General features: G+C 41.8%; 3 protein-coding genes across 3 annotated transcripts; 2 read left to right on the top strand and 1 right to left on the bottom strand.

Moving 5' to 3' along the window:
* Positions 1-1,751: 1,751 nt before the first annotated feature.
* Positions 1,752-16,892, bottom strand: cdk12 (cyclin dependent kinase 12). Its single transcript, XM_083931329.1, has 14 exons — positions 14,958-16,892; positions 12,866-13,630; positions 11,762-11,941; positions 11,534-11,673; positions 11,239-11,409; positions 9,708-9,897; positions 8,750-8,806; positions 7,802-7,903; positions 6,320-6,397; positions 6,106-6,222; positions 5,888-6,019; positions 5,456-5,679; positions 4,730-5,152; positions 1,752-3,263 (listed from the first exon to the last, which is right to left on the bottom strand). Exons 1-14 carry the CDS (start codon positions 16,142-16,144, stop codon positions 2,845-2,847), a joined length of 4,185 nt encoding a protein of 1,394 aa, XP_083787455.1. The 5' UTR covers positions 16,145-16,892; the 3' UTR covers positions 1,752-2,844.
* Positions 16,893-18,991: 2,099 nt separating this feature from the next.
* fbxl20 (F-box and leucine-rich repeat protein 20) lies at positions 18,992-32,355 on the top strand. Its single transcript, XM_083930992.1, has 15 exons — positions 18,992-19,229; positions 22,284-22,345; positions 23,182-23,236; positions 23,384-23,458; positions 23,591-23,685; positions 23,791-23,859; positions 23,938-24,033; positions 24,275-24,401; positions 25,280-25,354; positions 26,048-26,178; positions 27,111-27,171; positions 27,293-27,337; positions 27,431-27,487; positions 27,589-27,801; positions 29,098-32,355. The coding sequence occupies exons 1-15, from the start codon at positions 19,188-19,190 to the stop codon at positions 29,203-29,205; spliced, it is 1,311 nt and encodes a 436-aa protein (XP_083787118.1). The 5' UTR covers positions 18,992-19,187; the 3' UTR covers positions 29,206-32,355.
* Positions 32,356-36,163: 3,808 nt separating this feature from the next.
* LOC310959817 (SH3 and cysteine-rich domain-containing protein 2-like) lies at positions 36,164-61,438 on the top strand (the record flags this gene model as incomplete). Its single annotated transcript, XM_083931274.1, has 11 exons — positions 36,164-36,250; positions 46,903-47,251; positions 48,654-48,748; positions 50,880-50,964; positions 54,125-54,240; positions 55,859-55,928; positions 56,174-56,313; positions 56,425-56,513; positions 59,312-59,363; positions 60,388-60,525; positions 61,340-61,438. 11 exons carry the CDS (start codon positions 36,164-36,166, stop codon positions 61,436-61,438), a joined length of 1,320 nt encoding a protein of 439 aa, XP_083787400.1.
* Between the last annotated feature and the right edge of the window lie 10,651 nt (positions 61,439-72,089).

Genomic DNA, 72,089 nt, shown 5'->3' with positions numbered 1-72,089 from the left:
ATGGTGCAGTCTCGTGCACCTCCCTCTCTTCACTCCTCAGTCCTGATTTATTCGTCTAGTCTCTGTGACTTGGCACTGGCATTGCCCACTACTTCTCCTGTGGAAACTCCCTGCGGGCACATTCACTATTATTTGGTGTCCCGATGGGCAAAAGCATCAGACAGAAACATACACACACACACAGCACTGTCTCATCTCACTCACACTGGGCCTGTGCTAGAGGGCAGGTGAGCCTCCCACTGCCTCCACTCTGAAAGGATCTCTCACCCAGAGGGCTCAGCTGCTTGGTGGGCCAGAGGGGTAAGCGACTCTGTAAGCCTGCCAAGTGAGGAACTGGTCTGGGTATGCATGAGGCACACAAACACAGACACACGCACACACCTCCCTTTGCAAATGTGCAGTTTATGATCCTTGTCTGGCTGTCAGGATCTTCATAAAGAGATCAGCCCAAGTGGTAAAGGAATCAACACATAAATAAGATTGATGCATAGGGAGCACTTCACATCACTGTCTGACTGGGTCAATCGCATAAACTTCACATATTAGGCCGCACATAGGAAACAATCAATTATAAACTGTGTTTTATGGTGAAAATTAAACTACACTTCAGCTGTATCTAGTGTTTAAAACAAATTTTCAATGTGTTGCAAAGGCCAAACTTGATTTGTAACAATAGGGGTTACCTTGATAGCAGACAGATTATGTGTCTGTTAACAGAGAAATATTACATACAACAGATTAACATTTTATCATTGTTGGTAATATGCAGACACATTCATAACTCTAGCCTAAGATAATAAAAAAGCACTTTGGATGCTACAAAAGAATTAAACAACAGGCGTCTGTCTCACAAAGACGGGTCTTAGACCAGTCTTATAGTCATTTTCCTGCTTGATTAGTCATGACATGTTAAGACTATTTTAAACCTAAGAAGTTAGCCACCCTTTCCCCAGGCTAACATGATATTCAGGTGAATTTAGATGTCTAATTAAAGTCTAACAAGCTAGCAGTTCGCTCTAAGCCATAGTCAATCTCTGTGAAACCAGCCCCAGGGTTGAAAAACAACGAACAAACCAGCGTCTAACATAATTGTAGTTCTGCAAATTATTTTAGACATAATGTTATGCGTGCTTTTAATTCAGTTTGTCATTTTACTTGTGTTGCTTGTATGATCAATGATTTTCCTCGCACAATATATTTCTTGTCAAAGTAGCATGTAGAATGAAAATGAGCGGACATGAGTTTCCACATCATAAAAGTAATAACATCAGAAAAGGGGCACCCAGTAGCTCACCTGGTAGAGCAGGGGCCCCACATACAGAGGTCAATTCCTCTCTGCACTGTGGCCCTTTGCGGCATGTCACCCCCCTCTTTCTCTCTCAAGTCCTATGAACCTTCAGCTGTTCTTCAAAGAAAGGCATGAAAGCCAAAAAAAACAACAAAAAAAACTCAGAAAAACCTACAGTTAACTTTGATGAGGGTTCGCTGAGGGCCGACTGTGGGGACTTCCTGTAGTTTGAGCTGTAGCAGGAGTGAATGCCTACCATCTAGTGGCCACTTCAGAGAAACATTCAGTGACACCAGGAGAGACAATCCAACTGGTCGCATTACTTCCTTTAATAAACTGAACCAAGAAAACACATATTACAAAATATTTTTTTCTTTTTACAGACACAACAAACCATTTTCTCCTCCCTTTCCCTTTTCCAAAGCAAAAAAAAGAAAGTAGGAAACAGAAACATGGACCATCACTTTCTTTGTGTAGAAAAGAGCAAAAAGGCTTTTGTTGCAGAAGTTGGCAGGGAGGCAATGACATATTAGACGAGGCTTTCACAGCCTAACAGGAAAAGCCAGATAAGTTGGTTTCTGTGTGTGTGTATATATATATAGTTTCTAGCTTCATACTTCAACTAGCAGAATAGTGTGTATTACGGAGCAGTCCGTCACGATGTAGTGGTTTAATTCATATTTGAGACAGGAAAGTGAGTACTCCAGGCTTAGGCTTGTTAGGACACAGAGGTTTGCTGTTTGTTGTGAACAGAAAATCTTCATGTGGCCCAAGAACACGTGACATTTCAGTTGGGTTGATGACAGAGAATATAATGTGGAACAGCCTTTTGATACAAAAAATAAATAAAAATACAGTCCTGAAGATGTACACTGTTGTAGGTGCCATCCAAAGCAGAAACTTAACCCACATTTCCCCGCTAGGCAGAGATCATTCAGGGGTCGCTGGGATCACAAAGGAGGCACAATGCTGAAAACAGGGGAGCTAGCCAGCATGAAAGGTTCAACGGGAAACTCCAGTGTTCTTATCAGTGTCCTCACTTGTATCTTAAACTAATCTTCCGTCACACTGTCACAGACACCAGCCCTACACAGAGTGGAGGGCAGTGACTTCATCCTCCAAAACACTGATACTTTTGTTAGAAGCGGGCACTGCAGTGGACATGACAATCATTTGTTTTTCAGAAAAAAAGATCACAGCTGCTTTCAAAGTCGAGTGTCAGCTGCATGGCACTCAATTTGGAAGCTAAACTTCGTTCAAGCAAGGACCTTAAGTGGACGGGAAAGAGTAAGGGATTACAGGTGGTGGTCGACTACAGGTCCAAACACTCCCTCTAACAACACGGCAGCTGTTCAGAGGGGAGCGATGTTCATGACCTGAAAAGGCCCTTAATCTCTCTTTGACATTCACTTTCAAAAATCTTTGATTCAACTTTAGCTACCTGCACATGGTCCAGTGACTCATAATCTGTAGGTGTCCCTCTTCATTTCCTTTCAGGGCAGGAATGCTGGAGCCGTCCCAAGATGCCTAGGTCTGTCTCGCCGGGGGGATGAGGGTCAACGGGCAGCTCCATGGGAAAAGCGGAGGTCCTGGTCCTTGGGGAACTGTGCTGCAGTGGTAGGAGCAGCAGTCCCCAGTCCTGCTGGGGCCTCAGCTGCAGCTGAAGGTTTAGACGGGGAGTCTGCAACCCAGGGTGGAGGGGGCTGTCCCCGGGCCAGAGCATCCACAGCAGGAGACGGGTCCTTGCTGCGCTGAGGAGCCCCAGCTTCCGAGTCCTGCTGAGAGATGAGCTGGAGTAAGGCAGCTGCCACGGCAGGGCTGATGTCCTGGCTGCGTTGGGTTTCAGACCCCGCCTGCTGGGCATTTGCAGGGAGGAGAGCTGATGGAGGTGGCCCGGGTGGAGAAGGTGGACGCTGCTCACCAGATGGAGGCACCTGGTTGGCCCCAAGCTGTTTCCTTTTTGATGCTGCACCATCTGAAGGGGCCAAACAGGACAGAGGACAAAACGTTAGGTATCAAGACACATTTGGCATTTAACTGCAACATGGAATATATACACACTAACCCTTAACCTTATGCAATTGTGGGAAGTTAAAATGTATTTTTGGTCAAATGGGCCTGACATGAAGTTACACAATGGTGACATTCCTACCTTCACCACAAGAGGGAGAGCAGAACACTATAAGTGCATCTCCAAATATGATACTAAATAAAAAATACTCAGACCTATAACAAAGATATGTCAAGTCTATAGTAAATCTTAATGTTGAAAATGATTCATCACTGTTAAAGAATGTTTATTAAGCATTCAATTTATTTACTATATAGGTCCAAAAAAGCCTGCATCAATGTATGCAAAACAGATGCAGATGTATTTGTTTTGTTCTCCAAAGAACCACCTTAAACAAAAGGAAAAGGTGAGAATTAGGTGAGAAAACATTAGGAGGGGCATGTACAGTTGGATGAACAGAAAGGGTGACTTATGTAGGAGGTCAGGACAGGAATACTAAACCAGGTTAGTCCAATTTTGTTTGAACAGTGCAAGGCAAACTAAGACGGGTTTCAGAGGCCTTGACAGGAGAAATAACCAGAAAAAACAGGACTGTTACCATTCCAGTGTCAGCAGCATAGTAAATAGTTTTATTCAACTTGCTAATCACATCTTCTGAATTAATATCTGGGTCAGAGTGAGCAGTTTAAAACAAAAAAAAAGAAATGTGTGACAAAACAAAGTTGAAAGAAACACATGCAGGTGAGGTCTAAAGATTTCAAACATTTATTTTCACTTGATAATTTATTAGACTTTCTTCATAAAAAGGCTGACATTACAGACTGTTTAAAGCAACATCGCTTCCTGTGAAGAATCCGTGACACCTGCTTTATCATGAAAATGAAGTGAAAACACGTGTGGAGATGGGACAGATACAGAAACAAAGACTGAGAAAGAAACAAGGAAGTGGGAGAAACGTGAAAGGGAACAAATACAGTGTGAAACGTTTCTTTTTACTCATATGAATAACACTAAACTTCCTTCTGGTTTATTGAGTACACCAGTGAGAGATGTCCATGTGCACCAAACCTTTGCCTGGTTTCCAGGGTCACATGATGACGAACGCTCTACAGACATTTTGTGAGGTACTGCATTTTTTAATATGTCAGGTTGGAAAAGGGGAAAATGGTGAGCATGTGTTTAAGGAATGTGGGGGAAGAAAGGGGTGGGGGATGAATAAGTCGAATGGCCCAATTCATTTGGTTAATTGATCATTTTGTTGATTTCTTCAGGTAATCTAAAGTGTAATTAATTTGATAGAGTAAACAGGAACTGTGAAGCTTCTGTTTGTTCTCTGCCCTGCTCTCCTCATTCCTGCAGTCCCTAGCAATTTTCACCTGACTCTGGTTTCCCCCTTTTTTCCACCCTCTAAAGACTAAACCCGGACTTGCCCTTGCGATCAGTAGTTGAGGCGGAGGAACCGCGCATTAGTGCCTCCTCTGATTGGACGCCATTGCTCTCATCGCCTTGCTCCTCGGTTTGTGGCTTGATGATGTGGCCCAAAATGAGAGCCAGCAAGTTGGCCTGATCTTCCTGGCTAAGTGGTGGGTCTCCGGGTGTCGGCGAGAGTTCCTGGGGTTCAGGAGTTGGCTCTGGGGGCTGGGACCTGGCAGCAGGCTGGCCCTGGTCCTCTGAAGCCCCCTGGTGGTCAGAGGCCTCACTGAGGGCAGACAACGACTGGCTGAGAGTCTCTGCGTTGGAGAGGTTGAGGAGCTGGGCCACCTGGGGCAGGCTGAGGTCTGTCTGTCCCTGGAGGAGGTTCAGCAGCACTGCCAACTCTGTCTGGTTCAACTGCTCTGCAGCAACTCCCAGGCCTGAACACATTCACGCAACCAGAATTCAACTAAGAAAATGCAACACCATGCAATCAGAAAGCTTCGAACATTACTTCTAAATCATCCTAAACTACTTTTCACTTGCAGCAACAGTATTTCAGCATACTGTCAACATAAGTAACAGATAAGTACAGTAATACTAGGATAAACAGGAAACACAGCTAGGAAGGGGCATCCCAGTAGTTGTTCATGTTGTGTTGGGAATACTGAAACACTTAATTCAACATTTATCGTATGCCCATGTGTGTTTCTGTGAAAATTATTTTCAGAGGCAGCTGTTACCTGACAACTCCCTCTCTAAGTTGGCTGTGGAGGGTGGTTTTCCTGGTGGAGGCGGTGGGGCTCCAGCTGGGCTGCTTTGGGTCCGGCTGTTCTCGCCACTGGAGGTCACTGTCGTATCCTTACGGGGCACTTTGGGTACAGGCACATCCTCGGGCACCCCGCTCTGACGTGCACGTCGTCTTTTCTTACTCCACAGCTCATGGCAGTCCTGATGGTGAGGAAGACTGCAGACACAGCAGGTAGGTAAAATAATATTACAGCACAACCATTGATTCTGAATCTAAATTAAAACAAACAGAACTTAATACATGTTCCAAATGAGATATATAAGAAACAGAACGTATTCAGTGTGCATTTAAATATTTTTACACCATCTCTCAAAATCCAATATACGTCTGATACAACATAGATGAAAGCCATGGGGCTACTGACTCTGGCGGCGGCATCTTGCTGGGCTCAACGTTACTCAGAAAGTCACTGCTGAGTGCGTGCTCTGCTGTGCAGCGCCGTGCAGGGTCAAGGGTCAGCATTCGGTCCAGCAAGTCCAGGGCAGGAGTAGGTAAACTGGAGAAGGAGAGAGATTTTTCAACTGTAGAACAAACGCAGGGTTGATCACAGCTACTTCAGGGAAGCTCAGCACAGTAACGTACAAGGCAAACTCCTCTCTTAGTCGTCGTCTGTACTGTTTCTTGGGTTTCATGGTGTTGAAGAGGGGAAGTTTGATGACGTCAGGCCAGGCTGCTGGACAGGGGCTCCCACAAAGACGGCTGAGGGAAATGACAGAGAGAAATAGAGAAATTGGGGTTTGAACTTGGCAGAGGAAGTTATTACTTGAGGTGTTGTGTACAGGAAATGGCAGCCTACCTGATGAGCTCTAGCTGTAGAAGCTCCTGGTTAGCCTGGAAGATGGGCTTCTTGGTAAAGAGCTCTCCCAGAATACACCTGAGTCATGACAGAGAAAGGGTAGAGGTAGTAAGAAAATATACACTCACACTCACCAAGCTTGAAACACAGTGTCCCAGGTGTGAATGTCTGCCAGAACCAGTCACACAGGATGATAAATAATGCTATATTTTATTTAAGATACATTTCCAATATTACACATCCTATAAGAAAGGAATAAATAAAGAAGGCAAAGAAGTGCATATGAATAGAAAAGAGGATTGTAGAAGTTTTAGGAAATTTACAGCTAGTGCAAAGGTTCAGAAAAAAAAACTATCTGCACAAAGTAGTCTTCTGTTATAAAGTATAAAGGGAAAATTTGGCAGCACAGCACACAGGTAGTAAGAAAACCAAGCATGACTGAACTGCTTCAGGTTAAAAAAAACAGACTCAGTGTGCTGCAGTCATCAGTCTGCTCAGAATGGTAGGAAAAACATTTGCTTACAAGGCAGACAAAAATATATATTTCAATGCATGTCATGTTTTTGTGACATTTTATGGAATTAGAACAACTTAACTACGGTCTCTGAGTAGGTAGACAAGCACAATGGCAAAAAGCAATTTGTGACCTTTTTAAAAAAAAAAAAACAGACAATGCAGCTGTTATTTTTCTCATTTACTGTTGATGGATTTGTATAGGGATGAAAATGTCATATGTAATGCTTGGAATGGGATTAAAGCAACTAGACCCCTCCTGCAAAGCTCGCCTGAAATACAGCCAAAAGATGGCTGCACAATAAATATTTTTTTATCGTTTTATCAACTTGTGCAAGAAACACACCCAGATTTTTTTGAGTAAGCTGAAAGAGAGTTGTCCGTAGAAAACTGCCCTTTAAAAAAGGTAACTATCATTATTTTTGTAATGCTGCCTTCAGTGATCAATGTTCAATTTGTTCAGTAATAATAATTTACTTCCAGTTTTTTTCAACAGGTAATTTGTTGTATTTTAGAAAGTAATGAAAAGTAACTGAATGGCAGCATTGAGAACAATTTAATCTGTTTATTTATCACAAGTATTGTTATTGTAATACTAACCAACTTTATTGCATATTTTTTTCAGAATATGCAGCCATAATCCAAACCCAAACCGATTTCACTCTCTATTTTTGTCTCTCCCTCGCACTGTTCTCCTTTATTTTCATTTTTGTTTGTTTTTTACTCTTTTTTTTAAAGAACGTTTTATTTTCCAGGTGTCCCTGCTACTTATGCATCCTTTTATGCTTTGTTAATAACATCTTATTGTTATTTGTATTAATTATTATGTATATATTGTTTACGTGTATGTACAGAAAACTCAAAAAGGCAAGTCGACCCATTTTAATGAAAGATTGCTTGACCTAACAAAACATTAGTCCAGTTCATGAGTTCCAGAGTGATGTGTTGCAATGACAGTGTCATACTCACCCACAGCTCCATACATCAATGGCTGGAGAGTATCTCTCCTCTCCCAGCAGGAGTTCAGGGGGGCGGTACCATAGTGTGATTACTTTATTAGTGTACGGCCGACTGTTGGCAAGAAAAGAGAGGACAGTGAGACTCAGTACACATTCATACAGCATCTCTGCCCGTCCGAGTGCCCAAACATTTCAGCTTTCACTAACTAGAATCTCTCTCAAGGACAACGTGACACCGCCATCTAGTGAAGCAATGTGTTTACATGCAGTTTAAAAACCTGATTATATTTGGATTGAGGCAATACTCCGGTTTCTCAAACACCATGTAAATACCGTAAAATCAGGGTTTTCATACCCCGGTTTATAGACCTAGGTAACTCCTTTAGTAACCAGGGTATTCATGCATGTAAACAGTTTATCCGGAGTTATATCTGGTTTTGCACTGTGCGCGTGCTCCTTCCGTTGACTCCCCCTCCCCAGCAGTGGCTTTGGAGCCGGAAATAGAAAAAAAAACAGGAAGCAAAGGCGTCGAAAACAATGTGAAAAATACAACAACACAAGCTTTACCTTTAAACCGAGGGAGGACTTTGCTATGGAAAGTAACATCACTACTAAGAAGACCTGTTTCAGCCGTAATTCTGTCCAAAAGTCGTCTGCTTGTGATTTTGACAAAGGTGAACTGGGAAAAAAAGCTATATTCGGACCAGCTGTATGTTGGCGGAGCGCCACCTACTGTAGCGGAGGTCAAGTTTCTCCTGTCATTTTCCCATTCAACCCCGCTCATGTATATGTGGGGAACTTCAATAATCTGATTATTCCTTTAATAAGACCATTTTCGGGTTACTGCTGTGCATGTAAACGCACTGACTGGAAATGAAGAAGAAAATCCATGCACATGGTGAGGTTCCTATATTGCATACATTTATGAATGAAAATATGTAGATAACGTTTGTCTTACCTTTCCTCTGAACTGTAAAGCCGGGCTAAACCAAAGTCCGCCAGTTTGATCTGACCTCTGCACCAAGAAACAAAGAGCAAAAGTCCAAGATCAGAAGCAACACTACCAAGCATGAAAATACAACTCAACTCATCTGCCCAAGCCAGGGAGGTCAATTTGAATAATCAGTTTGCATTTAAACAAAACATTACGAATGCGAGATATCCAAATGATTAAACATTGACACAAGCCTTATTTCACCAACATTGTAACTAAATGTAATATGTGCGCTGCACTTTGAGAGGGTAAGAGCAAAATCAATAGCGTGATCAACAAATGTCCAAACTCCATGTGTATATTTAAGTACAGAGCAAAGTACAATGTGGCTCTAAATGCTCCATTCAACAGCAGACCCCACACTGCTACTTTTTAGTAGCATTCTTAGCTACTGCGGCTCGTTTAGCCTTCCCTTGTTTCCTGTAATGGTTGTAGATTGGATGTAAAATTGTACTGATCAAGCATTTGTGTTTCTCCTTCATTGCTGATATTCCAAGTGTCCAATTAGAGGCAAAGTAATTAGATCTGCTGCTGACACTTCGAAACACTTCAAATCTGATCATTAAAGTTAGCGTTCGACTGCTTTAGGTCTTGAGTTTGCAATATGAACAGACTGCAGCTGCATTAAAACCATCTGCATGAATGTTCCAAGTTGTTGATGTGGTTAATGCTGCATTTAGCCAATATTGTAGATGTTGGTTTGTGTAAGAGGATCAGAGGTACTAAAATAAATAAATACACAAATAAAAAGTAGATCAAACAACCTGTAGGCAAAACTGAAACATCACAATTCACCTGAAACAGCCATTACTGCTAAACAACTGATTCGGGTTCAGGCCGAGCTTCTACTGTAAGTAAACCACAGTTGTTGGTCGGGCTTTACAACAGTTCACTCCTGGTGTCCATGTCACCTGTTTCTTACCTGTTGTTGAGTAGTATGTTCGAGCATTTGATGTCTCTGTGCAGGAAGTTGTTCTTATGGCAGTAGTCCAGACCCTCCATCAGCTGGCGCATGAAGCTGCGGACGTGCTCATGGGAGAACTGGACCAGGCCCGACTCCAGCAGACCCATCAGGTCGTGGTCCATGTACTCAAACACTAGGTAAAACGCACCTAAAAAGGGGAGTAAATATGTATTCAGAAATCAGAACCATAGATACACACACATGAACTACAAGTCTGCAGGTTAGAGGATTGGGCCTGCGACGAGAGGGTTGCTTAAATGTGCTTTGACCAACATTGAAAATTGAATCTAGCTTTGCTTCTCCGTAGGTTGTTAGAATATTCTACAGTGTGTACTCTACTGAAACTGTAACTATAGTGCTTTGTCACTACACAGTGAACTATAGTACAATACCTTGTATGTTTCAGTATGAATCAGCACTGCTGTATGTGGGAAACTTGAATAAAGTGAATCATTGTGTCCACATGGATTTCATCTGCTGCCAAATAACCAAACCAACTGTAGTAATTATATTATTATTTTTGTGTTTTTTTTCTTGCTGTTTAGTTGAATAAGATTAAAACGTCCACATATTTCCTGATTTTCTTGGTTGAGAATGGTTTAACTTCTGCATTAAATCTGAGAAAATTAACCTTTTCTATTGGTGCCAAACATTAGCAATGTTTGTAAGAGTTGAAGTAAACCAATTATTTTCCATCTTAGTTATACTAAATATATCAACTACGGGTGTGTATTTAGTTGTGAACTATAAAATTAAAGGCCAACTATTTTTATTATAGATTAATTGGTTTGAGCCATATTTAAAAGGGAAAAAAGGTTTAAAATCCCCTGATTTCAGCTTCTTAAATGTGGACATTGTTCTGAATATTATTCTTTACTCCTCAATGCCATATTGAGCTTTGGGAAACCCTGATCAACCTTTTAATCGACAATAAAAAAGAATAATTAGTTGAAGGCCTCAAATTCACAATTCATTGAGCAATGATTTGAAACTTACAACTGTACATGAATTTTACATGTTGGCGTTTACTCAAAAAAGCAATATGTAAGAAGTGTAGAACAATTGTTTTAGACTTTTTGTCCGTCATTTTGGCGTATATGGTCGCAAGAATGATATCATAATCTAATATTATCCTTCACTTAAATCTCTCAATGATAATGTATTCAATTTTCAATAACTTTTTAAATAACCAAGATATACCAAGAGACACCGACTGCGCCAACAACACCATGACTTATTTTCTACAGTGACTTCGAGGACACTAAAAACCCTACAGCCAAATACTGTATGTAGTTGCAATTGATAGTTGCCAGTGTTCTGTCAAAATGACGGACAACCTTCAAATTTTGTCATTGACATAATTCTTTTAACAATGAAATATTCAGGTAATGCGACCACTGGCCTGATGGTTTCCGTCAGACAGCAGTCGAGCAACACTGTCATTTTTCCATTTTTCCCAGCCCTGGAAGATGATTTCTAAACCTCTTACCTTTGTCCTTTTTAAAGTCGAGCGCATCCTGCTTGTCAGTCACAATCTCCTTCATGTTGACAACACTGCGGTGTTTGAGCTGCCGCAGAATCTTGATCTCTCTAATGGCTGTTATGGGGAATCCTTCCTTTTCATTGTCCAAACGCACTTTCTTCAGAGCCACCAGTTCACCTGCCATGTTAAAAAAAAAGAATATTTTGAGTACCTGTCACAATGAGAATTCAATCTCTGCTAAAATAATAATAAAACACATGAGAGCACTTCAGAGACTAAAGTCCAGATAATATTCCCTTACCGGTGTCTTTGTCCTTGGCCTTGTACACTTGGCCGTAGGTGCCCTCCCCTATGATGCCAATTATATCGAATTTATCTACACAGCGTTTGCCCCAATCAGTCTGGGTATGTTTGCGCTCACCATACCGTGGGCAGCAAATCCTGTATACCATCAAAAAAAACATATTAAAATGAATGTGGGATTAAGAAAGGGAATATTGGAAGTTGGCAAGTAATAAAAGAAACTGACTTTGGTCTCTTCTTAAGGACTGCCGGCGGTAGTGGTGGGGCCTGGCGTATGGGGGACTGTGGGGGCGAGGAGTCACCTCCAGGCAGAGTCGGTGGTAAAGGAAGGTCGATGAGCGACGGCCGGCTTCGAATCTCCTTCTCCTTCCTAGATTGCCTCTGAGGAGGGGTGGACTTCTTTGGACTGATGGTGCAAAAAGGAGAGACAGAAGAGAAGCAGATATTAGTTATGTAGCTTACTTAATAGGTGCACTCCTCGATTCTGTACCTCAGATCACTGTTTGATGTAAAACAACTATGTAGGAAAAACCATGTAACTATGGGTGGGGAAGGTAAGAGTGTGTACATTTACGCCTGGTGTCCACACAACTTCGCCTTATAATCATGTGTAACTGTCACTAACGGTTCCACCTCGCTGTTGGTCCAAGCGTCACAAGATCTTATTTTTCGCCATTCACAATCCTCTGCCTTTTCACGTCGGCATGCGCACGCCCAGTGCACATGAAGGTCATGAGATATGCATTCTTAAGCGTGTTAACATGGAGCTAAAACACTTGCGTGGATGGGGATCATTTTTGTTTTGAAACGTAATTTTAAAATGTTATAAATATCAGGTGACTCGTTCTCTCCGTTTAATCATGTTGACCATGGGGCTGAACATACAGGAGTTGACATACAGTAAGCCCAAAGGAAAATGTGTGCAAATTTCAGAATAAAAATCAATTGACAGCTTTAACACTCATTTGTGAAAGTTTGCTATGCTTTTCATGCCGGTGTGCTAACTGATCCAAACAAGGCAGTTCAGAAGTGTGGCTACAAGATGGCGTAGTTGCAGTAAAGAAAACGTGACTTTGTGTACCGCGGTAATAAAGAGGCAGACGAAGTGCCCCCAACAAAAATCATCTGTTTTTTCCCACGCAGGTTTTAACCAGTGGGAGTGTCAATCCATTATGGGGTTTTTTTGTAGTATGATAGCTACCATAACTAAAGTGATATCTTGAAATTGAAGATGAACAGATAAGAAAAAAAGTGACGACTGGATGCATTGAGACTATTATCCAGTGTGAGATAATACTGTATGTCTTTATCCCTGTTAGGGAGTACTTACCTGTCCTGAGTGTTTCCCAGCAGTGCAGGTGGTAAAGGCAGGAGAGGCAGAGTCGACGTCTTGTGGAAGGGGATCTGGCGAGCAGGGCTGCGTGTAGGAACTGGAGCTGGCGATTTGGCCTGGGATGTGGTCGAGGGTGCAGGGGGCTGAATACTTGTTTCTGCCTGAGGAGGGGGTGGTGGAACTTGGGTAGGTGGACCAGGTGGCACAGGGGGAGAGGGCTGAGGAGGAGGGGCAGGTGCAGGAGAGGAGGTGGAAGAGGACGGTGGAGGTGCAGTAACCTGATCTTCACCACTAGGAGTATCCTGGGGTAATGGTGCAGGTGTTGTGGGCAGAGGTTCTGCTGCTGCCGAGTCTCTTTCTGGCTGTGTAGCAACCACTTTAGTAGACTGTAAGGAGGAGAAGCTTGTAGATTTACGTGCTGGTTGAAGAGGGGAAGCAGCCCCACCACTAGCACGAGCAGCTGCCTCAGAAGCACTAGCACGAGCCTCAGCACCACTTGCACGAGTAGCTGCCCCAGCAACACTAGCACGAGCAGCTGCCTCAGCAGCCTGCCGTTCCTTCTTCCTGCGGGTCAGCTCTGCTCCCAGGCTGGAGTTGAGTGGCAGCCGAGAGGTGGGAGGGGAGCGGCTAGCTGGCCGGCTGCTGTGGGAGCTAGTCCCAGCTGCAACAGAAGAAGTATGCCTCTTGCCACGGGAACGAGAGGAAGAGCGGCGAGAAGACGAGTAGTGCAGAGGGGACCGACTCCTAGAGCGACCAGAACGTCTAAATAAAAGAAAATCATTTTGAAAATGTCATAAACAATGCCATAGACATGTCATCTTCAAATGAATCTATCTGAAGTCTGAGAACATGATATAACATTGACACTTTCTAAATATCTTCATATCATCTTCTTCCATTACTTTAAAAAAAATGGCTGTTGATAGCATCAAAATAAAAACAAAACCATGTGGGCCTCTTGACATGGACTGTATAATAAGTTAAAATAAATATAAATAAATAAATAATCCATTAGTAAAACAGCTGTTGCTCCCAAAAACACAAAAGGACAGATTGTTTCTAAAACTTCTGATAAACTCTGAAGTGACACAGCTTGTTCCATGTCTAATTTCCTATTACACCTTTGCTTTGACTCCACTGCAGTCACAGATTATGACATTGTTTTACTCAAAATAAATACATGGCAAAATTTGAATAACCAGGCTAATTAACAGCAGTTATGATCTTTTGAAGACATTCCCAGACTTCTCAGTTCTATATTATTCTATTGGTAAAAATATAATCTGTCCACTGCACAATAACTTTGAGGTGCAGCTTATTTACTGTATTACTACTGTATGGCTAAATCTGGCACATTTACATGTGTTGCTCTTGATAATTAATGTGCGATGTCCCTTTAAAAAAATAAAAAAATGAATAAATATGATCTGGGGAAAATGGGAACATGGTACTACACCTGGAAATATAACTTTATTAAACTGTTAAAATGTTGAGTGTCCCCAGCAACAGGTGCCGGGTTTGTGCCTTTTATTTGCCTCTGAAAAGAAGTGGCTTACATCTACTGGATAACTCAAATGTACTCAATAGGTCGAAAAGTATCTGATGATTGCATGAAAGGCACAGAGCAGGGTTGCTTTACTCAAACCTCATGGAAGCCAAAGCTTTTGGGTTTACTGACATTTTACACTGCAAACTAAAATGGCTGAAGGCAACCCAAGCCGCCACCTGTCTGTACTGAAAGACCCCTTGTCTATAACATGCCTTATAGACCATATATAACAGCCATGGTAAATATTTTGACAGAAGGAGAAGGGCCCTGCATGTGCAACAGGTCTGCCTGACTTTAAACTTATATTGCCTGCTGCCAATGCTGGTTAATTCTAATAACACAAGTACCCTGGATCATAAAACATCGGGATGTGTGTCACTATGCAAACATACCACCACTATACAGCTGAAGATGGCTTGATGAGTAAATTGTTCTTCCATTAAAACACTCATCGTGGCCTCTGATATTCTACACATTCCCCCATCAACACGTGTGTCATATTCCCCAGGATTTTAAGGCTGCCCTGCAGCACAAACTCACCTTGACATGGGACTGGTGCTGGAGGACCTGCGGGTACCATATGGGCTGATGGAGCGTCTCCTTGAGTATGGGCTGCAGTCCCTCTCATAGCTGGAGGACCTGTGTCTGCTGCCATAAGGGCTGTCTGATCTCTGTCTGCTGCGGCGGGACATATCCCCGTACGGACTGGGGCTTTGCTGGGCCACCCTCCGCCTGGAGTAGCCGTCGTCACCCTGCTGTCCATACCCACTGCCCTGTGGACTCTCACTGCCAGCCCCTCTTCTGGGACTGGGCGAAAGAGCAGAGCTGGTGCCCTTCCTGCGGGGGCTACCCCTACTTGAAGACTTGCCCTTAGGGCTTGACTTGTGGCTCTTGGTGGACTTGCGATGGCTCTTTTCTGCTCGGTTTCTCTGGGAGGAGCTGCGGCTGCCCTCCCCTCGACCCTCTCTGCGCTGTTGCTTGTCTTTGCGAGTCTTTCCCGAGCGACTGCTCTCCTTGCTGCGAGATGAGGATGTGGAGGATGTAGTGCTACCTACACTGGCTGCAGGCTGTACCTGGGCGGAGAGCATCAGCTCCGCACGTTTAAAGTCGCCCTCCGACTGGACCTGGCGTTTGGATGAGAGGCCTGAGGAGGCAGCCTTCTCCTTGCTCTTTCCAGAAGTCCCCTTCTCGCGGTCCTTGCTGCTCTTTTTCTTGTATCCACGTTCCCCATTGCCAGAGTCCTTAACTTTATTGGGGTCCCTGGACTTTTTCCGGGGGTGTCTGTGCTCCTTGTTATCTCTACCGCTGGCTTCTCTATCGACATCGTCCCGATCGTAGTCCGGTGAGGGCTCCAGTCTGTCCCCGCCCCCCCTCTCTGAAGGCCTTGACGACGGCGGGTCTGAAAAAGTGTCCGAGTCGGAGCTAATATCATCGTACTCCACCAGAGGCTTCACCGCGTTGACACCAGGTGGCGCACTATAGCCGAGGGTAAAACCGTCGGGTCCCGGTGCCGCCGATAATTCCCGATTATGTTTGGTTGATTTATGCCGTTTGCGTTTCGAAGAGGAAGAGGACATCGAAGTTTTTAACTGCACTCTGCTGTCTTTGCTCGCCTTGTCTCCCGCAGCAGATGTATAAGTCGAGGCCTGGGTCTGGTGTGGCACACCACCACCGCTGATAGATTCCTGCTTCCTCTTGGTCCCATGGTGTCGGTCCGACCCAGGCATCCCTTCACGCCGGCGTCGGTACCTCTCCTACGACTGGGCCTCGGTAGTCCAAGCAATTCATTCACAGGAGAACAGTAGCTACTTCAAATGCCAAAAAAACGAAGTGTTACGAAGCAGAAACGGGTCGAGCAAATACACAAAATAAACACACCAGGCCGCTCACGTCCAGTCCTCTTCAACGCCGATTCATTCCTCTGAGCTCACCAAAGCAGAAAAAATACCACAGCGATTTTCCAGTGAAGTATGTACGTTGAATTAGTCAGTGAATGGAAAAGATCCCAACCAATCATCGGAGCATTTTGGTGTCGTCTCAGGCTCAATTTAGCTAGCACCGTTAGCTAATGCTCGGCGCTAGCTAGTGAGCCGACTTGTAAAAAAAAAAGAGGAAAAAAAGTCCCTTTGTGAAAGGTGTCCTTGTCCGGTGCCAAGTTTAAGTAAAGGTGCTTTTTATTCCACAGAATTACGGTCTTAGCATTCAGAAACAAGCCTTCATTTAAAAAGACGCTCGTTTCTCGGAACAAAATGAAAACTTGACCCGGTTGCTAACGTTCTGTTTACATGTTCCCTTTAATGTAAGTTTTATCCCCTATAGATTCAATGTTGATTAGAAATCATAGTATTTTCGTGTGCAGTAGATGTTCCAGTTTATTATCAATGGCTCTGGGAGTCAACCAGGCCTATATTTAGGGCGATGCTAGTGGATTTAATATCACCCACAGCCCTATCTGAAGGAGACTACAAACGCCATTGTGGCTCCTGTGACTAGCAACTTCTGCGCACAGCGGAATGAACCGGAAACCGGAATGCTGTCAATCTAGGGGCGTATCATAGCAACGACCTATCGCAACCCATAGCCCGCCTACTGTTGTCGTGGTAGTGCGCCAGCAACAGCAAACTGCTCAGAGATGAATCATTCTGCACAAGTAAAACCGGGTAAATTAAGTATTTTTCATTTTAAACAAAACAACTTTAATTATTGACCTCATAAATGGAAGTATCAGGATCATGGTTGGTTTCAAATTTTAAACACCACCAGGGTGGATTACCAACAGGCAAAATGAGCAGCTGCCCCAGGACCCTGAAAGCTCCAAGATTTCATTATACAGACTATGGTGTCAACTTTGTTCTGAAAACATGTTTGGGAATATGCACCACTACGGTAAACATATAGACTGGCATGATAAGGGCCTTTTATAGTAGTTCCTGCCTTATTATCTAATGTTTAGGCCTAGTCTTCACAAATTTAGTTGTATTACTTTCATCATCTTACTCACTGCATTCGTGAATGAATGTGTTCAATCAAATGACTTCAGAAAAGGGAATATTCTAGATTATTCACAAAAAATCAAAATAAAATAGGCCTATATATTGCACAGAGATAAGATAAAATAAGATGAGATTCAACTTTATTTATCTTGAGGGAAATTGTGCAGCAGGTGGATGGAAAAACAGAATAAAAGTGTAAAAACCAAATGTACATAATAAACAGATTAACAATAGTGCCATACATATAAACAGATGAACAGTAAGATGCAAATAAAAAGATAGAATTGTTGAGTTTGATAGAACAGGGTTGTATGGAAGCTGCTTTTTTATTTCAAACAAAGACTGTCTGATTTTTGCTTAAATTATCAAGTCACAAGTTAGGTCTACTAGGAAATCTGAATTTCCCTAAGATGAATAAATAAGGTATGCATTATTATTATTATTGTTTTTATTATTATTATTACTATTATGAAAACATTTAGAAGTCAGACTTAATGTGTATAACAATCACTGGGCTATTTAATTAAATAATAATATAATATAATATAATTAAATAGTGTAGGTTAAAAGTTAAGTTGTTTTTTCTTCAAGGAGAAAAAGTTATCATGCATTAAACATAAATTAGTCTTTACTAATACTTCATAAAGTGAGCCAAGTCATCTGGCATGGTAGCATAACCATTTACCTGCAGCAGCAATTGTACAATTACTAGGTGGTATTTTGATCAAAGAAGTCTGACTCAGATTTTTCGCGGTTGGGGAAAGAAACATGTGGAACATTAAAAAAGTCACATTTTATTGTGGCATTGAATTGTTGTCAAGCGTGTGCTCCCAGTTTGATGACGCAGAATGACGAGCAGCCGTCCTTGGATGCTGATTGGATCCGCTGCCTAACTGGGGCGTGGCTAACGATAAACGAGGAAGTGTCGTTTCCCACAGTCACAACACTGTATGTTTGAAAACAATAAATGCAAAAGAATGGAGTTAATAAGCATTTGGGTGGCTAATGTGTACAATGAGAACAAATCCTCCGCTTATAGTAGGCATACGTTACATGAATCTCACTGTAACACAAATAAACGCTTTGGCCCACACTTCAATGACAGGACTTAGGCCTCTTTGTCTTGGGTCGTGTCAAAATAACCCCCCTTTGCATCAAATTTGAAGAAAAAAAAAAATAATTTAACCATGAAACCTGTTGTCTCAGAGCAGGTATTCGTGCTACATGGGCTGTCAAAAGGTTGACACCCCATTTTGATATTTATCTACAGCTCCTGAGCTGGTACTGGGCCTGCTGCTGTGAGCTTTGGGTTTAAAGGACCAGCCAACAAGTGAGTTGTCGTTTTTTGGGTGTGAGAGTTTGGGGTAATACATACCTCAGCGCAATTTTCATTATTTTGATTGTATTTCTAAGTGATGTAGGCGTAGTACCAGCTCCATTTTTTAGTCTGCCAGGTCCTATTCCCGTCTGGCTATTGTGTGGATGGATAGAAAGCTGTAGCTATTATAGGGGGAGGGGGAGGAGGAGGAGGAGGTAAGAGGAGCAGATAAGAGACCTGCCTTATTGGTTGCACGGCTGCCTGTAGCTCATATTTTTTACCAGAAACAAGCCGTTTGTTTTATACAGGCCCGAAGAACAACGACATCGCACCCCTAAGGAGCTACTGAGAGGACGGTAGCATGATAGTCGTGGAGGGGACTCGGCAGGAAGAGGGCCCGTATCTGCATTTCACTTCGCCTGCACCGAATTCATTGAGTCGGTAACCAGCAGTCCCGACATGGGGAAGGAGGTAAATGGTGTTTCGCGGAGCCGGTTTGAGGTGAGTTATTATCTTGACAGTTACTGACACACACTCAGTGTAGCTGTTAAACACGTTAGGGTTAGGATATATGGGGCCTACACGGTGACTGTCGCTGTGTTTATTGTAAAAACTGCGCTCACGGTGAAGGCTGTTGATGCAGCTTCCGCAGTCAATGTTTGGGGATTAGGCTAGGTCTGTTGTTTTGTCTCCAACCACACATATAGCCTAGAAATGGCATGTTGTTTAGTTGAAGACACGCGTGGGAGTTTTCCATTAAGCCTAAAAACGAAAGTTTTTTTTAAAGGTCTAAAACGTTATCCTCGATTTCCCCCTGTGTGCCCGTCAAAACAAAGACACCGAGGCTACACAGAGCTACACCGAGCACCAGCACATTATCATGCTTATGCCAGGAACAATGAATGTGTCGACTTCACTTGTCTGCAAAGCTGTTTTATAATGGCTGATATCTGTCTGGTTGTGATTTTTTTATACCACTTTTGTCGGGTTGTTTTTGTGTATAATATCCATGGCCGCTGCGGTAGTGGGGGGCCTCTGGTTGTGACTGCTACACGCACAAAAACTATCAACAAACAGGCCCCAAGCTGACACAATTAAAACACCGTATAGCTTTATTGATAGCAGTAGGGTCACATGTACACACACCTAAGCTACGGTGTTGTTCTGTAGCGTTTACCAATGTGCAAACTTTGTGTCGCAGCCGCAACGTTAGCTGAATATGTTTGGTGGAAACTTGCACTCAAAACGCTCCATTGTATCCGGCCGGTGACATTGGGGCTGTGTAGCCGGAGAGAGCACTTGGGCGTTGTTTTAATCCCCCAGCTAGCGTGGGATTTGTGTGTGGTTTTATTTATTTTTAACGGTGCATCAGCTGACGGACTCAGAAGATTCAGGCCGTTACCTTCTGGCCCGACAGCTGCGGTGGAGCCATAGCTGTGTCAAGCTGAACGGAACTAGGCCAGGAGAAACCGGAAGTAGCGCTACATTGACTTCAAAATAATATGTGTTGCATTTTGGGACTGGGGCTCCTGTTGAGACAGCATAGCCTACCTGCTGTATAGCTTTTACTTTAAATTGGGCTCATTTCTAGTATTGTAAGTTGTTTAGAATAGGTTTTACATGGAATTTAGAGTTGGGACCCCCTATCACGTACTTTACCCTATGTTTTTACTGCATATATACTTTCTGTATCCATTTAGCCAGGAGTTTATTGGTTATCCTATACTGATTTTTTTTTTTTATACCTCCCTCGTGTTTTTGTAAGCTGCTGGAAATTGAATTTCCTTAAACCAATTCATGAGTTCTTGAAGTTGCATGTATTGTACTGATTTTGTCATTGTGGAGAATGAGATAAGATCACTTTTAAGTATGTTTGAAGTGCCATTTTCATTTCTTAGTTTATTTGTCAGGGACAATCTATCCACCATAAATAATATAGTTTAAAAACATTCTATTTTATTAACTAATTTCAATTGTTAGTACATCCATTAAATGGGGACTGTATGCCTTCAAAAACCTCAGTGGTCAAAGGTTCAAAGTTAAAACCCAATATCTACATCGTATGTAATTGAGAGTTTTATTTTGACAGGCATTTCCAGAAATGTCCTCTTGCGTTTTGTCTGACTTTACTGCTCTGCAGTCATCTGTTGTGTATCAGCCCTAAACAAAAGACTACAGCCCTCTGAAAACCAGACAGGCATGAACTAACCCCTAATTCTATTTACCAATTAAAAGTAATATGTAGATAACTATTGTGATTGAAATTACCACTTTATTGTGTATAATTGGGTGTATTGATGTAAGACTTGTTGAAGCAGTTAAAACAGTAGGTAATACAAATTGTTAATTACTGATGTTATCACTTTTTGTTTTGCTTTACTGCTTCTTTAGCTGGAGGATACATCTCACCCAGCTTTTTACCTCCTGCCAGTCCTGCCTCACTGGCTATAGCTGACCAGTGGAGAAAACATAATGCTCACATTCATGCAGCATCAGGTTCATTTTATGTTAGATTACAAAAGGGGACAGTGTTTGCCCGTTGACCATGTGCATCTGTTTCTTTGGAAATGGCCCTGGATTACTTGGCCAGAAGTGAGTGAGTGAGTGAGTAAGTGAGTGAGTGAGTGAGGGCAGCCCTGTCAATTCTTTTTTTCATGAGCAATAGTGTTTAAGTGTTTAAATCCCTCAAAATCTGAAGATATTTTAAATGTGGTTTGAAGTTAGACACATAAATATCACACCGTAAACTCTTTCTTTTGTTTAAAAACAAACATTTATTTTGGGATCATGGAAGCTTCATATTTGTGCAAATAAGGACAAAATTCCTTCTTAATCATGTCACAGATTATCATAATCTTGTAAGTAGCGCGTGCACTTCTTATTTACACACTAAAGCCCCCCACCCCTCTATTAACCTGTTCCTGGTTTAGATTGGATGAAAATGTGTTTTGCCAGATGTTGTTTCATTTGCTTTGTTATGAGTAAGTGGATGCACCCAAATGTCATCTTAACGTCTTATATTTTACAGTCTATCTTATGGGAACCCTGGAGTCCTCAATAAGTGTGCACCTAAATAAACGGGTCTTCATCAATGCTAATTTGTTGTCACTTCGTGTACTGAGGCTCTTTCTTTGGATTATAGGCTAATATTTGCACTTGCATAGCGTGCAGTTATTTGTGAGGAAACTCATTTGCTGTTTGCAGATGTGTTGTAACCAATTCCAGGGCAGGAAGTAAGGGGAGAAAGCATGCAGAAAAGATAACATGAAAGCAGACGCCATCACAAGTCTGAAGTAGACAGGGCAAAGTCCTCTCCTTGCACCTCTTTTGCTTAGAAGACACACATTCCAGACTCCTGTACTGCTTTATCTTCACCTCAATGTTTTTCAAGATTTGACATTGAATGCATCTCAGTTAATAAGATTATGATCACCTATCCTTGTTTATATGCTGGGGCTGTCCTTGGGTGTGGTTGAGTGGATGGAGGGGGGGCCCCCAGCTACAGTAAATTAAAACAGACTGACAGAACTAATATTATCCTCTGCATCCCTTCAGATGTTCACAAACAGCGATGAGGCGGTCATCAATAAGAAGCTGCCTAAGGAGCTGTTGCTACGGTGAGTGACATTTGAAAACACTTCAATCACAATCTGAAGGGATTTTTGCAAGCAAAAATGGCATGTCGCATACTCCACACCCAACTATCTGCCTTCGCTCCCAATCAGCACTTTCAATCATACACAAAGGCGCAATTGCTCTTGCACCACCTTCCTCCCTCTACAACACCCAAACACAAACGCACACGTTGTGTATCCCACAATCTGTACTGTATAATCCCTCTCCCTTTAGCAAATAGTTCAACTAAACTAAGCACCAGGATGCAAGTTTTTTCACCCCATCCTACTCCGCTCCCCCAATGCTAAAACTCTAATTAAAAACAGATGCTTGAGGCTATAAGGCATTCAAATCGAGATCAGGCAAAAAAACAAACTCAAGAGCCCCTGAGCAAACAGAAGATGAAGGCCATAACTCAATCCTCGGCCTTGCCAGCCAGGCTGCCTGTGCTGCGGCTGCTGACTCTGTGCTGCCTTGCCAGGTTCAGTGCCCTGATTTGTGAGGTTGGCAGGTTGTGCTGGGACTCACTGCATCCCTGCTTCAACTTTAATATACTTTTTGCTGCATTGAGGGATCTTTTATAGTAAGTTTCCAACTCTGTTCCGTAGACGCATATTAGCCCGTCGTCCTCGCCAGGACCCCACTTTGAGTAAACACATCTATCTTGCAAAGAGGGTAAACACATCTATCCTGCCTACAGTCAAAGACAATATTAGCTGATTTACTCACCCCCCCGTGCTGTGAGTGGAAGCTGGGTTGAGTCGGGCAGTTTAGTGTAAAGAGGAGGCTTCTGGCATCGGGGCTCAGGGTCTCTAAACCGTCCCTGTCTGTCTTCCAGAATCTTCTCCTTTCTGGATGTGGTGACACTCTGTCGCTGTGCCCAGGTCTCACGGGTGAGTCTGTGTTCACAAGGTGTGTGTACGCATGTGTGCGTGACTGTGCGTGTTTTGTCTGTGTGTTTTTAGTATGTGTGCGTTTATGTGGTATGTTTGAGAATAAACTTGACCCTAAACGTCTTGTTTCTCCCTCCGTGCTCTCAGTCCTGGAATGTTCTGGCCTTGGATGGCAGCAACTGGCAACGAATCGACCTTTTTGACTTTCAGAGGGACATTGAGGTGAGGAAATCTGATCTCCACTTACCTCTTACCTGTGACTACAGTCTTTGTTGGTCCATTCAAACTCATCATCTATCAGCACAGCAGTGTAGAAACAAACGCAGTAGGCTGAGTGGATTGTTTTTGTTGCAGGGCCGGGTGGTGGAGAACATCTCAAAGCGATGTGGGGGGTTCCTTAGGAAGCTGAGCCTGCGGGGTTGCCTGGGTGTGGGTGACAGCGCCCTGAGGTGAGTTTGTTGAAGACTTGGCCCAACAGATATTCTAGTTCTGCTTCAGACTCTGGGGAGAGCAAGACAGACAAGTTCTGGCTGACTTTATTTTTCTTTCTATAGGACTTTCTCGCAGAACTGTAGGAACATTGAGCTGCTTAGTTTAAATGGCTGCACCAAGATCACTGACAGGTATGTGCATTATTCTGGGATGTGTATCATAAAATGCCACTTCTCCTTCGAAACTCTCAATGTCTTTCTCTTCTGCAGCACGTGTAATAGCCTCAGTAAGTTCTGTCCAAAGCTGAAGCACCTGGACCTCTCCTCTTGTACCTCAATCACCAACCTGTCACTAAAAGCTCTCAGGTGTGTAGGGTCAACTTTGTGATGTACACTATTGCTGAATTTACAACATATTCTTGATCCTTATTCAAAATCATCAGATTCTGTTATGCCTCATTGATTAAAAATGAAATTTTGACAGTGCATGTGGATGGTACAAAGGGTACTTAAATATTGTCTACTTTCAGTGTCTCTCTCATCTAATATAGTTTTCTTGCTTTTTTTTCCACCTCTCACCTTTCCTTTTCTTATTTGCCCCTGTCAGTGAGGGTTGTCCCCTGCTGGAGCAGCTCAACATCTCCTGGTGTGATCAGGTCACCAAGGATGGCATCCAGGCCCTGGTGCGTTGCTGTCCTGGACTCAAAGGCCTTTTCCTCAAGGGATGCACACAGGTATGCTTATGGCTTCGTATGAGCTGAAGATACGAGATGGAAGTAGTGATGGGCAAAGCAGTTCTTTTCAGTGTACTCAATCAATTCATTAAAAAAGATCTGTTCACTGAATTGCTTAATGCTTGACCGGAGCTGCGACTGTGCATAGTTCCACTCACTGAATTGAACCATTGTTCACCTAAAGATTTGTTCTTTTGAATTGATCTTTCATGAATAACACAACACTGAGATGCAGGCCAGGGGTAGCAAATGATTTAATTCAGTATACAATTGAATTGGATAAATCTGAAAGCTATTTATTTTGTAGATCATTGGTGACTTCTTAGGTGCACTATTCTTGTTGCTGAACACTGCACTGGTGTGTGACACTATTGTTTATACATTTCATAATAGTAGCCATTACTTTTATTACCAAGTTCCTCTTATTCCAGTAGATCAGTTATTGCTACTGCAGACATAAAATGCTTCACTTCCTGTGCAACAGAGGATGTTTCTAAAGGAAAGGCATGCCAGATACTGTTTACAGCAAATGTGAACGCCCTCATATAACACCATCCTGTTCTATCAACAGTCGACACTACAGTGTGAAAATACAACCGCATATTTCTGTGATGATGTCACAGATCATTAATTTAAAGGACAAAAGAAATCACACCATTTACGTTCAGTTACCAGAAGTCTTCATTCACCTTAATGGTCATTTTAGAGGCTGTAGTTTGTGGTGCTGCTGAATTTTATTGTATTATATCTGATATATTGAGCAACAGTGAGAGTAGAGGGGTTTGGTGGGATAATCTTAGTATGCTTTATTATACATTTAATACATGTAGTGTGATCACAGATGACTGTTGTCTTCCCTCTATCGATCTCTTCCACAGCTAGAGGACGAGGCTCTGAAGCATATCGGGGCTCACTGTCCAGAGCTGGTCACACTCAACTTGCAGACATGCTCAGTAAGTACAGGAAGATGAATCCAATTATTTCATATTGTTTCAATGGTATGTCTCTCTGTAAACATTGTTATAAAACCCTGCATCTGGACCTTTGGTATAAAGTAAAAAGTACACAAAACACTGTTGGTTACTTTCCAGTATATCGGTTGATGTGCACCAATTACATCTAGTTCTACTCAACTCAAAGCTCATTGTAGACTTCAAGCCCATATAGCCTATAGTCTTTGAAGCCTGCTCACACAGTGGATATATTTTTCCTGTCCCAGTAATCCCCCTTTTATATCACCACCTGAATTCTCATCGCCTCCTCAGCTCACACCTCAGGAACTCATCATCTCACCTTGTGCCAGTTCCTTGCCTAGCTATATCTCACACCTTCCTCCTCTGCTTGATCTCCAGAGTTTTGTTGAGCAATTCTTAAAAGAGAAAATGCAGGAGCAAAGAAATCCCCTCATTAGCTGAGTGTTAAAGTATGTGACTATATGTTGTTAGACACTGATTTCTTATGATGCATAGTTACTGCTGATCAGTAGACCCCCCCCCCCCACACACACACACACACACACACACACACACACACACACACACACACACACACACACACACACACACACACACACACACACACACACACACACACACACACACACACACACACAAATAAACAAACTTACACTCTCTTTCTTTGAGCAGCAGATCACAGATGAGGGCCTCATCACAATTTGCCGGGGTTGTCACCGCCTGCAGTCTCTGTGCGTGTCAGGCTGTGCCAATATCACAGACGCCATCCTGCACGCCCTAGGACAGAACTGCCCTCGCCTCAGGTGACTTTACACACCTACACACATACACACACACACACCCCTACTGGTGCAAGTCTTATTTTTTCTGTTTAGTCTGATAATGAATCTTAAAGGGATAGCTCAGGATTTGAAGGGGGTTTGTATGAGATTATTTTCCATAGCTACAAAATGCACTGCTCTGGAGTTGGCCAGAAGCTAAACATATTTAAGCCACTTAAATAAGGCTCACCTAAAATTACATCACTACCAGTTCAAGTGAATGCTACATTTAAAACATTTTCACAGCTTGATCTTAGCGCAAGACAGCCCTGTGTACGTTTACGCCGCTGTAATTGAAGCCATTTTTTTTGCTCTCGTCAAAGCCACCAGATTTCGTAGAACACGGCACTGCCTCGGTTGGTTTGTTTGTTTGTTAGTCACACAATAACACAAGCTAATGAACCAATCAAGGCAGCAGAAGACCAGCATATCCTGTGTTCTGCAAAGTAAAGTTACTGTTTTTGTCAAACCAGTCTGGTGGCTTTGAAGAGAGCTTAGATAATGTCTTCAGTTCCCTGTTGGAAAGTGCTGTCTGACAGCAAGGTAAAGTGGTAAAAATATTCCAAATATAGTGTACACTTAAACTTATATTGTTTTTTAGTTGGCTAAAATAGCATTACATTTCTTACCTTTGGTAAAGTACCTCTTACAACCACACTTCAAAAGATCTGAACTATTCCTTTCATGGGTGGATATTTTATCTTATTGTAGAATAATGATCACAAAAATTTGATTTATTATTAAGTCAATCTTTACTGCAAGATCAAATAATAAGACTGTGAAGAGGAATAAATGAATGAATATATAAGTTGGCCTTTCTGCAGTAAAGGTATCTCAAGCCTTACTGTAGGTCCAGTTAAAGTCCGAAAGAGTGTCGACTGTATGTATAACTCTGATTCTCTTTCTCCTTTCAGAATATTAGAAGTGGCTCGCTGCTCTCAGCTTACAGATGTGGGCTTCACTACATTAGCAAGGGTGAGTGTGGCTTCTTTCTCTTGGTTGCATGCAAACAAAACATCTTAAAAACAAACTACAAACTATTTATTTCAGGATTTCACACACTATCTGTTTCTCTCGGTCTCTTTCTCTGCTGCAGAATTGTCATGAGCTTGAGAAGATGGATTTAGAAGAATGTGTGCAGGTAAATAAACAGCCCGAGCAACACGTATACTGTTTCGACTGTTGACGTGGCAACTGCAGGAGTGATATTTTTCTCTCTTTATTTTCGCATCAGATCACAGATGGCACACTCATCCAGCTGTCTATCCACTGCCCTCGTTTGCAAGTACTGGTGAGTGTATGGCTGCCACTCCTGTTGTATTTACATGCACCACATCAGTTTGTTCAAGTATACAATTGATTAATGGAGCTCCTGTGTTGGTTCTCCTGTAGAGTCTGTCTCACTGTGAGCTGATCACTGATGACGGCATTAGACACCTCGGCAGCGGCCCCTGCGCTCACGATCGTCTGGAGGTGATCGAGTTGGACAACTGCCCTCTGATCACAGACGCCTCGCTGGAGCACCTGAAGAACTGCCATAGTCTTGATCGCATTGAGCTCTATGACTGCCAGCAGATCACTCGTGCCGGCATCAAGAGACTAAGGGTGAGTTGTGTGCGCTAAGAACACTGAGTAAGCACTCGTTCATGTGGAGAATGTACTATAAACACACGTTTTGTGACCTTAACAGATGTCATTTTGGTGGCATTTGTGGATCAGCTCAATATATACATTTTACTTGCCTTAGTGATTGAAATGCTTTGGAACCCCAACATGTATATGCTCTCCATCCTGGCACAAGTCAACTCTTAACTTCATGAAATCACAAACACTATCCCTGATCAAGTCTGTCCCACTACATGTCACAGTCTTGAGGTGCTATCTAAACAAACCAACCCATTCCAGACATTGGATCCTTATTAAAGGTACCATGTGGAGTTTTTATTCGAGGATCCCTGTTTGGGTTTACATGTGCCTGTTTATAAGTTGACATGATATATAAGTCCCTGCCAATGGTTTCATATTATTCCACCGATCAACAGGTGAGAGTAACATGCCAAGAAACACAGTAATGAGGTCGTAAAGGTAGAGAAGAAGACGCCAAGCAAGTAAACATGGATATTAACATGGCATATTTGAAAATCGCCTTTCCAAATGTTTATTATGAAGTGTTATGAAGTGAACACAGAATGTAAATAAACAAAACTCCACAAGGCACCTTTAGTTTCTTTAATGAAAGTCTGTTGAAAATACAAACTTCTCCGTGACCTGTGAAGAGTATATGTAGGAGTCTGGGGGATTTCATTTGAGCCTAACATAAAATTCCAGATTGCACATCATTTCAGCAGCATGGCTCTCAGGGCTGCCACTAACGCTTAAATGTCATCTTACAATACTGATGTAGGGGCATTGAGCATAGCTGATGAGCAGCACTGCAATCTCAAAGTGAGGAAAAAGGAGTTTAAGATGAGCGTAGGTTTTACGAGTCAGACTGACATGGATCAGGGCTACACAGCCACATATTTTTGAGATGATTAGTTGCCCAGCTTGGAGTTAGCTAAACAAAAATGTATTTATTTTTTCAAAAGTATACTTCTCCTATCAACCTGATTAATGAAGCATACGATGAGAAGATTCAAGAGAGATGTCTTAGATTCAGACATTTGGTCCAAACTCTGTTGTTGGAGTCACCACTGTACCCACAAGAAGCGATGAATCAAAACTATGGTGTGAAATACAAACCGCAGTGAGGAATCACTCTGGTCTCATAATGCCTGAATTTAACTGTACTAAATAAATAAATTGCAGCCTGAATGGATTGGAGTTGTCCGTAACTTGATTTAAAGTATTTATATAATCCATTAACACATTTTCCTCTTTTTCCTTCTCTCCTCTCCACAGACCCATCTGCCTAACATCAAAGTGCATGCATACTTCGCCCCCGTCACTCCGCCCCCCTCCGTTGGGGGCAGCCGTCAGAGGTTTTGCCGCTGCTGTGTCCTGCTATGATGTAAAGACAACAACCCCCCCTCTCCCCCGTGTCCCTCGTACACGCTCCCCGCAGCCCGTCACTTGACCCCTGACCTGCTGTCCCCCTCCTGGCGCCCTGTCATAGAGTACGTGCTGGTGTGTCCCATCCTTTGGAGCTGTAAAGAGTGGGAGAGAGCCAAAATACGCTCCAAGGTCTTTGGTAACTTTCCCCTAAAACATTCCCGCCACGCCATCTCTCCACCACACACACACAGTACAGGCTTTCTGATATGCAGACACTTACACACACAGGTCAACTCTTAGAAGAATGTCACCACATTCCTGGTCTGTGTTCAGTGGATAAACCAGTATTACAAAGAGGGTTATGTAAAAAATCCAATGTGGTCATCACTGCTAAGGGATTGAACTCTTCATCACATGAAGTACAAAAGAATCAAAAACCATCAGTCCATATTTGAGAGGAGTTTCACTTATTTAGCACTTTGCGACAGATGACAGTTACAGCCTTTAAACAGAATATTGAAAAATCCCTCCTGCCTCCACGTTGAAGGTCACTTAATAGCTACCTCTAGACGGGAACTGGACTGAGTAAGAGCTGTGTAAGCTTTGTCCTGCAGGCTGTTTATTTCAAAAAGGGTCAGCCAGTAAACTGCAGACGCCTCCAACAAACATAGCAGAAAGCCTATTTTGTGATTTAAGAAAAGAAAAGCATACTTGCAGCTATTTGCACTTACAGTAAAGCAATGATGAGACACTTTACAAAAACGACCATCTCCGAATTTAAGTCTGGCATTTTACTAACACACACGAATCTTCACGCACACACTGAGCTTGCTACACTTGTACCCTCACCTCTCCGTGTCTCTGTTACAATCAGATGCTTCAATATACTGAAGAGGAAAAAAAGACAAAGTTTAATATTTTTCTAAAAATGGACACCAATTAAGACTCACAAGTGGAGACTTGAGAAGATGCCAAATGTTGCATGTAACACCTCTAGTTTTTTAAAATCTAAGTGTAAATATGGGAGGACCGCAGAGTCCCGAGAGTTGAAGCCAGCTAAACGACAGCTATGAGATGGGTTAGAGATACCCATCGATGGGTCTCTCTGAGGGGAACTACGGCGAAGCTCACACATGCTTGTTTAAGTGTGTTAGAATATGTGCTGGAGCTTTGGAGAGTCAAAAATGAGCCAGCAACTTAAAACTGAGTTTAACAGAAGAACTAACGCTGGCCTGTGAAAACTCAACAGAGTTATAAAGACGCTTGTTGGACAGAAGAAAAAAGAAGTCTGACATCACTACATGAATTCATGCTGTCAGACCAGAACAATGGAAAGAAAAAGCCAACTGAAAACAATCAAAAGTACGTATATTTTCAGTTAGTTTGATTTTTAGTTGCTCTTGTTTTTGCATCGGTGACGGTTCTGATTACGAGGAACTGGTGAACCACATGCAGCCGTGAGAGGACGTGCCCGCCGACTCCTCGACTCCTATGAGGCCTTGCAGGGGGACGGAGCGACAGCGGGTTGCACCCTGCCACCTGTGACCTCCGTCTGTCTGAGACCAGTGGCGCTGCAGGAGGTTTAGACCAGATCAGACCGGTGGAGTCACTGCAAGAGGAAGTCAACTGAATCTTGAGCGCACAATTCTGGCCTACTGACAGATAAGATGGAATGATTTTGTCACAATGGAGGGCTATAATGGACTTCGCCTCCCCCCACCCTATGAAGTATTGAAGCCTTTTCTTCTGGATTATCTTCTCCTGCACTTGCATCTGCTTTATTCTGTGTCTCTTTTTTTCTTCCCATTTCCTTTTTTTTTTTATGTATCTTTTACTGCTTTCCTTTCTGATCTTCCCTCTTCTCTCTTCTTTTTGCATTTCTGTTTTTGGTGTGGTTTGGATTGCGCCTGCTGTTCAGTGTCTCCAAGTTGAGTTTGAGCCCTCTTCCAGTCCTCAGTTTTGAATCTGCTGGTGTTTGTGTTTTTATTAAGAATTTATTGTTACTAAATGTCCCAGAGTGTAGCCTCTATCCAGGGGAAGAGTTGGCGCCAGTGCAATTGTAATAAATGTTCACATTTGAGTTGGATTTTTTTTAAATGCGAGTTGAGGAGGAGGAGTTGATGATGACTTGTATGTATGTACGATGTATGATGTAGCTTCTACTTATTGAATGTTTCCGTCAAGGAGAAGTCCTCGAGGTGGCTGTTCAGGCATTGTGTGCCACTTTAGCAGAATCAGATTTTTCTCCTATATGCGTGCTTTCCCCTCTTTCATTTTTATGCCTTGCTTTTCCCTCCCGCAATGCACTCTCCCCAAATACATGAAACAAGGCAGAAATTGGATAAACCCACTGTGGAATGTTGATCGCTCTCAAATGTTCCTGTTCTGGTTTAAGATGCACGCCGTCGGGCAAAACACTGATGATGATGATTCTATTCAGTTTGAGATTTGACAGCTATGGCAGGCAGGATAATGCAAACTGAGATGAATCCGGTGTAATCCAGTCTGATCTGTTTTGTTTGAATGGGGGTTTACGGGGGATTAGGAACAACTAAGAGTCAAAATGGCGGTGATATCTAATGTACTCTGTCGCTGTGCTCCGGGGTTAGGACGATTAACCTGTGGGGAAAAGGAAAAGTCGCAGGATTTAGACTATGAGCCTGGGTGCAACACCTGCTTTCTCTCGTCATGCCCTTTATGTGGCGCAGCCTGAGTCATCAGCGCTCTTAAGGCGAACACCCCTCCTGCTGGTTTTTATACGTAGACAAGAAACAACCTGTCATCAGTCTTTTCATGGTACAAAATACACTACAGGCTCTAGAAAGCAAAACACCAGACTTTATTCTTCCGCACAGTATCAAACACCTCTGTTTTGTTCTGTCAGAACCTGCCACCAGTTTACACAGAAGACGAGCTACCACGCTTTTTCTTGTCCCAAACACTGGAGTAAGGTTGAGGATTCAGACAGAGGGCAGGAGGTGAAACTACAGTATGTGTTCATCGTAGAGTGACACCTGAGAAACTTCAAACATTTTTGACAATGACTGTAGTTCATATAATTACTGTAAATCTTTTCCTTTTTGTTTCTTTCTTTTTTTTTCTTTTTTTTTTTACAATTAACCGATATAAATGAATATGTACGTATGAATAAATATATACCTATATTATTAAGACTTGTCTGGTTTTCTCTGCTGTTGAGCTTGTTCTTGTTTTATGGCTCATGGTTGTTTAGCATCATCAGAGCAGCAGATGGCAGCAGAGAGCCACATGTAATGATTCCTCCATCAGCTAGTGGCATGGTTTAGGATCTATCAGCTTTTCAATGAGGTGAATGATTTTTGCTTTAGTCAGAAGGAAAGTGGGGTAAACCAACAGTTCCCAGTTGGGAATATATAGTTTATTTTAAAGGAATTCATAAAAAGGAATTGTTCTTGTAGAAATTCTGGCAGTTTTTAAAGTGTTGTAATAGTCCGCCGTGTCTTTATTATGTGTTTGGGATTGTAACTATTCAGCCAAACACACTTTGCAATGTTTGTAAAAAATTCTAGGTGTTGAATTAGATGTTGTAGCCAGGGTAAAGTTTCCTTTGAGCACCTGGTTAAGTAAATCGCATCAAAACACACTGGACATGCTTTATGTTTTACAGTAAATCAGATGAAACTACATCTTGCAGGATTAGATCTGGCACAGGGTGAATAGATGATACATTTGTTTAAGTCTGTCCCATATGAACATTAAATCAGGTTTTGCTTCCTGTAATTATTCCCCCTTTCATACTAGTCATTAAAAGGTCTCTTGATATGCTTCCAATGTAACTGATGGGGGTAAATACTGTACATAGTCCTATTTCTGTGCAAAAACACTCCAAAGTTTATCTGAAGATAATGTGCATCTTCAGCAGTCTGAGTTAGACAAATCAAATAGATGTTGTTCAAAATGATATCTTATGAGTGAAAAATGCAGGGGAGTTTTGCACTAAAAATACTGCGACAGGCTTGAAAAATTGTGAACTTGAATTATTGGGGTGAATTATATTTTGCTCACAAGCACAGGTAGTGTGTCCCAGGTTTATACGTATTTTGGGTTTTTGCTAGAACCTGTTTTTCTCATACTGTATAATGTCCTGTAATCACCCTCTGTCTGAAGACTTTCTCAACTTTCGGGTTACCATCTGAGCCTTTAGAAATGAGCCGTCAGGACTTCTGTTTGGTTGGGATGTCACAGCTATATTATATATATCGGTAGAAAGTGCCACTACAGTTCCGTTACAGTTATTTCCCGGCTGCAGCGATGGTGCAGAGGCCGTTACTAGATGGTAACCCAAGACTTGTGAAATGGTTAAGGTAAGGCATTCTCTGAACCGTCATTGCAGCTCGAGGGATGGCTGTAGGGGCATTGTAGCAGCATGTTAAACCTATATAGGACAGTTGTGACATCACAACGGTACACAAGTCCTGATGGCTCATTTAAAGACACCGTTTTTGAATACAGGCTGTGTGCATTTCTCTGTGGAATGAGTGGGGAAAGGGAAGTTTGGGGTCCCCTGCTAAAACTGCTGCCCCCGCGACCCGACCCTGGATAAGCGGTTGAAGATGAGATGAGTGTTTTGATACTTTCACAGTATTTATATAACACCTCTATCTGCCTTATTAACTGGAATGGAAATCTCACATTTTTTTTTACAATAAGAGATTTTCAAAATGTGGCTGAGTGTGACATGTCAGACTTTTGGAGCTGAGGGGTCACTGCATGCAGATTCAAGTCTCTGTTTGACTGTGCTTACGTAGACATATCAGTATCAATTTATTTCAGTGGAAAGAGCAGTAGCTCTGGTGCTGTGACTTCACCATGACGACCGCTGTCACGACTGGGATCTGTCTTCCGCCGCATGGGACTCATTTTGTTGCTCTCATCCTCCCTATTATTTCCCCTGCCTCTAAATGACTGAGAGATCAATCTGTTTCCAATCCTGTTTTAATGTTCATTTTTAGCAGCCGTGTTCCGGCACCTGGGGCATCACATGGCGGATGAAAGGTGGGTGGCTCAGAGGGAGACATTTGAATGTATGTGTGTGTGTGTGTGTGTTATCTCCTTCAGCTATCTCTCTTCTGTTTCCTGCGTTTGAACACAGACGGATCAGATCGCAGCTCTCTGCACACCGCCCCACCAAGACATTGTGTTTCGGTTTATTTTTGACAGCAAAGCCACAGCTACACACTAGAAAACTTTTGACTTGGTTTTTGTTTTGTTTGTTTTTTTGTTCCTTTCATCAGTCACTAGCTGCTGTGCCCTGGCTCTCAGTAAAGCAATAATTAATGTGATAAGAGGTTCTCTCCCTCTGTCTTTATTCTGTCTCTTTCCTCCAACACAACCCACGCACAAGGACTTTCTGACAGCTTAGAGCAAACTTTGATGTCAGGCTTAGTTGAAATAATGCACTACAGATAAAAGAGAAATAATTTAATCACATTTAGAAGTCTTTCCTCCCTGTCTCACACTGACTGTACACACTGCACAGAAGCCTATATAAATGCCACTTATTACCTTTACTCCCCATGTCCTTTATCTTCATCAGTTAATGCAAAAATCAGTAGCTGTGACCACAGCCTTATTGCTTCATTCTCTTTCATCTGGTGTGCTGCAAAGGGGGCAATCAGTGGAAACGCACCCCGGGAGGTGGGTAAAACCAGGTAGGAAATGAGATTGCATTTGAAATCAGACTGGGTACCAATCCTCTGGCCTGATTTTAACATCTTTAAATAAATCTTGCAAAATCCTGAGCTCAGCAGGGCAGCACCTATGGCAGCTGCAGCTTCTTCGGTGCTTCAGAGGGGATTTGGGAAATGACAATGAATTTATGAGAACAGGGAAACAGTGTGGCTAAAACCTGTTTTCCCCAAATAAACTGGAAAGGCTGCTCATCCCATATGAGGCATGCTCTGCTAGGAGATGGCCGCTTCATTAAATAGGTTGCAGAAAGTTCTTGTGTCACTACTTTAGCATTCGTCTGACATTGATTTATAACAATGGCATACTTCATGCTGTTTTATATGGTTTCACTAGTATTGCATGTGGCGTCACAGCGACCTGAAACCCCTTTAGCCAAACAGATCCAAAAATCCAGATGGTGTCATTAAGTGACCTGTTGGAACTAGTTGCAATTATGTAACAGTTCCTTTTCACAAGTATTTGTGACACAAAGTAGAATTAAGCAGATGCACTTTGCAGATTTAGCTTAAAACTAAAAGATGCGGGGATCAGGCGATACAATTGGACAACATCCTGTTCCAACCCCAAACATTCATCCTCAAAGACAAAATCAGCTCTCAGTTTGCGAATTAGGATGCAGTCTATATTTGGATTTAAATAAGCCCCCGCCCACGACTGTGAATGTTAATAGTCTAAATGAATCCTGGCAGAGTTGTAAAAATTGACCCAATCATGCGCCTCAGACGCACAGGAAGGCGTGCCTCAGATTGCGCTTAAATTTAAGTCTGTGCAGCGGTGAAAGGCACAGTTCGCTTTGGATTTACACCTCACCAGCGCCTGCCTTCCACGGCACAAGCTTCATTTGGATCTAAAGATAACATTTCCACGTCGATGCTTTGCTGGTTTTAATCTTTTTTTTTTAACTGTGGGACGGAATTGTGCCACATAGGAGTTTTCAGATGCACTTAAATGGTCGATACAATCTCCCACACACGAGCCTCAATCCCGAATGAAATCTCCTTGCATGGCATGAGCGAAATATAAACAGCTGGTGTGTGTATGTTTAGAAACAGTTTAATCAACCTGCAGTTCGTGTAGAGAGCACTAAGGCAGCGCGCACACATTCCTGTGTGATGTGGATCTGTCACACTTTGCCAAGCTTTGTATGGCTGGAGCCTGAGATTTCCTGCCGACTGGACACAGTTTGAGGAGTTAAGAGTGTTTTTTTTTTAATTGTTTGTGTCTTAAACAACTCTTTGCATCAATGATGACTGAGAACAATGAGATGGAGAGCGACTCTCAGCTCCAGCGCTGTCCAAGCACCATGTCCATCCAACCGGTGTCATCCAAGGCAAGTACCCAGTTTTGAGCCTTGTTCCGTAAACTAAGTACTCATTTAATGTCCTTCAGGTCACACTCTAACCTCTGAAACGCTAAGACATAAGCTATTGAACTTTGCAGAGCAGCCTCCTCCGCACACTTTGGCTGAATACGAATCTTGATTATTTTATTGTGGGTTTTTTTTACCTGTGATTTTCCTCCTCCTTGTTATTCCGCCGCTTCATGTAATATTGAAGTCGTCACAATTTGAGTTGTATTCATCAGGACTGCGTCACTAGCTGTAACCTCACACGTCATGTGTGATGTCACTGTCTGTCCCGTTCTCTCTCCCTCTCCAAATTCACTTCCTGCGCACACACACACACACACACACACACAAAGTAGATTTATGCGCATGTGCATTTTAATATATAGTACAATGTGTAAAATAATTGTTACAATTAATTTCATTTTGGATTTATTTTTCTCTATTTGCTTTTTGGTGAAAATGACTGAAAGTAATATCTTCCTCTATATTCCCCACGTTGCTGCACTCAAATTTTGTCCAATTTTCTATGTTGCAAGAAAGTTTATATTGCAATAGGGATAAATGGCCACATTTATATAAACGTGTACATGCCTGTATTTTACACCTAATATACAGGACTAGATTCATTTTACCGTATAGTGTGAGCCTGTGTGAACCTCAAGTGTCCTTACAAAGTGTCCTTATGATTCCATTCAATTTGTTGACTGGACTGTATAAACAAAGATTTCAAGGACTGGCCTCCAACTGCAGTAGCTGTGAAAGCTTTCTCAATGCATGTTTGTTAGTGGAAGGCTTTCAGGACACTTGATTCATTAGGCCCAAATACTTGATACAACTCTCCCCTTAGCCGAGCCTTCGTCTCCACCTCATGCCTCCTCTCGCCGCCCACGCACAAAGTGACACTCGGATGCTTTACCTAAATATTTGATGTCCTCTGTGAGAAGCACAAAAGTCGGCCGTGTGGTGCTCTAGCTCTCTCCACTTTGGTCTACTCCAGTTTCTCGATCCTTAACAGCAGCTACGGAAGAAAATGAGGCCATATTCTGTGCCAAGCATGACTGATTAATATTCACATCATTCAATGGGAAGCTTCACCACATCACAACCATTTACACCACAAACTAATCAGGCCAGCCATTCAAAAATAACATAATGCACACCTGTCCATTTTCAGAGGATTTTTTGTTTACACTAACCCGTGGATATACCGTCAAGAGCATGCCAGACCTGTAGGTGGCAGTGTATAGAGCAAACGTTAGCCAATGATCCATGATCACCACAGCCAAATAAAAATGTAAACATAGGTCTCACCTATGACACAGGTACAAGTTCCGGCGCATACTTTGACGTCGGCTGCAGAAAACTCATTTTTCTCTGTTTGCATGCAACGTGAGTTTTTCAAAATCTCCACTCTGGCCAAAGTTTTTAGAAAGAATCATTTTCAGAAGTGAATTCTTCGTTGGCGCGTCACAAAGGGCACAAACGCAGGGAAATGTCTCTGTTTTTAAAAATAACTGCGCATGTGTAAGCGGGGCCTAAAATATCTGTAGCTGCTGCCCCTGTGCACAGCTGAACGATTCTTAGCTTCCGCGTGGAGCTTTTCCAAACTGGGGGCAGATAGGTAATACATATTTATATAGATTAGTTCCTCATTCAGCCCCCACTTCAAAATATCTGAATTTTCCCTTTAACCTTCAGCTCTAATGCTCCTGGCATTGCTCATAAATGTTTGATGTTCAGAAGAAAGGTTAATATCTTTTGAACTTCCTTTAAATGCTCAGGCGGATTCAATAGTGCCCTGCCATTGGAAGGTCAATGAGTATTTGCAACTACATAGGAGTCTATTAAGGAATCTTGTTGGAGAATATTAAAGTTAATCTCAGCTCTGATATCCACAGGAGTGCTCCCAGGAGACTGAAAATCCTTCACATCAATATTCCACCCATATCTATTTTAAACACTTAATCAAGACCATTCCTAAAGTGAAAAAAAAAACACAGCCACAGGGTTTAATTTTTGAAGGAATCTAATCAGACACATAGCCATGTGTCCATGATGTTTTTAATTAGATGAGGATGCCGGGGAGCTTGCTCTGATAACAGATGCTCCCTGAAATCCATCAACAGCATTTCCCATAAAGATGGATATCAGAAAGCAGGAACAGAGGAAAACTGTGCCAGAGGATTAAGAGGACAGGAAGCATGGACTTTCTCTCTGGCTCCCTACAATGTGTTGTGTATTGCCAAGGCTGGCAGAAATGTGATTGGTGGAGCAGATGAGATGCCCGAGCAGCAATCAGCAGCCATAGTGTAACACTTGTTGAGAGCTGTTTGAAGTCTTTTCTGTGCTGGAGGTACACAAGTGAACCCCCCTTTTTAAAGATGAGTGCACAGGATTATCTCTTAGCACAAATATAAAGACCTAAAATAATACTCTTCACCATGTTTTAGGGACATTGGTCCATTTGTCAGCTTGCCCATGGTGTGACTGTCTCCCTTTGGATTCTTCAACCAATCTTCTGTACCCAACGTGAGCACTTAAACACTCACACAGCTGGGAGAGTGAAAATAGGTGACAGGGATTGCCTACAGCTTGAAAATGAAAACTTGTCAGTGCTCCAAAGCTAAATGACAAGTGCTCTTAAAACACGCAGATTGGGGCCAATATTAGTGTTTTTTGTGAAGGAGATATCTGACTCTAGTGCTTCATGCTAACACTTGAACGCATATGTTGAGTGATGGCAGCTTAATCCAAAGTAAATCAGCTTTAGCTTATGTATTAAAATATCCAAGAGTAGATAGTAAGCAGACATGAGCAAGATAAAGAAGGGTCCCCAAATGAACCAAAGAAGTGGCAATTATATGCTATTATAGCCGGGCAATAATTCAATATCATCCTTTATTGTCTTTCGGTGAATCATCTTTAGATGACATGATTGTTTTGTATTATAGTTTTACAATATTCTGCTGTGTGTTTAACCTGCCTGTTGCGTTCAGGGGCTTGGAGTTGAGACAATGACAGGACCGTAGGCTCTTCCGTCTGTAGATTTCGCGTTCAGTTGGTCCATTTGTAGGGAAGCAGAGTCGACTTGATGAAGTGTGCGGGGCTTCTTTCTGAAAAAAAATAAATGGCAGGGACCAGAAATTCCTGCAAAATGTCATGGTAATCTAATACCATAATCGGTCTGGTCTGACCATAGACTGTAGGCCCTATATAAGAGATGGTCATAGGTACCGTAACATCACCCATTGGTTTTGGAATAAGCCAGGAGATTGGCATTTTGGCCGTTGACATCCTTGTTTGTTGAAACCGGACATGACCATATTTGGACATGTCCGGGGCGGAGCTGGGGAGGAGCACTAGGCAGCTTCAAGCTTCTTTCTGCTGTCATTTCAATGGTGATTCACTTAACTAAATGCTAAAGAGGGAAACTGACGATTTTTCCACCAGCTGATAGTCATCCGGTGGACTATTGCCAGTGGGTGAGCAAAGAGCTCCAGTTGCTGGCACCGTTGTGACACAGAGCCAGTTGAAAATCAGCAGTGGTAGCTAGCTGACACTATTTCTATTAGCAAGGAGCAACCTAATGCTGATCAAGACATTTTAAAGTGACCGCAGTGTTACAATTACATTTGATGAAAAAACACTCTGAAAGGGTCCTTCGAAGTTAACACTGAAAAACAAGTTCATGGCTATTTTAATGTAGTTTGTGCCATGGATTTATAAGCTTTTATCCTGTCGCTAGCACAGCAACCTGTCAATCAAAAGGTGGCCACACCCCAAAGCATACCCTGCTTTTGTCTTTTGACTTAACAAATGTGGTGATGGGACAGCTGTCAGCACTTTGGTAAAGGAGGTGGTTTAGGAAGGTTCACCATGTATTTTAAAAGTGGTATGGTTTTATCATGCACAGCTGTTTACAAAGGACAATGTTAATTGTAGTCATCTACAATCAATTAGCATAGTGAATGCTGAAGTGTTGTTAATGATTCTACAATCTACACATGGGTGATTTCTATTGTCACCACTGTCACTTCACAAATTAATTCCCCTACATCTCTTTCAAAACACAACCATTTTTAAATTCACTTCACATTTCATTAACTATCACTTCACTGTTCCTTCAGGTGAAGGGGGATGACACTGATCTTGAGTGATGCCAAGTCGCAAAGGGAGGCTGAAGTGGGCCAAAGTCTTCATTGATTAATGTAACACCTCCACTGCTGTGATGCTTATTGATGTGACACTACAGGGAAATGTGTGAGCTGTTGAAATCCTGGACACTAGAAGGACGCAAGCTACTAAAATAGCTGGCTGCATATCTATTTGTGTGACGCTGACGAGAAGAAGAAAAGTATCAGTCGGGAGATGTATTTCCTTGCCACCGATGCTCACTCCGAAGTAACATCCTCCTCCCCACGTCAGACACTGACAGCCATTGTGCTTGGGGTGTTGTGTGTGTGTGTGTATGTGTGTATGTGTGCATGTGTGTGTGTGTGTGTGTGTGTGTGTTTGTGTGAACAGTGATTGGGTGAGTGAAAATGGGTGGATGATGAGTTGCCAGGGCAAAGTGGGGGCGAGGAATTGCACTGCAGTGAGGGGAAGTGGTTAAAATCCACGTTATTATTTCACGCACAGTTTCTCCTACATTAAACAATCATAGAGAGAAATCTGTGTGCATGAGCGAGGGCATGATTGGCTGTCTGTGCTTGTGTGTGTGTCTGCATGTGTGTGTCTGCAGGTGTGTGTGTACAGAACGGTGGAAGCAGCCTGTGATTATGCATCTCTTATCTCTCATTCAAAGCGGGAATCTGCCAGGCTGCCGTGCATAATGACAAACTTCTGCCATGACACACATACTCTCCTTATAATGATAAAAATTAAAGCTATTTGCCTTCTGGGCTCAAAGATTTCAAGATATTTGTAATCTTTTGGTCCCTCCCTGTGATTTTTGATATTGTTAGAAATCCTTCAGGTTTTCCTTTTACCTTCTCTTCAATCAATCATTTCCAATCTTCTTATTAAGTTTTACATTACCTGCCCAAAACAAATGAATCCACATGGTGAGGGTGTAAATAATTCTATACCTGGATACATCACATAACCATTACCTGAGGGTGATAATTTCCTTTGACACCACCTTGTGCTGAAGGCTTAGAACTTGGACTGAGCTGGGAAACTGTGTCCTTCACAGCACGGTTATCCTTCTTGAGACTGAAATATCCTTGCTGAGAACAAGGTCGGGCATGCTGTGACGTCCATTGTGGAAAGAAATACTAATTGTGCATGTTGTTTTGTGTGTAACTAGTCTCCAAGGTGGGCACGAAGCCAGAGGAGAATGGTGAAGTGGAAATAACTTCACACAAGTGGAAGTGGAAATAACTTCACAAGCTACAGAAAGTAAACATACTGCATTAACATCATGCATTTTATTGAATTCTAAGTATGATACTGTGATTTAAAACCCAGGTTCCTACGCAGTATGGGAAAGTATGGATTTTATTTTATTTTTTTATTATAAGCATCTAACAATTGGTATTCAGATGTTTAATATTGAGTGAAAAATCCTGAGAAGGTTGGAAAAGTATTGAATTTTGAAATGGAAAATGTGTAGGAACCCTGTAAAACGGTGGAGGTGTACAGTGATGTGAAAAAATATGTGCACCCTGTCACTTTTTCCAAACCTTTTCGTATTATAGACTCAACTTAAAATAGATAAAAGTCCATCTTATTCATCATAATTCTACACACAATGCATCATTATGACAAAGCAAAACCAGATTTTTTGCAAATCACAATAGATACTGAAACCTCTGCAATTGAATGGATCTCTGAGAATTGAGCGCGGGAGTAGATTCAGATTTAAATAACACTGGTACAGCATGGAGCAGTAAATAAACAGCAGTAAGTCATCAAGGGTTGGATGGATCAAGTAAGCCTCAGAACATGACTCTGCTGCCAGATGTGCAGCAGAGGTGGATGGATCCCTTGACAGGTTTCTTCCCCTGACTAATTATTACATCAAGAGGAACATCAGTCCAGAGATTCAGCCCTTAAAGGGACCCATCCACATCTGCTCATCTGTCAGCAGGGAGATGTGTGCCAAGTATGTGTGTGTAGACATACAAAGGATTTGACTCGAGTGTTTACATTGCTCCCAATGAACTTAAACAGAAATACACATGCAGCTAACATGGAGGAGGGGTTGGCCTTCAGGGCTTAAGGCTAGCTTCTTCTAATGCACAAAGGTATGGGAACAAGACAAGGTTGAAACCTAGAGTGTGGCTGGAGCCTTTACTGTATGGTGAATGTACTTAATTGTGGTGGAATTGTCACAGTGGAGGTGTCTATAATGCGAATTCATGGATATCAAATGTTCATTTGTAGTAATATTTGCTGAGAAATTGTATGAGGAATGCTTTCATTTAATTATGCAACAACTTATTAATGTTAAACAGTTGAGAGCGAGATTGCACCCGGTGCCAAGTATGAATAGTGCCTGTAGCTTGCTAGAAACATTAGATTTAAGCATGCTACAGGATTATTTCAGCCCTTTATGTCTACCAGATAGGAAAAAATAATAAATAAAAATAATAGATTCTGAAAACTCTGTGCTAACACTTACGTGGAAATTAGCATCCCAATGCGGAATCATCCCAATAAACGATCCGTTTATCCGTATACTTATAAAACGACATGTGATATATGCTTACTCAAAATGCTTTGGCTCAACTTTGGAAATATAGTTCAGATCAACTGACTGTGCCCACCAATTTTGAAACAGCAACGGCCAATGGGAAACTCCAGCTCATCTGACTTCATGACTCACTCCGACCAATGGTGTTACTCTTTCACTCTATATATGAATATTATATCAATATATTAAAAAAAACAATGGCCAACAGTAAGATTAAAATGTGTCAAGTGTTCTGTAAGTTTAAAAAATAGTGCATGTATACAGTACATATAGGATTTATATTGACATTTACTGTCACTGCTGCCCTTCTTCTTCCTCTCTTCTGCTGCTGACTACACAAAAGGGATTGCCACGGTTCAGGAGTAAACGCATATTTACACCAAATTACAGACTGGGAGAGTATATTTTGACCTTTTAAAACCTATAAAAGAAAGACAGCTGGAATTACTGGATAACACCCACTTGAAATGTTCTCTCCTTGGTAAATCATTCGAAACACTCAGCCACAGGCTGTATTTATGGTCACATTCCCAGTGGGAATAAGCCTTTGTTGCTCCATCTTGACCTCTGGACAGGCTGGTGCATCCCATATATATCTCAGCCTGGGCCCATTAAATTCAGATGGAGGGACAAAGAGCCATATTTTCGAACGAAATAAAAGCTTCATCATTGAATTATGTCTGCTCAAAACCCTCCCTTTCCTCTGTGGAGCATTGATTTTTGACATTTATTTCAGCTACATGTGAGGACAACTGGGGTTATTCATCAGACGTGAGAATTATGAGCTTTTACAGCGGAGAGAGCTTGTCAAAATCGAGTTTGCAGCAATGAGATTGTTGTTGCTTGAAGAATATTGACTGTGCAGGTGCATGTAAGTATGGGAAACCTTATGCATTTTGCGAATGAAACATCAGCAAGTTGGACGAAATCTGAATGTTTCTTTTGGGGGAGGCACTTCATTTTCTGCAGATGAAAGGCTTCACTTAGCAGAGAAATGAAAGAAGCTTGAGGGAATTCTCTCTTCACTTGGCAGGCATCGTCATGAAATTGCAGGGGATCAATAACACATATGGGACTAGATCATACATCACAACCAGGGCATCGTTTGTGGCGAAGTTCGGCTCACTGACTGAGACTTCATTGACTTCGCACCTGTCACAGAAATGAATATGACCCACAGTAAACACGGTACCATACTGGCTTTAACTCAGAACAATGATGCTGTCACCTAATGTTCAAACGGAGATTACGGCGATGCTTTTTAGGCTCACACACTGACAGATGATTAGATTAGCTGTAAATGAGCCGTGCTCTAGCCGGAGCTGTTATGCCAGCACTCATCAAGACTGTGATGCTGCACAGGAAACGTGGAGATGTGTGTGTAAAAGCATTGAGCTTTTAGCAAGCAAAATGTGTACAACCTTCTCATAAGACAGTCTTCATAAAGGTGTTATAGGTTGTTATGATTTATAGATTGTTTGTGAATGTCGGTAATAAGAACATTTGTGGAGAAATCCTTTTGGTTGGTGTGTAACCTCCTCCAGCCCAACTTGCTCTTTAATTCATCTTGATTATTTACGAGAGTCTTGAAGAGTCATCAGATCATTAGGGGGTTATTAGCACTCTTTAAAAAATAAATGATGTCAATTTGTAGATTTCTGGAGCATTTGACAAACTTGATCAGCATGCATGAAGTTTGCCCAGCTGGCATAAAATAGTACATGACCAAATTTCCATTTTTCTGAACACAAAGCGCTATGATTTTACTCATGAAAGTCTGTTTACAGGATGTGAAAAATAGTTATAAAAGCATTTTGTTTCTCAAGGTGGAGCTTTATGAATTCTGATCAAGGGATATCACTTGTATATGTTTTTATAGATTTATGTGTCTTTCTGTGTGTCTTTATAATTGGACTCGACTCTCTGAACAACCGCACAAGAGTTTCTATGTGCGCAAGCACCAATGGTAAATAAAGTTCTTGAACTTGAATCAGTGTCAGTAGGATTTTATTAGGATCCCAATTAGCTGATGCAGAACATAAGCTACTCTTCCTGGGGTCCCCATAAAACATGACAATAGATAAAACATGTACAGACGAAACAACCAAATGACATTAAATTCAGAAGAGTAAAGCTAACAATTTTCCTTGTAGACATACTGTATCAGTAGGATCAAGCAGGCTTTTTATGTTGACTATAAAGCTTTAAATGATTGCTGGTGAGGGTTTTATAGATTACACCAAAACATTATGAATTGTCTACAGAGGTTAAACACTGGAAATCAAATCTATAGCCATTTTCTCATATGAACTCACAGAAGTTAACACATGGGTAGCACACAACAGGTGACTGTTCTCACTTAGTGGAAAATATTCGGTTTGGTCATCAACAACCAGGTAGACATTTTCATTGACCCTTTGTGTAAATGACCCTTCTTCTTCACCCTTGGTTGTTTGTTTTATTCCATGTTTGAAACATCGAAATGCCCATTGGCTATCTGATCTCGCTATGCCACATGAGCTCAATCAACATTACACAGACCGATCCAACTGGACATTTACGTCCTCACAAAAAACTCCTCTGGATAGAGTCTCGATAGTTTCAGGTTTTCAGTGCATGTGTGAAATGGCCTAAGGACGTGAGACAGACTTACTGTTTGTATAAAGTTAATTACAACTTAAAACCCCTCCATAAAGTACAATATACAGACAATAATACAATTCTGTGCACTCACAGCTAAAATAGCAATATAATATTAGTTCTTCATCTTCATCAGTGTAATCTGATGATGGGAAATTTTCTAATAGAGATTTACAGGAAGCAGGCACTCAGTTAGACTTAGCTTCTCTTGCTCTACCTCACAAACACACACAAACTCAAATAGACAAACTGTTTCCATATCTTATTCCCAGACGCGCAGAGCTGTAAACAGCATGTCCTTGTAAAGTGATTATGTTTGGCGTTGAGCAGAGAGAGAGAGAGAGTGAGCGCAGACAGACAGTGCGTGTGCACACAGAGAGTCTGTGGCCTACTGATTATCTGTCTGCTTGTCTGTGTGTGTTGATCCATTCTTCCCCTGCGACATGACCACGCCCTCACACTGCTCTCCTGCTGCCGCTGCATGTCAGGGTAACAAATCGCTCCCTATCCCTCGGGGAAACTGGCATCATCATCTGTGCAAAGAGCTGGAGGGAAACATCAGGAAACATGCATTTATCGAGCCAATCAATGCTAGATGGCTGCAGAGAGCAGCGTTTACACACTCTGTCGCTGATTTGACATTTTGTCGTGCGCTTGTCCTGCTTTAAAAATGCAGCAAACATCAATTTTTGAAGACTTGTTTGGTAAGACGGTGGCGAATACATGAGGGAAGGTACATGCAACTTTCTATCCTTGGCTGTTGCAGGCATGTGGCACGATCAATAGGTCCAATGAGCAGACGACATCAGATTAGGAGCCCAGGAGATAGGCTGTTGATAGATGATAGAGCTGTGTAAACTGTCTTGTTTCATTTCATCACAATAGCCCCCCTGCCACCACTACCAAGAAAATGCCATTTACACACAGCAGTCCTCGATGTATGGCCTGGCCGTGGGTGTTCTCGAAGAGAATAGGCTTATCTTGTTTAACCAGGGCCCAAATTCACAAGCTTCCCTGTTAAATGTGACTGTGGGAAGGCTATCCTTGGTCTCACTGAAGGGAAAGTACAGGTTTCTTATCTATTAATGTGATGTTTCCATATGAGGTGATATTGCATTTCATGAGAAACCCTCATGATGCAGATTAGAAAAGAGTCTTGTGTTTGTGGGATATTGCCTGTACTGCCCTGCAGGCATATTGGACATTTGTTATTGCTCCCAAATGTGCCCATGCAGTCTTGCTTATCTTGTGTTTATCTTAGTGTACCCTCTTTTTCTCTGTCTCTGTCAATGTGCAGCTCCAGAGACTAAAGCGCTCTCTGTCCTTCAAGACCATGATGCGCAGCAAAAGCGTGGAGAACTTCTTCCAGAGATCCTACAGCGACGCTCGCCTGCCCCCAGATTTCATCACTGACCCGCCACCTCCTTCTCCTCCGCTGCTGCCCTGCTCTCCTCTCGTCGGTGACCGCTCACCATCCATTTCACCATCTCTGAGCCCCAACCCCTCCATCTGCTCCCACTCCCCCTCTCTAAGCCTTTCCCCATCACTGCCCATAAAGCCTCCCCGACCTCAGATTACCCACTGCTTCCAGGACCATGTTTTTCGCAAGCCCACCAACTGCCAGCACTGCAAGCACATGATAGTGGGTAAGGTCCTCGATCTTCTCCCTGGACTCTTTTTTTTGTTGTTGTTGTTGTTGTTGTTGCTTTTTTCAAGCCAACGCCACAGTTTTCACAGTATTTTCTGACTTCTCTGTCTTTGTTTATGTGGCATCTCAACGTGTGAACACTGTAGAACACTTTATTGGGCTAAAGACATTTAACATTGTTACATAGAGACAATGATCAGTGTTGTATCACCACAGTGGGATTGTACAACTCATTTAAAGCAAAAGTTCAACCTTTTAGGAAATACACTTAATGGCTCTCTGTGCAGGACTTAGATGAGAAGATTGTTTCATTTAAGTCTCCACCAGGAAATGAATATAATATATGTATTTCCCAAAATGTCAAACTATTCCTTCAGGTATGGTAGCATGAACATAATAGGGTCACTTGTATCAAAGCAGTATCCTCTCAAACAGCACCTCACTGGCTGATTTTTTTTTTCTACTCCATTTAAGGAAAATTAGGACTGCATGTCTTCAATGCAGCTCTCAGTGTTCATATGTCCAAAGAAACCTTAAGATTACAACAGGGATGGCTGTGGTGGAGATGCTCTCAACCCTAATTCGCTGCTGCTAGTTTTCTGCCATGTCTGCTTCTTGTCGCTATGATTGACTACAGACTATTCCTCTGCTTTTGTGCCTGTGGTGTCTTGTTTTTTTTTTCATGCATGCATTGTGAGCTTATTTATGCAATGTATCACCTCGCTCTCGCTGCACTCTTCTGCAGCCCCCAAATACAGTCCAGCCCTCTGCTCCTTGTTAGGCTGATTAAGTAGAATCAATTTCTCCCCTTCAAAGTAAAAGCAGTGTTTTTATCGAGCCATCCGATTTGTTTGATTGTTGTCTCTTCTCCGCAATGGACCTGTCGATGTCACCCCCGTCTACAACGAATCCAGAAATCTATTTATCTTTCGTTTGAAGGATAAAAAGTGACTCAACCCCTTAATCGTTAAAAACATTCAACAATCAACGGAGGATTTCTCATTGCCTAACATATGTCAGGGAAACATTTCAAAACACAGAGGCTTTTGTCACTGAGAAAAAAAAGATGAAAAGATGAGATGACTCCATGCCAAATCGATTATGAGTGAAATATCTCCAGCTGGTTTCCAATCTCTCCAGGTTGTTTTGGAAGAAGAGCTGTTGATTATGAAGCTGTTAGTGTCAGTGCCAGCTTGATATTACTGGGACAGCTTTTGATTACACTGTTTACCTGAGCAGACGAAAAGCTGCTTGTGTGATCTTTAGGCCACTCTGCTTAGTTAGCACTTTCTGTTGCAGATCTGCAGCCTGCTGTGTATTTTCTTATTTGTCTCGGGACTTAACAGCCTCCATGTCCGTGTCCTCTGCTCTCATTCTCTCATCTCTGTCCCTCTCTGCAGGAAACTCCAAACAGGCTCTGCGGTGTAAAACATGTAAGATGGCCGCTCACCTGTGGTGCACATCAGAACTATCGCAGCAGCCGTGTCATGGGAAGGTGCGCATACACTCACAGAACTTGAATGATTGGATTTGATGCCCTTGTGATTGCTTAGCCCATTGATGCAACATTAAGCTATCAATCACTACTGTGTTGTTTTTGTACTTAAAATCAGACAGTGTGGGTGATAACATGATGTTCTTTTTTCTTCAGTTTCCTGTTAGTGAAGTTTGTGTATGTGATGATGTGTTATTTTCAAGCAATTTGAAGCCAAAAAAGAAAAAAGAAAACGTTACTTTTAGTTTCTGATGAAGAATTTCTGATAGCAGTGTCCAGCGGCTTAAGGTATCTCAGGAAAATATTCAAAACTGGCATCAAAGAACTAGCGGCAGTGAAGTCCAACTCTTGAACATACCGCAAAGATCACCGGCCAACTAGCACGTAGCCTATGTTCTGTGCCTATCTGCCTGAGGGGAAATTAAACTCCATATCAGCAGATGGCAGTAGTCTGTATTTGTCATTCAAAAAGGGAAACCACAAGACCCACATGATGGATTCAAGACGCTAGTTAGCCAGTAGCATAACACTGTGCACTAGCGAACAATAACACAAACTATTACAAACCGTTTCTGAAAGAGTTGAATGGCTAAATAGAAAATCTTGCCTAGTATAAGAAGTTTGTTTTCAATCTCACGCCCTCTTGACTTTAGTTGTCAGCAGCGGTTAGCTTAGTTTAGCACAAAGAAATGGGGGAAACAACTAGCCTGGCTCTGACCAAAGGTACCAAAATGAGCACCTCTAAAGCTCACTAATTACCATGTTAGTTCTTGTTTATTTTAACCCTACAAAAAACAAAGTAGAAATAACAAAATTACCATTTTATGGGGATAATGGACTTTCTTCAGAGCGGTAGGCTACTTTCTGGAGTTTTCACGGTTGCCTGATAACTCCTTCTGTCCAACCCCTGTAAAACTCAGAATTTAAGGATTAAACAAACAAGGTATGCTGTGATCTTTAGAGTTGCTGGTATGCAGATTTTGTTACCTTTAGACAGAAAGTGTGCAGGCTAGCTAGTTCCCCCTGTTACCAATGAACTCAAAACAGAGTTCATTTAAACTGGACGGAAACAGAATAAAACTCACCAAACATGTCAGAGTTATTCTCTCTACTGATCCAGCAATCATCAACTGTAGCTTGGTTGAAATGAACCTTAATTCACCGAGTTGGATATAAAAATAAACCTCAAAGCCACCAGACCAATTTCTCTGATTTCCCTCAGACATTTTTAACAGCCAGCAACAATAACAGTTTTGATTACAATCATTATTTGAATAACCTGAGCAGGAACGCTGTTCCTGTGGTAACTTGACAGGCTTGAGAAGCCTACAGTGTTAAAATAAAAATAAAAGAATAAAAATATATATATTTTGAGAAGAAGAACTCCCAGACACAAATACTGGAAGACTCTTGACCTGAGGAGAGTTTGCTGCACTCTGCAGCAAATTGGGAATATTTCAGACTGAGCTTTTGTGTTTATCCTCTAGTGCAGGGCAGATGACATTAGCATGCAGCAAGAGGCAAGAGCCACTTCGAGGAACATTTTTAAGAGCACTATGTTCAAAAGGGCTCAGTGCAGTTTGATGGAAGAGCACAAATACAGTGAGAGTCAGAGCTAGGGGGGAATGATGGGGGCAACAAAAGGTAAAATATCATCAACCCAGAACCCGGGTTTCTTGACAGGAACAAAGGTGCCACAGTGTTTCTCTTGTCAACATAATATGACAAAATGAGTGGCTCATTTGCAAGTCAATGCGAAGACAAACTGATGTCTCACATGAAACAATCACTATGCTCAATTCAGTGTGAAATTGGACAGACGCGAGCAGAATCGCATGTCCGTGCCTGTGTGTAAGCACGTGAATACTATTAAATGGCTTTAGTGGATTCGTGTTCATAATTAGCTGCAAAGAAAGCTACACGCTTCTTCAGTTTGTGACACAAGGGCAGAAATTAGGTCTTTTCCTGCAGCATGTGCACCACTCAGTGTGTCTTGGTGTGTTTCGGATTCATTAATTTTCAAATGGTTCTATTAAAGTCCCAGTGTCTCTACATGGAGCCAGTTTCCCCATCAGCTCAAATTATAAACAACAACAACAAAAAAATGATTCTTTCTGTTCTACTCCGTTAGTCTGGGGCGTTCAAGAGAAACTTCAGCTCGCCGATGCTCGTCAACGACCAATTATCTGTCGTCAAGGAAGTTCAGCCAAGCCAAGGTGAGCGCACATGAGTGTCTGTGTGGGAGTGTGTGTGTGTGTGTGTGAGGTGTGTTTTATGAGTGCACATGTGCATTGTCATGTATGCGTCCCATGTACTTTTGCTTTGTGATGTTGCTTTTGTCTAGCCTTTTGGTTCATTTGTAGATTTTCGTGTGCTTGTGCATGCACTGTAATAAAACCCGAACTGTCTCCATCTCACCTGACAACCGAGGAGCATGAAGTGGGAAAATATAAAGAGGAAGAACAAATTCAGCTTCTCTTGGAGGCTGACGGACGGTCTGCACCCTGAAAGTATGTGAATAAATATTTATAACTTCTAATGTTTATGCTTTTATGTTTTTGTTTATTCTTTGTATTGTATATCCTTGGGCAGATGGCGGATGATACATTATGGTCTGACATGCATGTTTAAATCTTCATCAGCATTGAAGCTCTGCCTATTTACTGATTGGTCTTACTACAAACTAGCTCTCTACATCATAGCATTCACCTCACTTTGAATACGAATCACATTTTCACTAAGTAATATGCAATTATGGAAGCAAACCATTTCCTTGTTGTCTCTTTGTCACGTAAACCTGCTAAAGGTTTAAACACAGTGGTAGAAGCACAGACTGTTGAGTCCTAAAAGTGCCTGAATTTGTTCTTCCTTTCATCATCATCAACGAACGAGAGCTTGTTTTTCTTTGTCATTACCTTTTGGATGAACATCTGTGTAGGTGAAACAGTCCTTTGTCTAACATACCATATGCCTTGCTGAATCAGGATTAGCGCCTTGTGTTGTCACTTCCTTGCGCTCTCCATGAATCAGGGTATAATAAACCTACAGCTCTGTCATCACGCCGAGCTGAGCGCCATGACGCCTGGGACTCTGCCAGGGGCAGCTGAGGCTGCAAACTGCCAAACTCACAATCACACACTTCAAAGTGTCCCCATAATTATAATAACTAAAGCCTTAGTAAAAACACTGTTTACACACATTAATATTAGATGGTTTGTTTCACCAGTTTATGACTTTATAACGCCATTAAATGTCCGTAATCAGGGGTTATCAGCCTCATAGATACGAGTAAGATGGTGCCTGCTACACCCGCCACTAGGTCCGTCCATCTATTCACATGATTACAGTCAGTGTTAGGACCACGTGACATCCCTTTTTGGTCTTTTAATACTTCTTACCATCATATTGGGTTGTCATACAGCACTGTGGATGAGCAGTTTAGAGTGACGCTGATCCAGCTTATTAATTTCCCTTAACTTCCTTTTGGTGAAGCTGTTTATTGTGTCATATTAAACCTTATTTATAAGGGTGAGAGTCTAATCGCTGCAGGAGTGAAGCACTTAACAGTTAATGCTCTAGGTTGCAATCCTTCAATGCCAATTAAAATCTGAGATGTATGCAAGGATTTGTTTCTCTATTAAGATACATGCTTTACATGCTTTAATGTGGAACAAAAAACATTATTTTTCTCATACTGTCTGTCTGAATATACCTGTGTTCACCCTCTGACTGAAACGCTCCGTTTTAGCACCGGTTTCTTTAAGACCCCCTCCTGTAAAAGCCCAGTTGGTTCTAGTTGGTCAGTGTTTCAGGGTCTTACATATTTGTGCTCTCTGCATCTCTGCACCATCATCGCAGCCATGGATGGACTGTAGCGGCTCTTACTACCTTTATAAAGTATAGTTGCATTTGTATAGCATCTCTTCCTGCTTGATAATAATAAAAAAAGACATGGACATCTCACATTTTACAATATTTGAGACGAATAGATGATATTTTAAGATCATAGAAGGCTTTGATTCAGACAGAAGTATTAGTTTAGGAAAGAAGACCCCGTCCGAATAATGTTGGGGCTAAAATATAAGTCACTGGTGAAACTGTGGTCCTTATCGAATGTTTGAGCTTATAGTTCGTGATAGTAAAGTGAAGAGCCTATAAGGTTCATAAAGGCACATATGAAAACCGATATGAAGCCATATTATAAATAGAATTCTCCTGTTTGCACTAAAAAGAAAAGCTGAAGGTCGGAGACTTGAATTATTTATATGGAGGAGTCGGAGGGTCTGAGCATGAATTTCTACTGTTTACTCTCTTCTCCTTTTTAATTAATTACTCTTTTCAGAAATGCCTTCTTGCTGCAATCGTTTTAAAGCACTTATGAGTTTTAACACCTACGCCGGTCAAACTAAAGGCACTCTTGCTGCAGAATTTCTGTCTGCATTTCTGTTTAATTTATAACCTATCTGACGAATGCATGGAGGCACTGACTTCAGTATGAGACTGCAAATCATTACGACTTGATCCTGCATACACACACACACAGACACACACAAACACACACACACACACACACACACACACACACACACACACATACACACACACAAACAGCGCTTCTGGCCCTGCAGAAACAAAAGCTTTCTGCCCTCCATTCGACTGATTTTGAGCTGGATGGAAAAAGGAGCAGTAAATTTAATTTCTTACTTCAGAAATACTCTGATAGCACCAAGCACTGCCATCTACATGAAACGTAGCAATGGAAGGTCTCTAAAGATTTCCATATTTTAAATTCCATCTCGTATTCCCTTTCTACTCAGTTAGCAGCTCCATATGTATGCGATTACAGCTATTAACACTATAAGACACATCTCCTGCCAATTAGTAAATGTATAAATAAATCAGAGCGTGTAGAATTATTGGAATGTCTTAATGTCTCTTTAACTTTTGGCTGCGGTCCTCTGTCAGATCTAAAGTGGGTCATTTCTGTCCAGAACCGACAGCAGTTATATTTAGACCCTCTGGTTCCTCCAGATTGGCACAATAATAATGATGTACAATGTAATATATGTAGTTCTGTATGGAAGTGTGTCTTTTTGTGATTTCAATTTTTTTTTACAATTGTGTGTGTGTGTGTGTGTGTGTGTGTGTGTGTGTGTGTGTGTGTGTGTGTGTGTGTGTGTGTGTGTGTGTGTGTGTGTGTGTGTGTGTGTGTGTGTGTGTGTGTGTGTGTGTGTGTGTGTGTGTGTGTGTGTGTGTGTGTGTGTGTGTGTGTGTGTGTGTGTGTGTGTGTGTGTGTGTGTGTGTGTGTGTGTGTGTGTGTGTGTGTGTGTGTGTGTGTGTGTGTGTGTGTGTGTGTGTGTGTGTGTGTGGTTTCAGAGGCTATGCGGATGCGTGTTGACCCTGTTTATGCGGCCTTGCGTTACGGGACGTCCTTGGCGCAGATGAGCCGCTCCAGTTTTGGCAGTTTGTCAGAATCACCAACACGCAGCCTGGTATGACTTCATCGCCCTGTGGTTGGGGTAGAGGACAGTTGGACGAGTGTGATTAAGACATAAGGTTTTTACGACATTGGCCCATTGGTGAGCTCACTGGTGAAGCATTGACTTCTGCAGGGATGACGTGTTTTTGTAGACTTGGATGTCGCCCTGGTTCCCTCAACAACAAGCCAATGGGACTGTTGTCCAGTGGGTTTTGGGTTATTGCAGAAAATAAGCTCTGTGGCAAGCAAAGAGTTTATGATCTTCTTGAAAACCACTTTTTTGGATTTTTTTTTAAGCGTAAAAGGCGTTGGGCTATTAAATGAACTTGAACAGTCAGACTAGGTCAGGGGTAGGCAATTCCGGTCCTGGAGGGCCACTGTCCTGCATGTTTTAGGTTTCTCTCTGCTCCAACACACCTGATTCTAATGAGTTGCTCGTTATCAAGCAGCTGATGCTTGTCACAGTTTGATTATTGTTAGACTCAGGTGTGTTAGGGTAGGGAGAAACCTAAAGCATGCAGGACAGTGGCTCTCCAGGACCGGAATTGCCCAAATGGACTAGAGTGTCACCACCACTATAGCTTTCAACTGATTTTGTATGTTTAGCATGATGGCATATTCACTATAGTCTCATTTAGCCCCTTGATAGCAACCTACTTATTCTAGACATGTGCAAGCTTCAAAATTGAAATTCAAAATGTATGTTGTAGAACAAACCGTGGTTGTGTAAGCCTGTTAACCACAGACCTTATTTCAGGCATCTAAATAGGAACCCATTAAAAAACCCCAGTGACTTTGAGAAGAGGGAACTAATTTACAGGTTGAAGGACTCATTCCTGCTCTATAGAGACCAAAGATACACTCCGTAGTTGATACTTCTGCCATAATTGGCTGGATGATATTAAAGGTTACCAAGGATTGATTAAGAGATATTTTCACATCCTGGTGGAAAATTAGATGAAAAGATTGATACCACGAGTGATAAGAGAGCAAATGAGTTATGGTGATTCCCAAAATGTATAAAAAAAAGGATTCCTCTCTTTTGAGGTCATGTTATGTTACTTACTGTGAATCCAACTTTGTGCATGATGTGTTATAATTGATCACCAGGGAATAAAGAGCATATTGGATGACACTGGGTACTGTGTTCTTAAAGATGTAGTTGAACCAGTGTGCAGACCCCCCCCCCCAAAAAAAAAAAACCCAAAACGTGTTTCACACATGACTGAACAGTTTATAGTATGTCATGTATGCTGCCCTACAAAGCCAAAGTGCAGTAACTATGAAATAATTTAAGCAAAAAAGAGGTTTAAAGTTTGTTTACCGTCGCAACAAATGGCACATTGATGATGGATTTTGGTTTACTAGTTTGCCATTGAATCATTTTTATCCAAATCATTCCTAACCTCTATACTTTCAGGCGTAAAATAGGCCAAACATCATGTTATTAGGGATTTGGTAGTTACTGCACTGAGGCTTTGTAATGCAGTACACAGATCCTGAGAAGTTCTGATATATGCAGTGTGAATTCTGAATAATTCAGGGCGAGAAAAGTGATACTCCCACTATCAAATGCATCCTCTTTGACATCCCGGTGCTAACTTTTGACTCTTTCCTCTCCTCTTGATAAGGGGGAGGGAGGTGAAGAGATGCAGCAGAGACAATGCAGCATGGAGGAAGAGATAACTCAGGAGACGGGGGGTAAACACTGCTGTGTGTCTGTGTCTCCATGTATGTGGATAGGCATATGTGCTCTATGTCCATGCCTATGTGTGCCCCCATGCATATGTTGTTTTTACCTGTGCATGTCTGTACGTCTGTGTGTGTGTGTGTGTGTGTGAGAGATTTACTGTGACCGGTTGTGGAAAATTAAATGCCTGATTGCATATGTGTGGGTGAGAGTACGTGCCTGGCACCTTTCTAAGAACATTTCTTGCCACCCTCAGACACCCCTGTCCCCAACATTGAAATCGAGGAGGAAGATGAAAGCTGCAGCCAAGCTCAGACTCCTGCCGAAGATCCGACTCCAGCAGAAGATCAGACTCTTGCAGAAGCTCAGACTCCTGCAGAGGAGAGCAGTGGGATGGTACCGCTCTGTTTCATCCCCCTGTGCAGACAGTTACTCCTTGTAGTTTTCCTCCTCAAGCGTGTATTTGTGTCTCACTACCCCCCCGTCCCTTTGTCTCCCTGTGTTCAGGTGCCCAAGCGCATTGAAGTTCACTCCATCCACACCTACGTAGCGCTCTACAAGTTTCTGCCTCAGGAACAGAATGACCTGGAACTTCAGTGAGTAAAAGCTAAATAGACTGCCTATCCCAAGCATTTTAATGTGTGCACGTGCAGGAGTGCTTGTGTCGTATTGTGTTTTTTATGTGTGTGCAAGTTAATTTGCTTTGTCTGTGTTTTTGCCCGGGCTGTCGTTCCTGCAGGACAAATATGTCCCTACCATCTGCAGAGGACATTGCCGGGGCACCCGAAAGGACGACTAATTATATACTCCAAGCCCATCACTGTCCCTTTACAGAGCTGGCGACTGAGCTCTCCCCTCTGCTCCCAGCAGGAGAGAGGATAAAGACACTGAACAACTGAGAGATGAAAGGGCAGACAGACATAAGGGGAGATGGCATAGAGCTCAAGATTATCATAGGCAGGCAGAGACGACGAGAGGCGGGGAAAGTGCAAATAGAAGTAAAAGCTCTGTAAAATAAAGGACGAGGAAGGAGAAGAAAGAAAGAACAGGAGAGTGAAATTAGGACAGGATGTGTGTGTATGAATTGTTAGAGACATCAGAGGTAGTTCCAGGGGACTGGTTACAGCCATCTGGGATGTTGCTCTTTGTGTGTGACTGCACAATATATGTGAACTAATGAAAGTATTTTGTGTCAGTCTGGGGAAGACAGAATTCCAGATCAGACAGTACTTTACGCTGGGAGTATCTATTGAAAAAGTGTAAATTATCATTTTTAGGGAAAACTATGGACACACTGCGGAACTAAAAGATTTACAGAAAACGTGAGCACTTGTGTAGTTTGAATTCAAAAGCCCTGCACACCTACACAGGTGTTTTGAATTACTTTTATTGGTCTGCTAATTAAGGTCCCCAAATCTCCCTTGCTGTGTTCTAAATTGCACCCTCTGCCATTTATAATTTGTGTTCAGTGCCCTGAATACAATCAAAATCCCACACCGGAACAAAAAAGTAGCATGTGGCAAATGAGTAAACTACTGAGTGTCTTTCTATAGTGAAAGGGTGAACGAAGGAGTGATTTCAGGCACAGTCCGTGTACTAATAAGAGTGATGAAGATGTGCATTGCCCCACCCTAACAAATGCAACACAACTAACAGGAGAGTAAACCCATCATACAGCACACTCCTGAGAAGGGCCTAATCAGGCAAAACATGAGAAAACACCTGGTTGGGTAATTGGTGTGGGTAAACCACAGGGTTGTTGCAAAGCAGACAGTTTGGCTTGTTATAGCAGGAAAGGAACAGATGTTATTTATAATATTAAAATGACGGCTTTGAGCAACTTCCAGGGTCCTTGTATTGTGCCTGCTGGCCAACTGGGACACTGAATGGAACTGAACCATCGTTAACAAAATTTGTTTCACCTGCGCTTTTCTTGCTATGACAAGCCAAAATGTCTGCTGCGAAATGTTCAGGTTATGATTTGATTTTGGGGGATTTTTTATTTTATTTTGACCTTGCTTATATTAAGCTTGCAGTCTGAAGGAGAAGTAAGATTAGTTTAGCGCCATTGGTAGATTTTAAAGGATCAAGTAGCAGCTGCTCTCAAAAATAGTGAGGCTGAAGGTTTAATACTTTCTACTGTTTTAACTCAAAGAGAAGACACAGAATCCAGACCCTCACCTCAGCCTGTCACCTGGAGCGAGTGTTTCTGCCTTCCTGGTTGTGGGTGCACAACAACAAGGCTATTAAATGAAGGCTGCTGGGACACATGGGGTATGACACATGTGCGTAACTGGAGCTGCGATTTTGGGTTACAGCAGATGATGCTAGAAATAATGGTACAGTGTCTGCTCAGGTGCTCTTTGGGTGTGCTCAGCCTGACAGAACCTTTTGCTTGAATGGATGTTGGCCAAAATACACATCTTTATTCTTAATATATGATGGTGCGCCAGCTTTTGAGCTTTTTGGCAAGTGCTGACCAGATTTTACCGTGCATGTGTTGTACCCCAATGATAGGAAACTGTGACTTCTCCTCTAATTTAGCCTCATTGCACAAAAACAGGAGATACTGATGTGATATATATGTATAAATTACAACATGTTGAGTCAGACCTTCCATCTATTATTGGAGGATTTTTCTTTTTTTTTTCCCACAGACATCAGTTAAACTAGGCTAATCCCACTACTCAAGATATACTTTCAAACTGCATACAGGGATCTAAAAAAAAGCATCAAAGAGTTTGTCTAACTGTGGGTAAGAACTAGAATTTTCCAAAAACCAAACCAAGTAGTGAAGTAGCTGCGCTGGAACAAACCTCAGTGAGCAGAACAATTGTTTAATATTTAATAAATGGCCTGCATTAGTTTAAATATATGGGCCTCACCCTAGTTGGTAAATTTATGTAGCTGCGTGCAAACTTGTGTGTTTGTGAGCGATGATCATATAGGGCAGTAGTGAGAGCAGACACCCAGGGGACTCAATGTACAGGAGCACATTTAGGACGGCAGTTTCTGCCTGTGTATCTAGGACAGTTTGTGCACTGTGTATGTGCTTGTAGAAACGTCTCATCAAAAACTGGTTGTATCATTAACATGCAGGCCAGGTTGACTGCAGATCAGGGCCAGCCTTCACCACTGTGGTAGACACTACAGAGTCATATTTCATGTAAACCTCATGACTTTGTTGCCGGCTGATCTGTAACCTCTCACAGGGACACAAAAAAGTCAGCTTTGGAGCCACGGGTACAGCAGCTTTCTTCTTTTCTTGCTTGACGCTCTTACTCTATCACCCCCTTGATCTCCCCATCATGAATCCGACCTATGTCTCCCCTTTTTTCTTTCCACCTCAATCACCTCCCTTTTTTCATCTTCTCTTGTTTCTTATCTCCTCTAGTCCCGGCGATCGTGTTCAGGTCACTGACGACTCTAACGAAGAGTGGTGGAAGGTGGGTAATAAATCATTTTCAAATGCTGAGTGTGTTTGTGCGTACCTGTGTTCTTGAGTGCACAAAAATGAGCGCGTGTGCATTTATTATGCGCATGTGTTAAGTCATGTCTTTAAACAAGCCTTTCATGCATAACACCTGCACAGTTCTTGCACGCAGCCACAGACAGAAGTAGTTCAACATAATAAACTTGACTAGTGTTGCAACCTCAAAGAGGTTATGAGCATCACCAACTCCTGATGGAAACAAATGTGCGTCAGTGTTCGTCTGGGTTTTTTGCGTCACAGACAAAGGCAGATGCGTGCAGGTTTGACTGAAGGGCAGAGTGTATCTTTCATCAGTGGACCAGTATTTACTAATGTATCAAAGTGATGCAGCAGTTCTTAATAACTTTACATCAACACTGCTGCTCAGAGTTACCTTTTTAAATGATGTACAATTTGTGAATCATCAGTTCATCACTCATGTATCATTTGTGAATCACTTCAATAAACACATTAACACCTGAGGCAGAGGGTGATAAACTGAAATATTCCTGCATACGTTTACATCATCTGTTTTCACAAGCAAGCAACGCGCCATCATCTGCTGTTTCTTCAAGAACATGAAAAATAAATCTGACACTAAGGTGAAATCATTTCTTGTCTGCATTTATTGCCTTTAATTTGTGTAATTTGAGTATCCTGTCTTCTTACATAGTGTATACACTTGGCACTGAAATGTGCCAGACAGAAATGTGTTCCTGTCTGTCTCGCTTTGCTTTTTAATTTCCCATTACTATTCAGAATGAAGAAGCTGTGTGTCTCTACCGACTCAAAGCATATCAATAAATTCAGAAACATTCAACCAGTCTGGAATTCTGTGTCAGAGAAGACAGACATTCATCTGGCTCATCATCAGCCCAATTAATACATACATTATTTAAGAACTCAGACTCAACCAGCTGTAAAAGTCATTAAGTGCTTGATTAAGAGTATGTATTGGTCATCATGACACCTACAAGCAATTCTTGTGTGTTTTTCAGGGCAAGAGTGGAGACAAAGTCGGCTTCTTCCCTGCTAACTTCGTGCAGAGGGTTCGACCCGGAGAGAGGGTGTGGCGGGTCGTCCAGGGCCTGCCCGGCAGCCGAGAGAGAGGACACATGGCTGTGAAGGAATCCCAGGTGCGCCAATATGATCATACTATTTAATGACTTATTCTGCTCTTCTTCCTTCTCTCATTTATCTTTAGCCCTCCCAAACTAACATTTTGGGCCTCTGAATCATTTGTCACCTTACTTAGATCTATTTGTGTCGCCCACGTTATCCTGTGCAGAGTTGCAGGGGACTGGAGCCTGTCCCAGCACTCGCTGGGTGAGAGCTGGGGTACATCCTGGTTAGGGCGTGAGCAAAGGATTAGCACCAAAATGATCTGTGTCAACAGTACAAGGCTCATTATTTCCATAAACAATGATTTCATTCTTTTAAATAACTTTCAACCAATTTTCACCGACTATTCATGTCCACACACACCAGAACTAAGAGTTATGTTTCCTGCTGTAAGAAGACTCGGTGCACTGTCACTATAATTTACATTAAGAGGTTCTCTTTAGCAAAGGTAACAAAATCTTCTTGTACTCACAAAATGAAAAGAAAATAACACAAATGAACTGCAGACTATGGTCCAATTTATAAATTATATCTCATTTTAAATTGTTTACCCAAATTTTGAGCTGTTTTTGTCCTATAATTTACACAATTTATTAATATTTTAAACTAACATATACTAAGCATAAATTACATTGAATAACTGGCACTTACCGTGGGAATCTTCATTCATTCTGTTGACACTGTTCATTCAATGCATTAAGAGAAAGATTATGATACCTGTTGGCATTCCCCTCGACACCCACCTTTGTTCTTGAGGATCTATTAATGTGTCAAATTATTAATTTATTTATAAAATACAGCAGCTCAGTTTCTGCCTCCTCCCTCTAGATTTGTGTGGGGAAGCGAGAGGACGGCGAGGTGTTCCTGAAGCTGAGCAGCGGGAAGAAGAGAGGACTGGTCCCAGCTGACTCCATAGAGGAGATCTAAGCCTCTTTGTGCACGCCACCATCTTCCATCCCCCCATTCCCCTTCCTTCTTCAGACGACCACCGTCACCCTTCCTCCACTCTGGCCTCGGCAAATCGACAGCCGCAACCTCTCCAGCCAGACTGACTAAAACTAAACACAGATAAACTGGAGAAAAAACACACACTTCTGTGAAGAGCTGGAACCTCAACCCCCCGTGAAAACATGGTTGAGCTGGTTCACTCTCTTTAATAGTGTACAGTTATGCAGTAGGCCTGCTTTTAGAAATGAACTGTTTCTCAGCAGTCTAGTCTTATCTTTCCAATACAAAAAGCAATGTTTAGTTAGACAAAGGGTGCAAAATGCTTTAAATACGCTTGCCAGATGCCGCTTCACTTTCTGTTTTTCCCCATCAACAAGACATCTACCAACGTGGGAGGAGGCTGAGTCCTGTAATGGTAACATGATGCCCCTGTCAGTGTCCTTTTCTTGTTTTTGCCCACTCCGTATGCCAAGGACAACCGCTGCCAGCCAGAGAAAATGGCTGGCACTGAAACAGAGAGGAGAATCCGATGAAAGGAGTCGACACAATCCAAAAATCTTCAGTAGGGTCAAGTTGAGTTATAACTGCGCTCCCCGACTTAAGAGTGCAGAATGAAAAAGATTTTCAAAGGAAAATTGAAGGCTCTGAGGATCTTGTCACAGGGAGCTCAAAATCCCTTTCCCTGACTTTTTTTAAAGTGTAAATCAGCAATGAAAATACGATACAAAAAATGCATCAGCATGTTAAAAAAAAAAATCTGCTGGTGAGTCATGGTCCACGGAGAGGTCAACTTGACTAATTTTGCAAAACAAACGTTCCCTTTTCATCTACAACACAAGAATTTACAAGTCCAGGAAAATTGTCCCTTATCTTTTATTTTATTTTGGTAACATTTTTTTTAAAAACACCTCAAGAAAGCGTAAAATATGTATGTGCATCTAAGGAAGTTTTATTACATTTTGCCGTTTCCATTCAGCTCTTCTAATGCGGATCTTCAAAATGTGCAATAAAATAAATGTATGGAAACACGGCTATTAGCTGTAGTTTTCAAAGTGCGCAAAGATTGAGGAGACATGGAATGCTGTGTCTAAACAGCCAGTATCACTATCACGCATGTGTGACAGTGCCTTAACTCAGTTGTCCTACTGTTTAAAGCAAAGATGATGCAGGAGAAATCAAAAGGAGGGAAGATTAAACTTGCGAGACCTCCCTCATTTGGCTGCTTGTTGTGAGCACTGAGAAAGACCTTCCAAATGTAGCAGTGGCAGTCGCTGTTCTCCTGTTTCCACATAAAGGAGCTTGACGGGCATAAAAGGATTGGTCTGGAGCTGCAGTGGGTGTCACAAATGTTATACAGCATTATGACATGAATTCACTGGAACAGTGGGAAATAAACAGCGGCCAGCCAGCAAGAAAAACACCACAAAGGGGATCTTTCTGACCGTGACAAGGAGTCTAACTTTTGCTGACAGCTCGGAGGAGGACTCGGGAAAACGGAGTGAGGGGGAGGTGCAGTGAGAGCAATGACATCAGCGTTGAACCAATATGAGTCAGTGTGTGCATGCAGGTAGTGTTGTACCCATGGGTGCAACAGTCATCATTGATCAAATGTCATCTTCGTCTTCTGCTCTCTGTTTGGCCTCTCGCCTCCCCTTCATTGATGTGACGGTTAAGTTATGACAGTTGTGACATAAAGTGAAGGCATTTTTTTTTCTTGTACTGTATGTTGGTATGTTTGATGGTTTAGATTTAACAAATTTTATTTCTCTTCAAAGGACACCTTGTTCCGGAGAGAGTATACACCCTCTCCGCTTGTGTCACGAACGTGAAGAAACTATACATTTGAAGGACAGAATGCAACAGTAGAATGATGGAATACTCTAATTTGCTTCTTCTTTCAGAGAAGAGAGAAAATATGATCCTTGTGATGTGAAAGCCTTTAGAGACTGTGAGAAATAAGCTTGTAATAACGAGAATAGCACTTTATTTTATGTCACCCTAATAAGTTGTCCTTTTTGTTGAGATATCTCCCTTGTATTGATAGCTGTCGTATTAAATCATTTACCTGGCTGCAACTTCACGTCACGATGGAGCTCTTTGGTCAAAGGGATCATGGCTTGTCCTTGTGCTTCAGGTGTTTCTAAAGTAGAAAATATCAAAAATGGATGAACAGCGCAGCAACATAAACAATACAACCATCCTGGAGACAAAAGACACCAGCGCAGAACTGGATTCATGATCTGTACCCAAAACACATTGTTGTCTTGCATCGTGCCTAGTTTTATGTATCACGTATTCACACCTTTCAGAATTCAAAATGTTAAGTATGTGTTTGGATGTACCCTGAGTCAGGGGTCATTGGTTGGCCACATACCTCAATAAAAGATATTTACAAAACATTCTCTGCCCAATCCATGTATGCAGATGACGCAAATTGCATGCTGGGATACTCCTCTTGAATGCTGTTGATCACACACTGTAGGTCTGCATGACAGACAGGCGGGACATAGTTTTATGCGCCTATAATACTATTCAAGGCCTAAAAGACAGCAGAGAGCTCCTAAGGTGCTTTGATGGGGAGTTTTAGTGTCGTCCATGCATAATGCACCAAACTCCAAACTCAAATCACAGACTGCTGTGCCCTGAGCAATGCCAAAAATGATGCTGTAAACACAGCAGCAACATAAATATCATGTAATGGCACCGCTGGAGCCTGGAGGAGAGTAATTCCGACATTTTTAGTTCATCACATGCAGCTACATAAATCAGAGGAAAAGTAATAAACAGTCAAATCCAGGAAACCAACACTGGTTGGGTGAAAATTTGGTCCTTATTTATTTACTCACTCAATGGTGAGTGAGTGTTATGAAGCATAAAAAGTCAAGCATGCTAAAGCCTCACAGTTGACCTTGTGTTAAAAGAAAAAAAACTAATTTAACAAAAAGCTGTCACATACACCGGTTCGCTTTTTAGTTGTTGTGTGAGTGAGAAAAATGTTATTTATACAGTATCTTTCAAAAACCTAGGTTAAAAATGCTCCACAAAAGGATTAAAGGTTAAAAGAACAAAACTTGCTTTCATATTCAAACTAATGTGCAGAGGTGTATGTTACAAACTCCAACAAGCGTATCACGCAAGACTAATTTTGTGATTTTGAGCTCTGCTCTGCCTTCTATGAAGGATGTGCATCTCTCCCTTATATGAAAATCTAGATACATTGGCTATGATACAATTCAGGGAACGATACGTTTTAAATAATATACAACAATTCAGTGAAATACGATGCAATCTGATTTAGTTGGAAAAAATGGAACATAAATGTATAAGTCCTATGTTCTCCGCTTTGTATGTGGATGAGAGATATAAAAAGGCACAATCAGTGCCGGATTCTACGGCAAATAGACCTATGTAGACCCTAACCCTAACCCTTACTATAACCCCTAACCTTAACAAAATGCTGAATTTAATCCGCGAAGGCAGAGCTTCATGGGACCCAGGGAACATAGGACCAAGGGAACATAGGGTTGACCCCCCAGAATTATATGTCATTGTGTTTATTGCTTATTTCAGCATACACAGGTAGACACTTTGACTGTAAGGTCAAAAGTCCTTATCAATGAAAAAGGCTACAGGTGCCGTGATTACTTTAGAACTCGCCAAGATGTAGCTGGAAAAACTTTTAGCATCTTTGCCGTTGTCTCATGTTAGCTGTACTAGCATCCACATAAAACAGCTGTAGGCTACAAGCATCATAGAACTGCATCGCATCGCGTCACCTTGTGTTTTGTCCGAACACAAGGTAACACTTTTTACTACTGCATAATGTAGCTAAATACGGCAGCTAACTACCTGCATGTCACTCTTTCGTCTTTACGTGGACTAAGTAAAGTCTTCTTTGTTTGATGGTAAGATTAGTGGTACTGTGCGTGGTTTGCATTATAAGTTACAGTTGGAGTAGAGCTGTGTGTGCTTGTGCTTTCGAGTATAAACACAGTGAATTGTTAACAGGACAAGTACAGCTGAATACTTGGATTATGATGCTGATGAATCTTGAAATCAGCAATCATTTTCTGAGACTTCTTTTGGACTCCTGAGGAATTAGTCCAGATTCTGGCATGTTAACATGTTTTGACATTACAGTGGATAAAATGAAAACAACAGTTTCATTTTTGGCTGAAGGTTTTACTTTTTAGGCCGACTCTACTGGTGCATGTTTGATTTTTGGCTATCAATTTGGCTTTGTTTGACACCAGCCAACACCAGCTAAACAATAGCCGGTGCCTTGACAGCATGGATCTTCGGTTGGTTGATGATGCGGCTGAGTTTCGCCACCAACTGTGGCTGCTATACCTCTATTAGCACTTGACAGTTCTCCCATCTGCTGTGACTCAGAGCACGGAGAGTCCTCTGAAGCTGATGAAACTTTGCCAGTGTGGAGGAGCATTGTCGAACCATTCCAACTTTCTCTCCCTCTTCTAATCCTCTCATTTCATTTTTACTGGCTTACTCTCACTTTACAGACCCTCAGACTGTCCGTCTTTCACTGTCTCACTTAATCTTCTTGCTAGGCCTCTCTCTTCACTTCCATCATGCCAATGTCTCTCTTTCTTGCATCAGTCTGGCGCAGAGTTACTCTTGAGAGAAGCAAACAAGGGAATGCTGTCAAGTACTTTCCTATTTCTTTTCTCAGCTCCTGTTTTGACATTACTTATGATTAAAGTTACTGTAAAGAGGCACTGTCTGGACTCACCTCGCCTGATTGTATTACGGAGAATATCTGAGGAAGGAGGGGACACTGCTGAGAGTGAAATAGCCTATTAATAAAACCTTATTTCTGCTTGCTGTTCCAGCTCAGCTTGGCCGTAACAACAACTTCCTAAGGTAGTAGGAGGGGGACAATTAAAGCCTGGTGTAAATGTGGTTATTGTGGCCCAGTGTCATGTCTGGCCGACCCTGCACAGACCCTGCAGGGGTTTACTTGTGCTCCTGTATAATAAATGTCCACTATCATTATTCAGAACATCCCCTGCTGTTATTATTACGTCTCGTGACCTTTTCGCTGTGCCTCCAAGCAGGTGTCAGGACTAACAGCCTCTGCGCCTTCTGTCCCGGTCCAGGTGAACAGAGAGCCATAACATCAATAGAGACCGACAGAAAGAGAGAGAGAGACAGAAAAACAGAGAGGGCATCAGCTGCTGTTCTGAACATTGTGTTCCTCGTCTTTTATCGCTCATCCATGTGGTTCTTTTCACTCAACATCAAAATGTTTGTGCTGTAGGGGTGGTTTAGGCAGAATCACAGCAGGAACAAACTAAACCTATACGTTTGCTTGACAGCTGAGCTCACTACAGCTGAACATCTTCACTACCTTTTTTTTTTTTACCTTTTTACAAAAAAAGCATCAAGAAATAAATCCCTAATTCATTATATTAGATTTATCAGTTTAAATTAATTGTTTTTACACTTTATTTAGAATATTTTTACCGCCTTTTACCAAATGGCAGCTGTAAACTGGTGTCTCGTGCAAAAGTAACTATGTTTGTATATTTGTTTACCATTTCCTTCTTCATATCCTGAATAAAACTGATTTAAATACACCCCCTCCTGCAACAAACACACACACACACACACACACACACACACACACACACACACACACACACACATAAAGGGTCTCCTTAGTGTTTCTTTTTAGTATGTATGCAATTTTCACACTTTGTTTCTGCAGGGAGGAAGCGAGCGATTATCGAAGCAAGGCAAATCATGACAAAGGCAGCTGTCAGGGGAATCCAATTGCAAAAAAAGGGATGATTAAATGAATAGTCTTTCTAAAAATAAAGGTAATCACAGTTTGCTTAAACACACGCACACGCACAAACGCACGCACGCACGCACGCACGCACGCACGCGCGCACGCACGCACGCACGCACGCATGCACGCACAGATCTGTCACTGACCGAAAACATAACGAATTATTTCTTCCACTGCGAGTACAACATACCATTACCCTTTCTGTTTCACCCACACAGGAACAAATGCAGCAATAATCTGTCTTTAACATCAAGCTATACCACACACACATAAATAAATATAGAGTATGGGCAGACAGAGGGAAATAGAGACAATTTATTCTGCTGTCACATATACGTTGATGACACAGGAGCGGCGTTGAAGTTCAGTCTTATTTTAAATTGCCATTGTTCCAGCTACACTCCCATTTCCTCTCCCTGTATTACACATTACAGAAGAGAAAAATGTCATAAAGGGGAGGCAAATGCAAACACTGCGTAATCGAACAAAAGACACGCGCAACAACTTTAAGGTGCACACAGACCCAAAAGAAAAAATTGAAGAAATTGAGTAATTGAAGAAGATAATAAAATCCAAGCTGCCTTAACAGGTTTTCTTTTAAGTGCTGGGTGAGACAAAAAGACGATCAGCTATCTTTTTATTTCATGTAGCACTTGAGGGGCACGCAAACCTTGAAGACATGTTATACCTCTGCTCTGTCTTTCCCAAAATGTTGGCGTGAAAATCAATGTAAACGGATTTTGGAGGAGATTGGACAGCCCACTGGTCAACTTTGCTTTTAAGAGAGAAGAAGAATATAAACATCATAATTCATGTGTCCATTTGTTCTGGCGCCCTGCATCTCTCTCATACATCATGTTGAGTAACTGCCAGTAACTGTTTCAAAAATGTTAAAAATTTGATTCGAAATTTAACAGCTTTAAAGCTAAACGACAACACAGTTTCCCAGGTCTGTTATTTTGTTATTTTATTCTGTTCAGACATTTCTGGCAAGATGCTTGCACACTGAATTAAAGGGATTTAGCTTCTAAATGCTTCAACACTGCTTGTCTCCTATTTGGTGCCAAGCGATGTACAATGGGTTTTTAGGCATTTTTTCACTGAAAAGAGGAGCCTGCTGCTGTAATGAGAGCAGTGAGAGTGAACTAAAACAGTAAAGATGTGGGTCAACAATCAGACAACAATCAGCTAAAAAATATAGCTCTGTAAAGTCGAGGAGAGCTTCAGATTAAGATCATTCTCTGTAGTTTCACATTGTCATTTGATATATTGTTTTAACGTATCCAGGATCGTCATTGTATTGCATTGCAATTATATGCAAACAAATTGACAAAAGACTAATGAAAGAATTTAAAAAACCTGACATTTACCAGATCTACAGCTAGAAAGGTCAGACGATCAAAAAGTAATTCAAATGTATCCTCGAGGGACTTCGTATATCCATAGCAAATTTCGGAATCTACAAAATATGACTGAAACAGGTTGTATTTGGCTTTCAAGTCGTGATGTAACGCCCTTTCAATATAGGATTTCCTGGCACAAGCAGGTCCAAGCCTCGTATTTCTACAATGCTGCAGTGCTGTGTTCCAGTGCATTGTTTGAACAGATCTTTTACTGCTTTCCTATCCATGAAAAGGTGTAACACTGAAGAAGGAAGTGATCGTAATTGTTCACAGGTTTGGCCGTTGTTGTTTGTTCTGTTCGGTGGAGTGTTTGGACCGGGAACTCAATTCTAAAAAGGGTGTTACGTCAGACTTACCAGCCCTATGATATCTTACAAAAATGGATATTCTATTAAACGCTGTGAAATGGTGGCCGGAAGTTGACCCCAACGGTTCGGTTTAGCCACCAACACTGCCGTTACGTGACTGGTTAAGCACCAAAACAACTTGTTAAGATTACAGAAAAGGATGTGGTTCTGATTAGTACTTGGGACATGAACGTGTTTTGGGACCCATCCACAACCCCAACTCTCCTCCATACGCAGATTTGTTTCACTTTTATACTATACGTCACCTGATTTCCTTCTTTGCTCATGATGTAAGTTAAACAGTAATGGAGTACATAAGAATTACAGTGAAATTATTTTGTAGTTATATGTACAAGCAGTGAATGAGAACAGCCTGGTCCAATAATTGTCGAGGTTTCACTGTGAACCACAAATGTCAACCTCATAGTGATACTAAAGGAAAAGTCAGTAGGATTGATCCTCTAGGGACCGTTTTTTATGGAAATCAATCCAATAGTTACAGCACAGATGGCGCATTTTTCCTATAAAATAGATGTATTCTTTTACTAAGATTTTTTTTTTTTAGTCTGGTAGGGAGACAGGATGGACAGACGGACAGACAGACAGACAGACAGGTGGCCGGGGAGGTCAGTCGCTCCATGACCGGACAGGAGTCAAAGATGATGATGATTACATGTGACTGACAAGCGAGGAGGTAGATAGGCAGGGCTGCTTCCTTGCTTCACCTTCCCTCTGTGGAAAAAAATGATACCAGCCGACGTTGACATGACTGTGATTCAGCACTCTGTCGGTAACGATGACGGATGCGTCAAACGTGCTGCTAACTGACTCATCTTCTTCTTCAGTGTCTCATGCCCCGGTGTGCTCTGTCCCTGATTAGCGCTGACGAGACCAACATGGATGCCACGCTCCTGTGAATCAGTGATTGCCCTATATTTGTTTAACACATTCTCCCTCTAATTACAGTCAACTGTGAGCCTGCATCACATTCACTAACACACACACACACGCGCACACACACACACACACACACACACACACACACACACACACACACACACACACACACACACACACACACACACACACACACACACACACACACACACACACACACACACACACACACACACACACACACACACACTATGATATGCCTTATTAATGAAACATGAGCCCTCTGCCTCTCTCTCACTTTCTTGTGGCCCCTCTCTCTCCCTGAGAGTTTGCAGCCAGAGGCAACGCTAATAGCACACACACACACACACACACACACTCTCACACACATAGGTAAGCTGTTATAGTGAACAACTCACGCCAGCCTTCTCTCTACGCAGTTGACCTTTACTTTAGTCGACAGATAGATGAAATGAAAGTGTGAGCGCCTGATGATGATGATAAAGAAGAAGAGTGTTTGAGCGATGTTTCTGAGAGCCTGTATCTCAGCCTTAGGACTATTTTATTTCCCACTGCACACAATAAAAATATGTATCATTTATATTAAAGCCATCAGTAGCTTTAATTAACGCCATAAAGATTAGTCGGCCACATCCTCTCCGTACTTTCTAATTATCTAAAGGAAAATTTCTTGACCTTGGGTCAGGATGATATGACAGAACTACAACAATATGAAATGAATAGTTGTATCATTTTAATAACTTTGGGCAAGAAACCCAATAAGTGTCCCAATAAATCGTTGAGCTTGACAGTTCATTCTTGACGCTTGGGTTGTTCTTTCAGATATTTATTTGGTTTATAATATCACCACCTGAGTGCCCATATTTCTCACAAAATAAGAAAATAAAAAAACAATACAATGCTTATATAAAAGGTCCTAATTTTCAGGTTCATACTTGTATTTTTAATTGCTTCTAGAACATGTTTACATGCTTTAATGTTCAAAATACACATTCTTTTTCTCATATATTCTGAATGTAGCTGTATTCATCCTCTGTCTGAAATGCTTTGTTTTAGTGCCTGTCTCTTGAAAAAGGCCAGTCTGCTCTGATTGGTCAGGGTTTTCGAATCATCGCATCTAGACCATCATTGCAGCTGGGGAATGACTTTTACGTCACTATAGCAGCACTTTCTACCTATATATAGCATATAACAGCCTTTTATTTGAAGCTGGCCTTTATTTCTAATTCTCGCTGTTTGATAAGTAGAATTGGTCATATTTTAGGACAAAGCCTCCTTTGATCTGCTCCTGGTTGTCCTGTTAAAGTTACTGCATCACATAAAAACTCAACTCTTGACCGCTCGTTTAAACACAGTTTCTGAATACAGGCTGTATGCATTTCTCCATAGATTGAGCGTTTAAATACTTTCACACCTCGTCCTGTTTCATAGAAATCAAACTTTTTCCCATATGGGACCTTTAAAATAACAACACTTAGATTAATTTTGCTGCATAAGAGCTGTGAGAAATAAAAATAGGTTTATAAGCCCCAAAAGTACAAAATGAGATGAGGTCACTGCATTTACTACTTCAAAAATGTTACTTTCTTCCATTTGGTGTTTTATTAGTTCTCTTATTTTTCAACTTCCATTTCATTTGATCCCTGCTTTTGGTTACTATGGGGACTCAATTTCCCCAAAGTGATAAATAAAGTTTCTTTCAAAACTGCAAATAAAACAGACTGCTGGTTTAATGTTATTGTAACCTTTCCTTGTCTCATGCTGTTGAGCTCATGTAAAGTAATCATTCAGGATTACATTTCAGTATTTGAACACTGGACCGCCGGCTGCTCTACATTGCATTGTCCTTTACAATGATTAAACAGCAGGTTCAAATCAATCAGTGACTCTTTACACACAGGCAGACACACAAACTTATGAAAAATGAATATATCCAGGAGAGAGATATGGTTAGTCAAGGTTAGTCACACTATTTGGCAACAATGATAAATTATTATAATGGTTGGAATTTTTGGCAGGTCATTTTAATATGTTGTAAAACAAGGTAGCGGTGAGATTTACCCATAGCTCCCTTGCAGCTCTTTTAATTACTGGTGAGGCTTGACTGGAGCACCAGCCACTTATTGGAAGCGCTTTGATTGATGAAACAG

Source organism: Echiichthys vipera, assembly GCF_963691815.1.
Source record: "Echiichthys vipera genome assembly, chromosome: 17".
NCBI lineage: Eukaryota > Metazoa > Chordata > Actinopteri > Perciformes > Trachinidae > Echiichthys > Echiichthys vipera.
This window is presented reverse-complemented; position numbering and strand designations above follow the sequence as displayed.

Coding starts and splice junctions, on each gene's coding strand:
- fbxl20 (XM_083930992.1), top strand. CDS start 19,188: ATGGGGAAGGAGGTAAATGGTGTTTCGCGGAGCCGGTTTGAG. Junction 23,686..23,790: donor GTGGGTGACAGCGCCCTGAG/GTGAGTTTGTTG, acceptor TTCTTTCTATAG/GACTTTCTCGCAGAACTGTA. Junction 23,860..23,937: donor TGCACCAAGATCACTGACAG/GTATGTGCATTA, acceptor TCTCTTCTGCAG/CACGTGTAATAGCCTCAGTA.
- cdk12 (XM_083931329.1), bottom strand. CDS start 16,144: ATGCCTGGGTCGGACCGACACCATGGGACCAAGAGGAAGCAGGAATCT. Junction 11,942..12,865: donor CTGGGAAACACTCAGGACAG/GTAAGTACTCCC, acceptor TTGCACCATCAG/TCCAAAGAAGTCCACCCCTC. Junction 5,153..5,455: donor CTTAGAGAGGGAGTTGTCAG/GTAACAGCTGCC, acceptor GAATGTGTTCAG/GCCTGGGAGTTGCTGCAGAG.